General features: G+C 42.0%; 1 protein-coding gene across 2 annotated transcripts; it reads right to left on the bottom strand.

Annotated features, from left to right (window-relative positions):
* Positions 1 to 11,153: 11,153 nt before the first annotated feature.
* Positions 11,154 to 54,977, bottom strand: LOC116400222 (cytosolic phospholipase A2 beta-like). Of its 2 annotated transcripts, none has more exons than XM_031877942.1 (14): positions 54,756 to 54,977; positions 49,669 to 49,779; positions 42,408 to 42,550; positions 40,960 to 41,146; positions 40,754 to 40,859; positions 40,414 to 40,554; positions 33,094 to 33,159; positions 32,809 to 32,949; positions 32,420 to 32,566; positions 32,238 to 32,321; positions 31,312 to 31,466; positions 20,771 to 20,942; positions 12,205 to 12,373; positions 11,154 to 11,944 (listed from the first exon to the last, which is right to left on the bottom strand). In XM_031877942.1, exons 1-14 carry the CDS (start codon positions 54,867 to 54,869, stop codon positions 11,926 to 11,928), a joined length of 1,755 nt encoding a protein of 584 aa, XP_031733802.1. In that variant the 5' UTR covers positions 54,870 to 54,977; the 3' UTR covers positions 11,154 to 11,925. The 2 variants fall into 2 exon arrangements, with proteins under 2 accessions (XP_031733802.1, XP_031733803.1); XM_031877943.1 differs by having other exon boundaries at positions 40,960 to 41,125.
* Between the last annotated feature and the right edge of the window lie 14,174 nt (positions 54,978 to 69,151).

Raw genomic sequence — 69,151 nt, 5'->3', positions numbered from 1 at the left:
CACGGGACATCACACCGTTGATCTGCCTACCCTCCGGTGTCGAGCCATGGGACATCACACCGTCGAGCTACCAGCCCTCCGGTGTCGAGCCACGGGACTCACACCGTCAATCCGCCTGCCCTCCAGTGTCAGACCACGGGCTCCACACCTTCACACACCTTCCTGTCTTTATTCTGGCTAAATAAAATCCGTTACATCGGACTCTGTCTCCTGTGGTCTTGCGTTTGGGTCCTATCTGTGAAATCCCGTGACAGAACGGACTGACCAGAAGATGGATTCAGCGGCCACAGGAGCAGCTACGCTGGCCGGACATAGCACGCTGCTGGAGGAACACCAGCGGATGCTCATGGAGATGCGTCAAGCACAGCGATCCATCGCAGCTGAGGTCTCTCAGATTGGCCTCATCATGCAGGAACTGGCTCGGACAGTCCAGCCTCCGGCACCGGACCCCGCACCTGCACTCCCCTCTCCAGTCCTCGCCCCGCCAGCTCGGGAGTCCCCCGTGCCGTCTCCGGATCCCTATGACGGAACGCTGGGGAGATGCCGGGGCTTCCTGTTTCAAGGCAGGCAGGTGTTTGACCGCCAGACCCAGACTTTTGCCTCGGACAGGTCCAAGGTATCTTACGTGGTCGGCTTACTGCGGGGAAGGGCTTTGGACTGGGCCACGAACACATTGAGTATTGACCAGCCTAATTTCGTGGACTATGTGAACTTTGTGGAGGATCTGAGGAGGGTTTTCGACCACCCGGTGGACTCAGAGGATGCAGCTCAGCGCCTCCTTTGCTTACGACAGGGCCAAGCGAGTGTAGCGGAACACTCAGTGGACTTCCGCATTCTCGCCGCCGAGTCTAGGTGGGGTGAGACGGCGCTCAGGGGAGTTTTCCTTCACGGATTATCTGAAGCAATGAAGGATGAACTGGCAACCTGTAATAAGGCCGGCTCATTGGAGGAGCTGATTAAACTCTCGATTGGGCTGGATAATCGGATGCGGCAGAGGCGACGTGAGAGGAACTACAGGTCCCAAGGGGCATCGCCCGTGACGTCATCCTCTTCCAGCTTCCGCCCTCGTGCTCCTGCGTCAGCATATCAGGACGAGCGGATAAGTCCTCAGGCTTCAAGTTCATCTCCCTCTTCCACCTCGGGGGTGGAGCCTATGCAGCTCGGCCGTGCTCACCTTTCGCCACAGGAGAGAGATAGGCGGATCAGAGCAGGCGAGTGCCTGTACTGTGGCCGCCTGGGACATTCCATTTCCTCCTGTCCAGTTCGCCCAAACCGGGGCGCGCGCCAGTAATGGTTGGGATACTGGTGAGCGGACCCGAGCCTTCTCTCAACTCCCTACCAAGATTGTTGTTGCCTGCGTCTCTCTCTCTGCACTCTCTCTCTCTCTCTCTCTCTCTCTCGGCTCTGGTGGACTCTGGAGCAGAACAAAATTTCATGGACCCTGAATTTATAGCCAGAGCCCAGATTACCTTAGAGATGCTGGAGTGTCCGCTAGTGGTCAATGCCCTAGACGACAGCTTCCTGGCCAGAGTCACTCACCGGACCCAGCCGCTGCAGCTCATCCTGTCTGGTAATCACAAAGAGAGACTTCAGTTTTACGTTTTTCCTTCTCCGCAAAACCCCCTAGTTCTGGGCCACCCTTGGCTCGCCACCCATAACCCTCAGATTGACTGGGTGGCGGGGAGGATTACTGCATAGAGCCCCTACAGTCATGCTAACTGCCTAAAATCTGCGCTACCCCCTGGAGGGCCTCCCCAGGGCTACCACGAGCCTTCGCCAGATCTCGCCTCCATGCCCACCGCCTACCATGACATCGGGGAGGTGTTTAGTAAGGCTCGGCCCTCTCTTTACCACCTCACCGCCCCTATGGCTGCGCTATTGACCTCCACCCGGGCGCTTCGCTCCCTTCCAGTCGGTTATATAACCTGTCTAGTCCTGAGAAGGCGTCCATGGAGGAGTACATCTCACAATCGTTGAAGGCTGGAATCATTTGCCCGTCCTCATCACCGCTCGGAGCCGGATTCTTCTTTGTCTCTAAGAAGGATAAGAGCCTCCGGCCCTGCATCGACTATCGGGGTCTGAACAGCATCACCACCCGGAACAAATACCCTCTGCCACTGATTAATTCTGCATTTGAACCCCTGTCTGGAGCCACAATCTTCACCAAGCTTGACCTTCGCAACACATACCACCTGGTGCTGGTCCGAGCAGGGGATGAGTGGAAGACAGGGTTCAACACCCCCCTCGGTCACTTCGAGTATTTGGTCATGCCGTTTGGACTAACCAATGCCCCAGCAGTTTTCCAGGCGTTGGTAAATGACGTACTCCGGGACTTCCTCAACCTTTTTGTGTTCGTATACATAGACGATATCCTCATCTATTCTGCGGATCTTCTGGAGCATCAGCGTCACGTTCGGTTGGTCCTCCAGCGCCTACTGGAGAATAAGCTGTTTGTGAAGGCAGAGAAATGCGAGTTCCATGTGACCTCAGTTCAGTTCCTGGGATTCATCATTGAGAAGGGTCAAGTGAGGACGGATCCAGAAAGGGTCAAGGCTGTAACTGAATGGCCGACTCCCTCCTCCCGGAAACAGCTCCAACAATTTCTGGGGTTCGCCAATTTCTACCGCCGATTCATCAGGAACTACAGTAAGCTGGCGGCCCCACTCACTGGGCTCACCTCTTCCAACTCACTGGGCTCACCTCTTCCAAGACCATATTTGTATGGACACCGGAGGCCGGTCAGGCATTCCAACTCATCAAGGAACGGTTCTCCTCTGCCCCCATCCTTATTCAGCCCGACGACACCCGACAGTTCTTCGTTGAAGTGGACGCCTCTGACACAGGCGTGGGGGCCCATCCTCTCACAATGTTCGGACTCAGACTCTAAGCTTCGCCCTTGCGCCTACTATTCCCGCCGGTTGAACCCAGCAGAGAGGAATTACGATGTTGGGAACCGGGAACTGCTGGCAATTAAGCTGGCTCTCGAGGAGTGGAGACACTGGCTAGAGGGGGCTGTTCATCCGTTCGTGGTCTGGACGGACCATAAGAACCTGGAGTACATTCGGACGGCCAAGCGGTTAAACTCTCGCCAGGCTCGGTGGTCACTATTCTTCGGGCGTTTTGACTTCTCCATCTCCTACCGCCCAGGCCACAAGAATACCAAGCCCGACGCTCTCTCTCGCCAGTTCTCTCCCGAGGGTCACGTCTCCAGTCCTGGTACCATCCTCCCTGCAACCTGTGTGGCAGCCTCTCTCACCTGGAAGATCGAATCAGTGGTGCGAGATGCTCTCCGGACCCAGCCAGACCCCGGACGCGGGCCTCCTGGCCGCCTCTTTGTTCCCCTGTCTGCACGCTCCCAAGTGCTCCAGTGGGCGCACACCTCCCGGTTCTCCTGTCACCCTGGCGTCAGACGCACCATTGATCTGCTTCGGAGAACCTTTTGGTGGACATCGCTGGAGGCGGACGCTAGAGCATTTGTCCTCGCCTGCTCAACCTGTGCCCGCAATAAAACGTCACACCGACCTCCCGCTGGCTTGCTGCAACCCCTTCCGGCGCCGCATCGTCCCTGGTCCCATATCGCCCTGGACTTCGTCACAGGCCTGCCACCCTCTCAAGGAAACACGGTCATCGTTACGGTGGTTGACCGCTTCTCCAAGGCGGCTCACTTCCTCGCTCTGCCCAAGCTTCCTTCAGCTCAGGAGACGGCTGACATCATGGTCAGCCAGGTGTTCCGTCTGCATGGGATCCCTGTGGACATTGTGTCAGACCGAGGTCCGCAGTTCATATCGCAGGTCTGGAGAGCCTTCGGCCGGGCCCTCGGCGCAACCATCAGTCTGTCCTCTGGGTTCCACCCTCAGTCCAACGGGCAGACAGAGAGACTTAATCAGGAGCTTGAGGCCTTCCTCCGCTGCGTGGCAGCATCGAATCCCTCCAGCTGGAGTACTCACCTGCCTTGGGTCGAATATGCCCACAACTCCCATACATCATCGGCTACTGGTCATACTCCATTCGAGGTCTCCCTGGGTTACCAACCACCTCTGTTCCCCGCCCAGGAGGTGGAGATAGCCGTTCCCTCAGTCCAGCTCCACCTTCGTCGCTGTAGGAAGGTGTGGAGGGAGACCCGGGCCGCTCTTCTCCGTACGGCGGAACAAAATAAACGTTTGGCGGATCGTCGCCGCATCCCTGCTCCACATTACCAAGTCGGTCAAATGGTGTGGCTCTCCGCCAAGGACATCCCTTTAAGGACCGAATCCCGGAAGATGTCCCCCCGGTTCATCGGCCCTTTTGAGGTCCAGGCCATTATCAACCCGTCCGCGGTTCGTCTTAAACTCCCCTCATCCATGAGGATCCACCCGACGTTCCACGTGTCACTGATCAAACCGGTGTCCACCAGTGCCTTGTGCCCTCCGGCCAGACCCCCACCACCCGCCCGACTCATCGACGGAGGCCCGGTGCATACGGTCAACAGACTTTTGGATGTTCGCCGCCGGGGTCGGTCTCCAATACCTCGTGGACCGGGAGGGATACGGTCCTGAGGAACGCTCATGGGTGCCCCGCTCTAGGATCCTCGACCCCTCTAATTCGGGATTTTCATCGACTGCATCCGGACAAGACTGGCAGACCGCCTGGAGGCTCCCGTTGAAGGGGGGGTACTATCAGGATCCCTGTCTGACCCATTGTGTGTTAACCTCTGTTTCCCCCCCAATCTCCTCTCCTCATGTGTCTGTCTTTCCCCTGTTTGTTTTGTTGTGCTTGATGTTGTTTTCTCGGGCCTGCCTCCAGACACCTCCCATTGCCACCGCCCTGATGGATGCACAGCTGCGGACAATCTGGCTCGTTAACCAGTAGCATATCAACCCTGGTCTTGCAGGCCTGGGTTGTCAATCCGTATTGTCTTCTGCCTCGGTAGCCTCCACTGCCGTTCCGTAAATTGAACCCCGTTGTTCCTTTCTGAACTAATCTCTCTCCTCTCTGCTACGGGTGTAGAGTACTGGTCGATCTGCGTACTCTCCGGTGTCGAGCCACGGGACATCACACCGTTGATCTGCCTACCCTCCGGTGTCGAGCCACGGGACATCACACCGTCGAGCTACCAGCCCTCCGGTGTCGAGCCACGGGACTCACACCGTCAATCCGCCTGCCCTCCAGTGTCAGACCACGGGCTCCACACCTTCACACACCTTCCTGTCTTTATTCTGGCTAAATAAAATCCGTTACATCGGACTCCGTCTCCTGTGGTCTTGCGTTTGGGTCCTATCCGTGAAATCCCGTGACACTAGATTGTAGTGGCAGATCAAGTACTTGACTTATTTATGGCTATTAACCTATTATATTGTAGTTTTTACTGTTGACTATAATGATTCACGTATTAATGAGATATGTAAACATTAGTGAATGAAATATATTTATTAAACACAACAGGGACAGTGAATATTGAACACAGAGCCAATAATGCAAGGTCACAAATACACAACGCAAATATGTTAAACAAATATAATAATGACAAAACACTCCCCTTTTCTCTTACTTTCCCTTTTCAAACTCCCATCTCTTTTTTTCTGTCTCATAAAAAGCAGACCCCTGGAACTCATTCCAGGTCGTCTCCTTCTCCATGCCCTGGTCTTTGTAAAGGAAAATACTTTATCAGGGCAGTAGATGTACTTCCCTGTTACTCCAGGAAACCCCGTGTGAATGTGAGGACTGTTTGGATCCTGCTTCAGATCCATCTGACAGAATCGACACTTGCGACCCGTGTGCTGGGATTCAGTCCTCTTCCTCTTCTGCTGTCCTCTCTCCTCCACCCTTTTCCTTGTAGCATCCAGTTCCAGCTGAAAGTGCTTTGGGGAAGAAAGATCAGAGATGCTGTCGATTAATTCTGGCTGGGGAGGGAGACGCCACAATGACACCATCTTCATGAGGTTGCGCACAGGAAAGGAGCCTTGGCCAGAGACCCATGGATTCCAGCTCTGTCTTCATCCAGATCCTCTGCTGCTGTGAACAGTTACACTGGCTGACTTCATGGTCGTAGCCAGGGAGCTGTGGAGGAGGACGGGTGGGGACAGCTAACGGGGTAACAGCTCACCTAGTCAGACAAGAATAAACAGAGCATATTAGTACGATTTTGGGTGCGTCTTGATTTAATCTTTTTGACATGAAAAACCTTCTAATACTAACGTTGATCTCTCTGTGCAGGTGACAGTTGAGCGGGCTCTGCAGACGTCTCAGGAGAAATCAGGGGGGCCTCTGACACTATAGAGAATATTAAACATGTTATTAATAATAATAATAATACATTTTATTTATATAGCGCTTTTCATAAAACTCAAAGACACTTTACATTAAAATCATCATATATAAAAGCAATACACTAAAAACATAAAATACACAATAGTGGTCACACATTAAAAGCAGTTTTGAACATTATTATATTATATTATATTATTATTATTATTGACAGTAAGATGAAGCAAGACAGTAACATAACATCTACACTGTAGTCTGTGAAACTCAGCAAGCTGGACACTGGAGTGCTGCCTACTTTTTGTCTGAATACAGTGCAGCAGTAACTTTAAAGAATTAACAACAGTTTTGATGGACACTACATATGGATATTTGTAAGGTGCAAATACAGGTCAAATAATACACACCAGGAACTGTGACAGCCGCCTCTGTTGATGGACGACCCGCTAATTCTGGCAGCAGACACATGAGCTCCTGGGGAACAGGCAAAGGTCTCTCTACAGTTGCAAGGAGAGAAGGATCACAAAACATAATCAATGGTTTATAACGGATATGAGCACAGTGAATATGACAGATACGTTTACATGTTGGATGTATTTACCATCTACTTGTGAACCCTTCAGATGAGTTGGTGCAGCCAGTGCAGCAGATGGTTCTACAACGGAAAAAACCTTGTAAGCCATTTATATTTTGACAAAGAAACACTAATGTTAGTATTGTTACTTCACCTTTCTCAGCCTTATCCAATGACAGACTGTTTCTCACATTAATATATAAAGAATATACTTCATGCATACACGTGTGTTTATGTTTCAATGGGTTAATATTCAGTCGCCAGTCATTGTGATGTAACCTAGGCAGGTGAAGCAACATGGCACACTTCAAACACATGCATTCAGGTGTTAGTAACACAGCAGTTTCATACATACATATTGTTGCTTTTTATCCATATAAGAAAACAAAGAGTGATACGTACCCTCATCATGACTGGTATCAATTCATAGTCACTAGGACAACAAGTAGAACACCAAAACATGAGACAGAACAGTTCAAGTCATGCTTTATGTGGGATAAGAAGTCATGGTTCCAGGGTTGTCGGTTGACGGCAGAACGTTTTTGGTGAAAAGCCTCTTTCTGTTCCTAAAGCCTGTTGTTGTCTGGCTGATGCAGAAACAGCTGTTAAACATAAACAAAAAACATATCATATATACTGAATAGAATGAGTCTTCAGGTGGTAGAAACAAAGAAATAAAAGACAAATGTTTACTCACAGCTCTGCACATGTTGCTTGGAAGGAGAGATACTCAGCATCCCTCTCTCCAGCTCTTCATCCATCACTGAGATGCAAACAGACGAGAATAAGAACATCATTAAATGAATATCTTCTTGCACTTCTTGTATAATGTAATAAACAACATTACTTTAACAGTGATGGAGAAAGTCTACACATCTTGTACTTCAGTAAAAAAATATGTATTAATACCACCACATGGTGTAAATACTCTTTTAAGTAAAAGTCCTGCATTCAAATCTTACTTACTCAAAGTCTGACTTAAGTAAAAGTACAAAAATTCATGTGTTCATCACTTTAATGACTTTATACACTGCTGGTAGTTTAATCTGTAATAACACATCATTTATTAGTTGAGTATATTTAGTCTGATATCCTTAATCTGCTAAGTAACTAGTAACTAATGCTGTCAAACACACGTGGAGCAGTTAATGTACATAACTATGAACTACATGCATTAATGACGATACGTGACGTGATACAACGGAGACGTGGTGTTTATTTAACGTTAACGTGATTCAAATGAAGCACCGGGTCCGGTCACAGCTTGTTGTTCTTTCGTTACGTGCCCGTAAAGTAACGTCCAGAGTATATCTCACGTTAACCGGCCGCTGGTCAGCCTCTATATTCACCGACGTACGGCAGTAAACATTAAATCGTATATTTAAATGCACGTTCGTGTTAACTTGTGATAATTTCGGCCACAAAAACACAACAAAGTCGGACATGAATGAACCGGTATGAACAATAAAACTGAAGAAACACCACGAACTTTATCTTTATAGCTTTCACGTGGATGTCAGACAATCCAGACTAATTATCATGACATTTTAATTCATTGTTATTCATCTTATTGACTACTTACCGTGTAACGTAGCGTCCACACAGCGAAGAGCTCCAGAATATCCGGGCTGTCGCCGGAGAAAGTCTTTCACTCGCAAAACGGCACCACAGCGCTGCTAGTGGCCAAAGATATATTACATCCGTACTGGTTTAGGACTACCATTGAAAATGAATGGGAAAAAGTTTAGGGAGTTTTAGCTAAAGAATCCCCGGGTGCCGTATGAAGACCAGGGTTCGATTCCCTGTCGTTCTCACGGCAGCGTCCTTCGCATCTCGGTTTGGTGTTCTGGCAACATTTGGGTGTTTTTACTCGTGTCTTTAATGCATCTATCTCTGTATCTATCCACCATGAAGGCATTCTAGCTGTGAAATCCGTTCATGAAGCATTTTCTATTTCTCTATTTTCGTCTGGAGGGTGGATGTGTGTAGCGCACTGCTCGTCTGCAGCGCATCAGGCAACTTCACTGACGACGGAAAAGCCACTGAGAACGCACAGAAACAGAGACAAAATATTCATGATATTGTATGACGACAGAATTCTTTCACCTGAAGATATACAAAATACCAGCAAAGATTATAATTGGGAAATCAGTGCTTAAAATGCCACGAAGAACGATGAAGTCATACTTCTGTAGGAAACTTCAACTGAAACAATTAAAAGAGAGCTAATACAACAAACCAGGCAAACAGTGTCAGGTTCAATTATTTTACTACAATTTCAGAAGGAAAAAAAAAGAAATAAAAACTCAGTGATGATCTTACTATCTAAATCGCCCAGGCATCTTATTTAAAAAAAAAAAAACATGACATAGTCACAAAGGGGTTCGAGTTTCTGTGTTGTAGGCTATGCAGCTGGCCTCCATGAATGCTTGGTTGTATTGACCCACATAAAGACAACTCCCGCCTGTGGATGTTGTGCGACCTCTAACGCTGGCATAGGGTTAATTCATTCGAAGCCAGCGTGACAGATGTTTTATAGAGTGACATGATGACATACCAACATTTAGTAAATGGAGTAAGTATGCACAGTATATGGATATGCTGTGAATGTTTGGCCATAGTGGAAGACTATCTTCCACTATCGTCCATAGTGGAAGATAGTGTGCTGTCTCCTGTAGGCCTATTTCGTCTTGAAATTTGTAGGTTATAGCAAACTTAGGGGGTTAACTACAATTAGAAAATTAGAGATTAGAATTTTTTTAGACTGGTGTGAATACTTTTAATAATTTCCTTGGAATAGACCTGTGGGGTATTCCATCAGAAATCAATCCCTTTTTGGCCTCACTCCATTTTATTTGAACACATTATTCCTTCATGGTAACGTATGAGGGACCATGACCAGCGGCTTCAGAAAAAAGATCTTCACACCTGCGATTTTGCACGACACAATTTTGCTGACCTGGGCTTCCCTATTATGACATTTCGTTGTAATTTATTTAGTTTTTCAGTGGTGTAATGATAAACAAATAGGAAAACTGAAGTAATATTTGAGTTGAAACAGAAAATCATGGGCAACATCAAGGAATTGTGTGTTAGACTGACCTATACCCACCAAATAATCATACTCAGACATCTGCTGTTGTTCAACTGCTAACCAACATCAAAACTTCAGGAGATGTAAAGAAGTGTATACCCTATAATGTGTTAAAAAATGCAAAGTTCAGTTGGAATTTTTTTTTTTTTCGCATATCTTGCAAATCATGATTTAAGGGCTCTCTCATACAGAGAGCACATGTAGGAAACAATTCATTCAAATCGAAAGAAGAAGTGAGAAGTGATTGATTTCCAATGGGATGCCACCTGTGTACTCTGGTACCAAGTATACTGAACATAGAAACAAAGTTCTGAGAGTTATTTTATTTTAGGATTAGTTAGTTGTGTTGAGATATATTTTTTCATTTTGATGTCTCCTTCTTCATTGTAAAGTCCAATCTCAGTCTCTGTACACACTTACCATGACACACTTGATTGGTTTCCAGACAAGTGATGTTGTAAATGCTGCTGGTGTTCAACTGAAATTTAAGGTGAGCACAGAGAAACTTTCCCTCTTAGAAATTATTTTAATGTTCGCAATGCACTATTAGGCGATATAGGCTGGCTTGCAGTCTCCAATTCAATTCATCCAAAGATGTTGAATAGGGTTGAGTTCATCTGCACCAAAGTCGGAAAACTATTTCTTGATGGACCAGAGGGTACAACGAAGCAAGTTCAACATACCCAAGTTTTCTTCTGGCTTAACTAATCCTGGACACAGAAATTAACAGATCTACAAAATCAGCGCTTAAACATCTTTTCACCGAAAAAAAATGCTGCAGCACGAGTAGAGCTGACTATAATTATGTGTGTATTCCGTTAAATTAATGTATTGCTTAGATGTATTCTTATGGCGTGTATGACAATATTTAAGTCATATTCCTTCAGCTGCAACTCCGGCAGAGTGACCAAAGTATCCAGTCTGTTACTGTAAGAAACAACCCCAACATGTCAAACTGCTTCACACGACCCACATAAGTGAAGGTATGATGAGAGAATATACCGATTCACACTGCTGGGTTTACAGCTGAAATAATAAGGCAAAAATATTTTCACACTCACAGCATAAGAATAGATCTGCAAGATATTTATTTACCAAAATACACATGTAATAAAGGGCCAATGGGTAGAGAGAGTCGTCCGGCAACCGCAAGGTCGGCGGTTAGATCCTTGGCTGCTACGTGTCCTCTGACGAAGTGTCCCTGAGCAAGACACTGAACCCCTAACTGCTCCCCGGGCGCTTCTCAGCAGCCCACTGCTCCCAATAAGCTAGGGATGGGTTAAATGCAGAAGTAAAATTTTGTGTATATGTATATGACAACTCTAATAAATTTCGAAATTTCGAATTATAGTCAGATCTATCGGGCTCTAGATGAGACAGTGATATTACAAATCTGTTAATTTACACATTCACACAGTCAGCGATTTATTGACAGCCGTCTTTTTTTGCATGCGTCTGTTTAAACTGTGTTGCTTTTAGTCTGGATTATGACTTAAACTTCTTTGTATTTGTGTAACATTAATTCTGATATCTACGTAGCGAGTTTTGGTTGGTCAGTAGGCGGTATTTGTTTACCAGTTGATCCCTTATCTCCAACTTTCCTACTCCGGAGCAAGTTAGGTGTTCAGTGTATGTAACCATGGTGATCTACCCTGGTAATCAGTGAACCTCCGTCGTGGAACTGAAAACCCGGAGTTAACCCTGAAGTTACCTCGCTACCGTCAAATCCTGCTTTGTGGTACAGGCCCCTGGTTTTGTGCAGGGGGTCATCATCATGTTGAAACAGCACATGGTCTTCAAATTGTTGTCAATTATTGCTACAGCAAGATATCTCCTCTTTGAAACGAAGAGCTATGATAAAAGTAGTATCCATATACTTTTGGAAACATAACTTACAAACAGTACATTAAAAATATATGATTATATGCTGTTACATTACATGATTACGTATTGGTTGTGTTATGCTGTGTTCTCTCTGCCTCCTCAGGCACAGAGTTATCATGATGAAATCAGAGATCTAGCGCAGCACAGACTTCCTGGTGGGGAGAAGCAAAGAGAAGTGGACATGTTAGATTTTTAATCAGTCAGTTATTTTTCTGTCAACCGTCCACATCTCTGTCTCAGACGAGCACACACACAGATATTACATAAACTCCGGTAACTGAATTATTTTTGTATCAGTCCATCTCCTTTCACACAGATTGTTTCCTCAGAGACACAGTGAGCCCACAGATTTCATGTGGAGATGTGAGATTCAGGTTTGACCTACATTGACAGTGTCCCCACCCATCCCTACCTCTTGTTGCGACGGTGGAGAACAGCCTTGTGAATCTCCGCCAGCAGAGTTTCCTTGTTGTTCTTTATGTTGGCTTTAGCCGTCTCCAACACAAACTCAATCTTCTCCTGGCTGAAGGGACGCTGGAAGGTGGAGAACTCCTCCATCTTCGCTTTGACCTCCTCTGCATCTATAATAAAGCAGCAAACACTGGTTTAGGCTCCAATCACCTGCTACCCTTCTACTTCTTGACACCTTGCTAAAAGTGTAGCTCTGTAAGTGCTATGGTCCTAGGGTTTTTGTTGTGGTTTGTTTACCGTTTTAGTTTGAATGTCCTCGCCTCTTGTGTCTTGTCTTACTTCCTGCCTTTGTGATTGTCTGCCCCGCCCTTATGAGTTTCACCTGTCCCTGGTTATCCCCCTCTTTTCCCTGGATTTAGTCTGTGAATGTAGCGGGGCCTTAGGGGGGGTAATGAAAGGGAACCAACAATGCCACCTGGGGAATTACACCCCAGGAAATATAAGCTTAACAACCCTAATATATGGTGTAGAATTGTTAAGGGCACACAGATTCGTTACAGATATTTGGGCAGAGACGTGGCTCAATGGGTAGAGAGGGTCCGGCAACCGCAAGGTCGGAGGATTGATCCTTGGCTGCTACATGTCATGTGCCGAAGTGTCCCTGAGCAAGACCCTAACTGCTCCCCAGGCACTTCTCAGCAGCCCACTTCTCTCAATAAGCTAGAGATGGATTAAATGCAGAAGTCAAATTTCGTGTATATGTATATGACAACTCTAATAAATTTCTATTTTTTTTTCTTAAAAATGAACTGAAAATTAAAGGAGTCAATGAAAATCATCAAAACAAAAATTCAGTAGTGATGTGTCCTTTCATGACAAGGCTTCGAAGCTTGTGTCGAGTAATCCAGGAAGATTTTTGTGAAGCGCGTATAGAGGCTTGTGTTGATGACGTATGTGGTGACGTTCGAAGCCTCGCGAGCCGGCCGTACCACGTGACTGATTCAGGAAATGGTTTGCGGGTTTTGCGTGCTATTCGAAATATATGGGGCAGCGAAACGCAATGGATCCCCTGTCACATTTTGTGGACTTCCTACTTTATTGCACGTTTGTTTGCAATCTATCCGAGCTTCTTTTTTTTGCGATGGAACCAGCAAGAAAGAGGAGATGTTCCCCTGTCTGGGAACATTTTGAGCTGATTTCTCCTAATAAGGTATGCACATAGCAGTGGTGGGCCGTCAGGGCCTGCAAGGCCTTCTCTGCTGGCCTAAACAGAATCACAAAGTTATAGCTATTTTATAATTTAATAATTTTTCTTAAATACACTACATGTATTATAATTTATAAAAATATTTTTCCCATTATCTTATGTTCTCATTGCACAGCTCCTGTCTTCCTCAGTTGCTCTGCTTCCAGTGCAGCTTGTTTTAAATAGAGCTTTTATCCAATCAGATTTCACCTCTGTGTCTCTAGGTAAGAAGAGAGGCCCGAGGCCTGCAGACTCACAAGTGAATCCCTTTGCAGTTTAAGTGAATGGGGACGATATTGTTGATTGTCATAGTGTTCAACCAATCAGATCTTTAGTTTGACATGTTGGGCGTATTCTTTGACGTGTCAGAGCCTTCTAGCTGGCCTACAAGTACGTGGTTGGTCAGTGGGCTAGCCTGACATGTCGGGCGGTGACAATCCCAATATCTGCTGCCTCTGTTGAGCGGACATTTTCAGCCTCAAACGCATTAAAACCTATTCAAGAAATACAACTGGGGAGGCTCGACTGTCTTCACTGGCGTCCATGAATGGAGAAGGACTTCTTACTAACTAGCACTAAAACGCACGGATGTACTGAACAACCGTGAGATTAAACTCTTTATTGACAAAGAAAGGAGGATGGACTTTGTCTTTAAATAGTGAACAGCAGCTCTGGTAAGTTAAATGCGTTTGTTTTTACATCTGCAGTAGCTTTAATATGCTTGTTTATATATTATTATTTGTACAACTTGTTTTTATGAAGATGGATTTTTGTTTGGTTTTATACGTGATAGGAACCATTGTTACGTACAATGTTGCTCTGGGGACATATTTAGTTAGTGCCAGTGTTGCCAACTTGGCTACTTTCTCGCTAAATCTGGCGACTTTCCAAACCCTCATGGAGACTTTTTTTGTCAAAAGCTACAAGTGACAAATCTAGCAACTTGTTCTGGTGTTGTTGGAGACTTTTGTGGTGTTGTGACTCTGATGTTAAAGCATGTACGTTCTGCACTGTCGTGAACGAGCAGCGGGAGCTGCTGTGAGCTCCTCCGCCGCCCAAAAGCACTCACAGGCGCCTCGCGCTGCAGTCAGAGCAGAGACGAGACGCACTCTATCTGTAGGTGTTGGCTATATTTTGACACGAAACAAATAATAACCGTAGCTGTGTTTCAGCTGCAGGACAGCAGTGAAGGCCCAGGTATAAAATGCACGGCCCGCCACTGGCACATAGTAATAATAACTAGCGTAATATACTGTAAATAAATGTGACACAGTGTATCCCTTGTTCTAATGTCTTTCTTCTAATTTCTGATATTTTAAAAGGTAAAGTGTCTGTTGTGTTCAAGAGAATTTGGATACAACAATAACACCTCATCTATGCTGAGGCATTATAGAGCAGCAGGCCAAGCAGGCTGACCCAGACCTCCCTCTCACCGGCAATATGTTCCAGCTCATTCTGGGGGATCCCGAGGCGTTCCCAGGCCAGCTGGGAGATGTAATCTCTCCAGTGTGTTCTGGGTCTTCCCCGGGATCTCTTCCCAGTTGGACGTGCCTGGAAAACCTCCAGTGGGAGGCGTCCAGGAGGCATCCTAATTAGATGCCTGAACTACCTCAGCTGACTCCTTTCGACGCGAAGGAGTCGCGGCTCGACTCCAAGCTCCCTCCTGATGACCGAGCTCCTTACCCTATCTCTAAGGCTGAGCCCGGCCACCCTAAGGAGGAAGCTCATTTCGGCCGCTTGTAGCTGCGACCTTGTCCTTTCGGTCACGACCCAGAGTTCGTGACCATAGGTGAGGGTAGGAACGTAGACCGAGTGGTAAATTGAGAGCTTTGCCTTCCAGCTCAGCTCCCTCTTCACCAAGACGGTCCGGTGCAGCACCTGCTTTACTGCTGCAGCCGCACCGATCCGCCTGTCGATCTCCCGCTCCATCTTACCCTCACTCGTGAACAAGACCCCGAGATACTTGAATCAATCCAAGAGTATGAATCTAAAATGCAGAAAAGAGAGAAGCGCTATCTCAATTGAACCTCAACGATACTACCGGTAACATTGGTGTGTATATATACTGTATATTGCGACGACTTCGGGCAGTAGAAGCCACACTGTCAAAATTTCTTGTGAAATTTTCTAGTTGTTGGAATGCTGATTAAGCATTCCAACAAATCCTTCTACTTCCTCATACTTTCAGCTACAGACACTATTTCAACTTTAAAATTTTTAGAAAACCCTAAACTATTGCCACATTATTCAGCTTTTTGATATCTTTTACACTTTTTGAACTGTCTCATTTTAACTTATGATTTTTTCAGTCCTTTTCTGACTTTATAATGGGTGTGTATTGCGCAGCTTAGAGTGCATGATGTCACCGCTAGAGTGAAGAGGAGCTTGAGATTCTTGTGAAAAAAATATTTGTCTTTTGCCACTGACTCCACATTTTTCATTCTTCATGCATAATTTTTGCATGGAAAAGTAGCTAATTGTGTCCTTGTCATAGACAAATAACTGTGGAATCCAACGGACTTACACATTTGGCACAAAGAGCCACATGCGACATGAAGTCCAACCAAGTGCTCCATTAGACTCCATGTTAAATCTGACCACTCATTTCTCAAAGAAAGCAGACGGTACCAGTTTTGTATGTTGCTCTGGAGCTCACATTCTTAAGACCACAAACATAAAAACCACATCACCGCGTTCGGCAGAGTCTTATCTTTCTCACGGTATCCATATTTTGGCACTGACACTCCTGCTTTTTGTTAAAAGGAGGCAGGGGTTTTGTTCAAAATCACTGTTTACTGTAACGTTTGTTAATCAGTCTGCCTCTAACACCAGGTACACCATGGCAACCAGTTACACACACGCCACAGGCTCTCTCTCTCTCTCTCTCTCTACACACTGATGCACAAATGACTTGGAGATATTCAGTCAAAGGCATTGTTAGACCGCCTGTCTGTCTCTCTCTCTCTCTGTGTCCGTCTGTCTGTCTCTCTCTCTCTACACACATGATATTCAAGGAAAGATCGTTAGACCTCCTGTCTACCTGTCTCACTCAGTCCATATAACTGTCTGTCTGCCTGTCTCTCTCCCCCCCACTCACTCAAAGTGCTCCTAATTATGGATATTATATGTTACAATGTATTTACTTATGGAAGTTTAGACCGAGAAGTGTGTTTGAGTGCCTGTAAGAGAGGGTGTTTGAGGAATGTGCTGGAGCGCGGGTTGGAAAGTGGCTGGGTGAGGTGTTAAGATCAGAACAATAGGTTAAGAGCCAAGGAGGGGCTTGTTGGACTTCAGCCAATCAATGAGCTGATCGATGAGCTGAGAGATGTAACTTTGGAGGGACAAAGGATCTTGGAATTGCAGGAGATTCAGACCTTCTCCTGACCATGGGGCAGACACAACTGTCTGTCGTGTGGCCCGGATGGGGCCTCACTTTCATTATATATATATATATATATATATATATATATATATGTGTACATTTTGTTATTAATAGTGTGTTCAGTTTGCAACTGTTTAGCTTCTGTAGTTATTATATATATTTTGTTTTGATTATAACCTGCACCAGCTGTCATTTTGGCCCTGCCTTGCCGAAGGACGACACAGCACATGGGGAGGGCCGGTCTTTCTCTTTGTTCAAACCCTAACAAAAATTGGCAACCACGAAGGGACTACAACTGAACTCGGAGAAGGCTGAGGGGACGTGGATCGACACTTTTCGTGGGTACCCACAACAAAAGGTTTACAGAGCCGTTTACTAAAAATCTGCATAGGTAGAAATAGGAAGCTTAGGCGGAAGTGTCCGCCGATCTACGTTTCTGAAGGCTGGCCACTAGGAGAGGCTGCAGGAAGCAGGTAAAGTACTGTTGACCTGAAATTTAAAGTAAATTAAACAGCTAAAGTACTGTATGAGGCACATTTGCAAACTGAATACGAATGTGTAGTGTTAATTTGGTAGTTTAAACAAAGTTTGGGTGAGTTGGTAGCTTTGAATTGTGAAATTTGAGCGAGTGTTAATTTGGTAGTCTAGACGAGGTGTTTGGAAAACTTTGGATAACTTTGAATTGTGTGGTTCAAGCAAGATAATCAGAGCGCTGAGTGAGCTAGGCGGACTGAGACTGAACCGGGAGTGCGTAGTAGTAGGTGACGACTCTTCTAGGTCCTGCATTGGCTTTTTCGGGTTTAGTAAACTAAATGGCTTAGTAGAGTTTAAAGGTAACTGAGTTACGGTGTCGAAAATCGGGTGTTGCTGCGACTGAGGAGACTGAATGTCGCGGAGTGACTCGCTGGCTTTGACTTGAGTTCACAGGACTGAAATAGGGGTGGGTAAAAGGGAAAATAGTACATTGTCCTTGGTAGCAGTTGTGTTTTGTCAAAAGCGTTGTTGTAGTGTTGGAAATAGCGTTGTGGGGAGAGACGACTGTGAGAACACATGGTGTGAATGAATTGTTTGAAGCGGGAGCTAAAGGCCTGCCCCGGTGCTTACTGTAAATAGTTAAATAAACAAGATTATAAAGAAAATAACCGGTGCATTGTTGGAAGGGCCAAAGCATGGTCTAGTGGAAATAAAGTGTGTGATTTCGGCGAGCTTATGAGATAGACTAGAGCTTATAAGATAGAACTACTACCACCATTACCCAGAGTCCCGGAGGTGTAAACTACGCCGCCTACATTTCCTGGAGAGCAATTACATCAGAATTTAAAAAGTCTGCCACTTCAGCTATTAAGATCAATTACAATAGAGTGAGTCTTTCATTTTCATTATTTTTAGTAATGTTTTGATAATCAGACTGCCAAATAATTGGAAGAATGGATCAAATTGGGGTTCCCTGAAAAAGGCAGTTTTGGCCTACGACAAAAATTGGATCAACTTTGAGTGTGCTTGGAACAGAGAAAAAGGTGAAGCAGATAAAAATAAATTGATGTCCAAGAGGGAAAGAAAGAAATGTAACCGTTTCAAGCAGACTGGAAAGAATATGTGGAGAGAGAGGAATGCAGGGGTGAGACACACACACACAGAGAGAGAGAGAGACACCATGCACGCAGCAGCAGAAAGGGATGTCTCACACACACACACACACACACAGAAATCTAAGAATTGGATTGTACATTTTTAAATTGTATCTCTACACTAGGCAACGTTGTACCCAACTACAGATTAGCGAAGATGTATTCTAACACTTACTGCTGAACTTTGGGTAGTTTTTGTGTTTTTTTTTTTTTTTTGTGTGTCAAACATTATGATTCTGTCTCCTCTCCCCCACCCAAACCCACCCTTTCAAAATAAAAAAGCCCACAGTGTCAGGCCGAGGGGCAGATCCGGGACTCAATCGCAGATAAGACACAAGAGACGAGGTAAAGTTCAAACTCAGGAATCTTTACTTGAAAAAAGGTCAAAAACAAACGTAAAGCGACTCCAACGGAGTGGGCAAAAATATCCAAAATAACAAAAGAAGGGCAAAGGTACAAATCAGAAGGGAACTCTGGAACACCGAGCAACCACGAGGAAGGCACAGAACGAACAGACAGGGAACAAACAAGGACGATCTGACAACCAGAACAGGGAAAGCAGGAGAGTGTGGGGTGATGAGGAGATTGAAGGCAGCTGGGTGGACAGGGCAGGTGAGTAGGATGAGTGTAATCAGGGGAAGCACACAGAGACATGAGGAAGCTAACGGGACGTTACACACAGAGTGAATTCTAACTAGAATGCTTGTGATGAAGCCTGTCATTTAATAACCTTTGTGTTTGTGTGTCAAACATTATGATTATGTCTCCTCTCCCCCTCTCTCACCCACCCAGTCCCACCCTTTCAAAATAAAAGCCCCATAGAGTAACTGTATCTTAACATGAAGCTCAGAATGAGGTTCGTACAGAAATGATGGGAACCAAAGGCTTCTCAAACAAAGATGTATATCTCCAGTACAAAAATGATGGGAGCCATTTGTGGACTGTCCATCACGAATACAAGATTCAATTCAAGAGTTATGAATCTAAAATTCAGAAAAGAGAGAAGCGATATCTCAATTGAACCGCAATGATACTACCGGTAACATTGGCGTGTGTATATATTGCGATGTCTTCGGGCAGTAGAAGCCACACTGTCAAAATTTCTTGCGAAATTTTCTAGTTAGCACTATCATCATTGTTTGACGCTGTTGATCGCTGTCAATTACCTTTGTACATCAAGAGAAAGTATTTTTAACGTTTTTCAATGTGTTATTCAGCACAAGAGTTAGTTTGTTTCCTGCAAATAAAACTACAGAACTCAGCCACTGGATCCTTGAATCAGTAACGGCCAGCCGACCTCAGGTTAGTCTCCCTTACTCAGCCTCTCGGTGACTAATTTTAAGTAGCTGATAGTCACCTACACCACCAAACTGCCCCAGGAAGGAGAGCCGAGATGGAAGCTAAGCTAACCCAGCTAGGACCTGAGGCTACTCCACTACCCAGCATGCTGCTGGCTGTCTGATGTTCGGTCACAGAAAAATACGATGGATGGAAGGAGTTCAGTGACTGTTGAGCCCACATCTTCACAGAGACCTGGCTCCATCGTTCACCAGGATCAAGCTGCACTTGACGGGTGGACATCAGGATTAGAGAGCAGGACTCTGGTGGACCAGAGGAGGAGGACTCTGTGTTCACATGTTGCTGATGTTTACATTCCTTGTGATACAAATCCCAAAAATGCACTACAGGAATGTACAACTGTTTTTGTTTTGTTTGTCGTGTGTTTATTGTGTTGTAAATGGGCTACAACTGAATTTTGTTGTGCATCCCTGTGTTGCATAATGACAAATGATCCTTGAATCCATGGTACTGATAAGTTAACCATCAGTGCTGATTCATTTTTTTAAGCTACGGCTGCCACATAAAGTAAGCTAGTTGAGTTAGTTGTAAACTCATTATAAAACAGCTTAAGCCATAGTTAATTTTGGTTTAAAGATTTTAATTTTAATCCATTATCTGATGACCTCATAAATGTGTGTGTGTTCCCTACTTTGAGAAATGTATTATTGGCCATGTGGCCAATCAGGACCTGTAAACGGCTATATTGTTTACCATAGAAGACAAAACCAGAAATGGAACACATGGAATGAATAGGTCGATATAAATAAACTGCTGATGTTTCTGAGTGAATATCAAAGTCAAGGATGAATGTAGACATTTTAGTAGCCTATTATATGTTTTAGTTTGCTTGTTGCCTCACTACAATGCCAAATAATCATGGTATTATTTTCGCTTCCAGAGCAGCTCTGCCTCCGAGAAGAAAAATCATGAAAAGTTTGCGTGTGTGTAACTGCATGTGTGTGTAACAGACCTTTGCAGTTTCTTCTGTTATAGAGTGGCATGTAAATGATCGAGGGCTCGTTCTCTTTTCCCTCAAACACGTAGCAGTCCTTTGGCCAGTCTCTCTCCTCAAGGATTTTGTCGTCTATGTCTGGGAAAGGCTTCTTCACCTCAGCTGCATAATCTCTGGCAAGAGTCAGTGTCTTTGAAAGGAGCAGAGGGGGAACATTATTTCACAGGTTTCACAGCTTTCATTCTCTAGAACAAAATCTTGGAAATAAATTTCCTTGAGTTAGGCATAGGCAGATACCACTTTATAAATTAGATACTTGTATAAAGGGATTAGAATTAGTAATTAGGGGTCTTACCAATGTTTATCATCCAAATTTATACTAGAAATACATTAAAGCATCTAAAATGGACTGCAGACTTGGTCGCATTAAGTCCAGCAATTCTTTTTTTTCCATAATGATATTACTGACTGTAAAGCAATAGGTTTATAGCACTTTTTCCACTATATTATTTACAAGATAGCTTTGATTTGATTGGCTTGCAGTGAAAGGCCCATATATGGTATTAGTACTGTACTGTTAGTTATTAATTTATGGTTCAGGCAGAAGAGGCGTGCCAGCCAAGACAGCCCAACAGTGTCCAGCGCCTTCAGCATCTCAGGGCGGACCTCGTCCGGGTCAGCAGCCCCCTGCTGAGAACAGCCTGGGGTAGGCCCTGCTTTCCCTTCCTGAGCCGTCGGACGGTTTGCCAGAATCTCCTTGAGGCCAACCACAAGTCCTTTTCCATGGCCTCCCCGAACTCCTCCCATGCCCGAGTTTTAGCATCCGCGACCACCGCAGCTGCAGCCCTTCTGGCCTGCCGGTACCTCTCAGCTGCTTCAGGAGACCCCTGGGCCAACCAGGCCCTGAAGGTCTTCTTCTTCAGCTTGACAGCTTCCCTCACCTCCGGTGTCCACCACCGGGTTCTCGGGTTGCCGCCACGACAGGCACCGATGACCTTTCGGCCACAGCTTCTAGCGGCCGAGTCCACAATAGAGGCTTTGAACATGGTCCATTCGGATTCCATGTCCCCAACCTCCCTCGGGATGTGTGAGAAGTTCTTCCGGAGGTGGGAGTTAAAGACCTCCCGGACAGGGTCCTCCGCCAGACGTTCCCAGTTCACCCTCACTATACGTTTGGGCTTGCCGGGTCTTTCCAACCGGTTCCCCTGCCATCTGATCCAACTCACCACCAGGTGGTGATCAGTTGACAGCTCTGCTCCTCTCTTCACCCGAGTGTCCAAGACATACGGCCGCAGATCAGATGATACGATTACAAAGTCGATCATTGATCTCCGGGGAAGGCTTATGCCAGGGTGCTGGAAAGGAGGCTCTGACCGTTTGTCGAACATCGGATTCAAGAGGAGCAGTGCGGATTCCGTCCCGGCCGTGGAACAGTGGACCAGCTCTTTACCCTCGCAAGACTACTGGAGGGGTTCTGGGAGTTTGCCCAACCAGTCTACATGTGCTTTGTGGACTTGGAGAAGGCTTTCGACCAGGCGATCCGGTCTCTGTACGACTGCAGTAGGAGCTGTGTCCGCATTCTCGGCAATAAGTCAGGCACGTTCCCGGTGGGTGTTGGCCTCTGCCAGGGCTGCCCTTTGTCACCGGTCCTGTTCGTGACTTTCATGGACAGGATATCTAGGTGCAGCCGGGGTGTGGAGAATGTCAGGTTCGGGGGTCTCGGGATCGCCTCTCTGCTGTTTGCAGATGATGTGGTCCTGTTGGCCTCCTCAGATCGTGACCTCCAGCATTCACTGGGGCGGTTTTCAGCCAAGTGTGAAGCGAAGGGGATGAGAGTTAGCACCTCCAAATCTGAGGCCATGGTGCTCTGCCAGAAACCGGTGGATTACTCCCTCCAGGTGGGGACGGAGTGCCTACCTCAAGCGAAGGAGTTCAAGTATCTCAGGGTCTTGTTCACAAGTGAGGGTAAGATGGAGCGGGAGATCGACAGGCGGATTGGTGCGGCTGCAGCAGTAAAGCAGGCGCTGCACCGGACCGTCTTGGTGAAGAGGGAGCTGAGCCGGAAGGCAAAGCTCTCAATTTACTGGTCGGTCTACGTTCCTACCCTCACCTATGGTCACGAACTCAACTCTGGGTCGTGACTGAAAGGACAAGGTCGCGGCTACAAGCGGCCGAAATGAGTTTCCTCTGTAGGGTGGCCGGGCTCAGCCTTAGAGATAGGGTAAGGCAAGGCAAGGCAAGTGTATTTGTATAGCACATTTCAACAACAAGGTAATTCAAAGTGCTTCACATAAAACCATTAAAAGCATCAAAACATAAGGCAAAAGAAAAGGAGATTTAAAAACAATTAAGAACATTCATTGAAACAATAAAAACAGTGTAAGAAATAAAATACAGTCGTAAAATGCAGAAATGCAGGAAATTGATTAATATATTAATTAAATATGGTTCAATTAAAGGCAGCAGCAAACAGAAAAATCTTCAATCTTGATTTAAAGGAGCTGAGGGTCTCAGCAGACCTGCAGCTTTCTGGGACTTTGTTCCAGATATGTGGAGCAGAAAAACTGAACACTGCTTCTCCATGTTTAGTTCTGACTCTGGGAACAGAAAGTAGACCAGTCCCAGATGACCTAAGGGGTCGGGATGGTTCATAAGGTAGCAGCAGGCAGCAGATCAGAGATGTATTTTGGCCCTAAACCATTCAGTGCTTTATAAACCAACAGCAGGATTTTAAAGTCAATTCTTTGTTTGACAGGAAGCCAGTGCAAAGACCTCAGAACTGGAGTAATGTGATCCACCCTCCTGGTCTTAGTGAGGACTCGAGCTGCAGCGTTCTGAATCAGCTGCAGCTTTCTGACAGACTTTTTACAGAGACCTGTAAACACACCGTTACAGTAGTCCAGTCTGCTGAAGATAAATGCATGGACAAGTTTTTCCAAATCCTGTTGAGACATAAGTCCTCTAATCCTTGATATATTCTTCAGGTGATAGTAGGCTGATTTTGTAATTGTCTTGATATGGCTGTTCAGGTTGAGGTCTGAATCCATAACTACACCCAGATTTCTGGCTTGGTTTGTGGGTTTTAACATCAGTGATTGAAGCTGAGTGGTGATTTTCAATCATTCGTCCTTGGTACCAAAAACAATTACTTCTGTTTTATCTTTGTGTAATTGAAGAAAATTCTGGCACATCCAGTTGTTGATTTGTTCAATGCAGTTACCCAGCCCTTTTATGGGATTATAGTCCCCTGGTGACATAGTTATGTAGATTTGTGTGTCGTCTGCATAATTATGATAACACACTTTGTTGTTTTCCATAATCTGAGCTAGTGGAAGCATGTAGATGTTGAAAAGAAGAGGCCCCAGTATTGAACCTTGGGGAACACCACATGTCATTTTAGTCAGCTTTGATGTGTAATTAGCTACAGACACAAAGTATTCTCGGTCCTTCAAGTAGGATTCAAACCAGTTAAGTGCTGTGCCAGAAAGTCCCACCCAGATTTTTAGTCTTTCTAGGAGTATGGCATGGTCGACTGTGTCGAATGCAGCACTGAGATCCAGTAATACTAAGACTGAACTTCTGCCATTGTCTGTGTTTAAGTGGATGTCGTTGAAAACCTTAACAAGAGCAGTTTCAGTACTGTGGTGCTGTCGAAAGCCTGACTGGAAGACATCAAAGCAGTTATTTACGGCCAAGAATTTGTTCAGCTGTTGGAAAACCGCACTGAAAAAAAAAACAAGTGACATTTACTTTAAAAAAGCTAGGTAACAATTTGCACTCAGAAATTCCGAGTAATTTTTACTCAGGAATTCTCAAGTTATGTTTACTTACTAGTAAGAATTGTTTTTTATCCAAAATTTTCAAGTAACTTTTACTTGCAAATGTCTTCCTTAGACATAAAATGTACTTAGCCTTTGATAGTAATCTTTACTCAGGCTACCTTTGCATCTAATTACAAAACCCCAGTAAAACTCAATTAGGTGTTTCATGTATATTTAACTAGCTTTTCTTTACTTTTTCAATTGAGAAATATTAAGTAATATTTACACAATATATCTTTTATCTACTACTACTCTACACAACTGTTCAAATATGAATGTTGCATTTTTTTTAAACTGGGCTACTGTTAATTTAATAAAATTGTCTTAACATAAGGCTTCTACAAAACATCTTCTTTTAAACTGCAGCAGCTTTACTTGTTAACTGGTGAAAGAGGTCACTGCTGACATACACACACAAATGCCAACATATATAATCTGGTTGGCATTGCCAGACAAAACATTTCTAAATCAGTGCTGCCAATAAGAAATTTAAGAACACAAACGTTTAGTCATTTAACAAACACTTTTAATTTGAAACGATGGGTATTGCTTGACAACACTTAGATACACATAGATATAGCCCATGAGCAGAAGGCAAGCCTTTGCCACACTTTGACAGTCATCAAGAACCTCTTTTCCCTCTGACGACGAACACGATTGTCAGGAGTGAAGCCTTTCTGTGTTGCATTTCCATGGATGACAAGGATCTTCATGACATGTTGAACATAGTCCTCTTCAATGACTTCTTTGAAATTCAAATTTACTCATGTTCACTTTTACATCTTCGAGTCTGATGTGTTCTCAAAAAATGACGATAGTGGGAGAAACAAACAAAAATATTGAATGTGTTCAAATGCATCATTATGTATCTATTCTCAGTGTATATGAGCCCAACATAATTTTATATAATATTAGATATCTAAACTTTACCAGGCTGGGTGATTCCAGCATGGGTCTTTGTTCCTGCAACTCCGCCCTTTGTCCCAAGTATCTCCAGAAAGTTGGTAGTGCAATTGTCCAATTTCGACAAAAAGTTTCGCTCCAGATGAACTGTGGTTATTCTTCTGAACTCATTGATCTGAAACAAAAGACAATAAAAAAGAACATGATCAAGATGAGGTACCTTGCTAAAACAATTAATGCAGTAGTCCTCCCAGTATAATGTACTATTGACAGCAACACAAACTATGACTTCAAATGTATATGTCAAGTTAATTAAACTATAACAGTACTAAGTTGATTTTACCTTGTGTCAACTGTTGATGTCAACTTGCTGAGAGTGAACGTCCTTTAATATTCTGTGAAATATGTAAAGAAATTATGTTAAAACATGAACACACAACATTAAATCTGAATTTGGCTTAAATCTTCATATTGATAGTGGGCTTCACAAAACCGAAGTAATTCCCCCTCCCCCTCGTTGACGGAGCGCAGCTGGTTGAGCACCGTGTCCCCAGGCCAACAACTTTTCAAGGGAGAACCCTGTAAAATCGTGACCAAAACCACCAAAAACATGTCCACAAAATGTAGCGCCGTGAGCCATGTTCATAATGCTGTCCCAAGTTAGCTAGCACAATAGCCTAACTAGCTAGCACGCTAAACTGACCAGTTCGCTACTCTTCAGTGTTCACAACTCAAACACAGACTTGACCGAAGGCTCAACAGCAACGTAGAGCATTAATTAAACATATAACCTACCCCAATGGCTCCCATCCATGAAGTTCCTCTCCTCAGGTGAAACGCTGCCGTCCTTGTTCAGGTTCTGCTGTTCCGTCATCTCGTTGAAGAAAGGAGCGCGAAATCTCCTCTGACGTCACCCCCTGAATACACGCTATAGGTTGCCAGGTTTTACTCGTATTACCCAAGTACATTTTACTTTGTTGTGTCAGGTAGTGCATTCAATACAGTAGTTTAGTAGATATTACTTAGTGTGAATGATTAAAATGTACTTATAAAAATGAGGATACATAATTACAAACAAACACCAAGTAACACATTAAATAAAAGGTGATATTTTAAAGTAAAAGCACTGGAATGATAATTTCTTGTAAAATTTACAAAAATAATCGAGGTAATAATTACAGGGCCAAAAAGTCTTTTTTTTTCAGTGCGCTTTTTCAATTATTTTACTTAAAAATGGGAGGTTTGATATTGGCCTATAATTTTTCATTGTTGCGGAGTCTAAACTAGCCTTCTTTAGGAGCGGTTTAATAACTGCAGTTTTTAGGGCTTGTGGGAAGATACCTGAGAGAAGGGATGTGTTTACAATTTGTAAAAGATCAGTGGTCATGCAGTTTGAAATATTTTTGAAAAAGTGTGTTGGTAGAATATCCAAGCAGCAGGAGGATGACTTCAGATGTTGTATAATGTCTTCTAGGCTTCTACGGTCGATTGAATGAAATTGTGTCATGATATTTGAATGGATGTTATTTAGAGAAGGGGACAACACACGTCCTGTGGTTGGTGTCGAGGCACTGACTGCTTGTCTAATTTTCTGAATTTTGTCAGTAAAAAAGGAGGCAAATTGATTGCATGCCCAGGTGGATTGGAGCTCAGCAGCTACCGACACTGGAGGGTTTGTAGCCTGTCGACGGTAGCAAATAAGGCGCGTGTATTGTTATTGTTTTTGGTTATGATGTCAGAGAAGGACTGCCTTGCATTTCTAAGTTCCAAATTATAATTGCGAAGTCTCTCTTTATAGATGTCACAGTGAACCTGGAGATTAGTTTTTCGCCACCTGCACTCAGCTTTCCGACATTTCTCCAAGGAGATCTTTGCTTACCCGAGACAACCTTCAATTTAGTGGGTGCAATGGCATCAATAATATTTTTAACTTTAGAATTGAAGCCATCTACAAGCTCATTGACTGAGATGCAAGAGAGGGCTGGTGTGGAGGAGAACTTCTGAATAAATAGTTCACTGGTGTTTTCAGAGATGTAACGCTTCGTCACAACCTTGGTTTGGATATTTATGTGCAAGGAGATTGCACTCTCAAAGAAAACACAGAAATGATCAGAGAGTGCAACATCAGTCACAGCGACCTTGGAAATGTTTACACCTTTGGTGATGATTAGGTCCAGAGAGTGCCCCCTGTTGTGGGTGGGTCCTGTCACATGCTGAGTCAGATCATAGTTATCAAGGACACCACATAGTTCTATAGACTCTCTGTCCTGGGGATTATCAACATGGATATTAAAATCGCCAACAATAACAACACAGTCAAAATCATTACAGATTATAGACAGCAGTTCAGTAAACTCATCAAAGAAGGTTGCACAGTATTTAGGCGGTCTGTAAATGTTTAGGAATAAAGCTTGAGTGGAATTCAGAGCCACATATTCAAAAGAACTAAAATGACCAAAGGACATCTGCTTGCATTGAAGAGAATCATTAAATAAAATAGCAACTCCACCTCCTTTCTTATGCGCTCTTGTTTCACTCATGAAACTGAAGTTGTAAGGTGTTGATTCAATAAGAACAGCTGCACCGTTATCTTGATTTAACCATGTTTCAGTTTAAAACACCTCATCTCACTCTGACGGGCCATCAGAGTGTTAAGTGTAGATTTGTGTTATGCACACAACTGCCGTGTAACGATGAGTATTAATGTGATATCTCATTAGAAAGCTACAGTTCTTGTAATTCGATTTATGCAAACCATTTCAAGATACAATAACAACAGCAGGTACAGTTAACGTCTGTGTCAAACAAGCACTCCAAAAATAGCTGATAAAATATCGCCGTGACTCACTGATTATGATTCATAACGTCCCCCTTGTGCTTGCTAGTCCAGCAAAAGCGGTCTTGTTTGATCGCTAAGGGTCCACTCGGTGGAATCCAGTAAAAGATTTAGTCCAAAACACATTAGTACGTCCATAAAGACCCACGGGGGGCTGTTGCATCATTTCAAATTAGCCAGCAGATATGATAACTCGCGATCATATTTCGGTCATAATTTCACTTTTCATGTCAACAGAGCAGAGATTTTCATCGCAAAATGGAGGCTGCATTCCGCTGGTTAGATTTACACCTCATTTGACCCAATAGGAGCTTCTATAGCCCGGTCACATTCTGGAACAGCCAACGAGAGTCCGCTTTGAAAGACAATGCCCGCCTCTCTTCTTTGGGTAAAGCTCGAGCCAATTGGAAACAGATCCTGTTCAAACTCAGGCTCCATATAGCCAATGAAATTACGAAGACAAGGATATGCAGATTTATCAGATTGCATGTTGGGAAAGTTTTCAAAACTGAAATTGTAAACCCTGAGTCAGGTACCTGAGACCGATTATCAAGAGCAAAGTCTGGTTCATGAGAATTTTCAAGAATCTGTGAAAATTGACAATGGTTAAATATGATATAGTTAACCATGCATCAACATAAATAGACTATAGTTTGAATTTCGGACACGTAGTTTATCGTAGTATATGCATTTTGACGTGGTGACGCGAGCCTCCAAATGCATTTTTACGTGGCTGCACTCTTAGTAAACCACGTGTAAAGTATTAATTTTCTGTTGTATTGTTATCAAATTCTACCAGGTATCATGACTCCATGCTGTTGTAGGAGTGTATTTTCAAGTCTGTAAGTCCCAGCCATAGATAACTGCTGCCATCTGTTGGCCAAAACAAATCCAGGCGTAAATAAAAACCTTCTTTTTCAGTGTGCTGTAAACTCCATAGCTCAATGCCAGTAGCACTTACAGTGATTCTGACTGTTTGTGAAGAAACTTCAGAGTGTTACCGTTCAATAGAGACTAAAACCATACATGTACTCCCAATGGTTCAATAAGAGCTGTCAGTTTACTTTGGGTACGCGTTGGATAGGCGTTTTAGGCAAATTTTACAGGAGTGATAAGAGGTTTTAAATATCTAGCTTGTGCCTAACAATAAAATCATTGATTAAAAATGTTTTTCCTGACAGAGACCTGACATTTAATAAAGCTAAGTTTAATGTGGTTAAAGCTTTCTTTGCCCAATTTATTTGGACAGGCTGACGAGGAATGTATGTTAAGTTTGATAAGTTTGCAGGTTTACTATTGTTTCTTCGCAGCCTCACCTTTCTTTTTCTATAAACTATCAGGACAGGAATTGAGAAGGCTAGCTGCATACAGGGCCCCGACTTTTCCTGGAGAGAGTCATTGGTGTCATTAGTCTTGTAGCCTGGACCCAGAAGTTATTGCCTTTATCAGGTAGGGGAGTCAGAGGATGATTGTGGAGCCGTCGAGGAGTGGGGCGAGGAGCGTGTTTGGTTCCAGCAATGACCAGCTCTTTCATGTGGTCAGTGAACTCCAGGTGGGGGGAGGATGGGGAGAGTATAAAAGAGGAAAGGGACCTGGATGGAGTTTGGGGGGTCGAAGTAGGTGCTGGGGAGGGAGGTAAAGACTCCTCGTCTCGGAAGGGTGGGGAAAGTGGGAGATCGGAGGCGGTCCCTGATGATGGGGTTGGAGACTCCTCCTTTTGGCTGTCGCTAGGCGGGGGCATCCTTCCCATAAGGTCTACATGGCGATGCTGTGTGGTTATCTCTTGTTTAGACTCCTCTTGTGTCTTGTCCTTGGCAGTAGGAACAGACGGATGACGCAGGGAGAAAAATTGGTTAGAGGTAAACAGTTTTACCCCTGACTTGTTCAAGCAAACTCCATGTGCCTTAAAAAGATGTCTGCACTCCCAGAAAAGGTAGAAATTGTTGATAAAATGTACTGAATGGTCAGTACATGCAGTTGACAGCCATTTGTTCAGTGCAAACAGCCTGCTGAATAAGAGGGGGAAGAGGGCCACTGATAAACACCTCAGCCTTGACAGAGCTGACTGTGTTTAACAGATCAATAAAGTCTCGCTTCAGAACTTCAGACTGTTGTTTCACAATATCACAGCTTCCTGTATGCACGATGATGTTTTTCACCGTGGGATAGTCAGCCACGATGTCCAGGATTTTGTCTCTCATGTTAGAGACCATATCTTTCGGAAAGCAGAGTATTTTGGTATTCTTGCTGCACAGTGTTCTGACATCTTTTACAGCATAGTCACCAACAATCAGAGTCTCAGGCCCAGTCACTAGCTTTGCCTGCGGCCTTTTACTCTCACATTTACTCTCAGTTCTTACCCTGCTTTGAGGATAAGGGTAAGGAGCTCGGTCATCAGGAGGGAACTTGGAGTCAAGCTGCTACTCATTCGCGTCGAAAGGAGTCAGCTGAGGTGGTTTGGGCATCTAATTAGGATGCCTCCTGGATGCCTCCCACTGGAGGTTTTCCAGGCACGTCCAACTGGGAGGAAAACCCGGGGAAGACCCAGAACACGCTGGAGGGATTACATCTCCCAGCTGGCCTGGGAACACCTCGGGATCCCCCAGAATGAGCTGGAACATGTTGCGGGGGAGACGGAAGTCTGAGTCAGCCTGCTTGGCCTGCTGCCACCGCGACCCGACCCCGGATAAGTGGAGGAAAATGGATGGATGGATGGATGGTTCAGGCAGACTGAAACAATTCAATTAATTTTACTTATATAGTTGAATATCACAAATTTGCCTCAGGGGCTTTACAATCTGTACAGCATACAACACCCTGTCCTTGGACCCTTGCATCTGTGTAGAAAAAAAAATAAAAAATCCTTTAATGGGGAAAAAAATGGAAGAAACCCCAGTGAGAACCCCAGAACAGAGACTTGCAAAGGATGTCATGTGTACTCAATCAACAACATGTTAAAATTACAACACAATCAATCCATAATCATACAGTAAGCCTACCTCAAACATGTTTCCAGCGCTGTACTCTGGTGCAATGATGAGGTCAATGTCCCTCTTTTCTCCCAGAAATGAAGGGTAAGCTACGTTTATCAGCAGCCCAGCGTCTACCAGCTGGAATCTTTCTTGAGAGCGAAGGCAAGTTGGAACCATTGAATCTGCCCAGCAAAGAAATTTAAGAATTTTTCAATTCAACCAAACTTCAGGAAAGCTTGTTTTAACTTATTTATTTATTAATCTACTTACTAATAATTTTCTTCATTATTGTATTGCATTTGCAAATAAAATATAATGTTGCTGTTTTATAAATGTAAAAATGTCTGTCAGTAAAGAAAAGACTCTTAGCAAATAGCTATTTACACATCCAGTAGATATGGAGCACTCATTTTGAGTCACGTTTGTGTCCACATGATGCGTCTCAGTTTTAGGTCTGTTTTTGGTCTCCACAAACTCCTGAGAGTTTGTTATTATCTAGCGTTCATCTAGATCTACCTATTATCTTGGTTAACACCTTTCAAATACGCATAGTGTTTTGACCCATTGTTAGGCATATTTCCCAAAATGTAGTGAGTTACACGATACACGACTGTTCTATCCAAGTGGTAAGAAAATCCTCCCACCAGTACCTTTCACCTAACAAGATTTGTTTGTTGAATACGTTTGAAAACCAAAAAGTAAGAACAGCTAGTTTTAGGGGCCTTTCATCCTGATATCCAAGGATCCAAGCACTTCTGCGGTTACTAACCAATCAAAACCTGCATGCTGTGATGGCAATGAAGTTGTGGTACTTTAGCAGTAATCCACACTGACTAAACTAAACAAAGTCATAACAAAGGTAAAGGGAAATCAAGCACCATAAACCAGATGAACAAAGTAGCGTTTTTACCAAAGTTAATTGCAACTATTGATGAAGGGGTCTGTTTTCTCACCTTGGTATTGGTAGAGGAAATTTCTGGTTGTTCCCCACTCCCATGTCATAATTTTGGGAAGGACCTTCTTCGTAAGTAGAGAGACTGGGGAAAAACATTGAAAAGTAATACACAGACATGTTTACATCATGTGTACATCATATTAAAATGGGTCTGTTTGTCTACAACTTTGACCCACTGACCATGTGTTTTGAAAGCTCCATCCTCCAGACTCTCGCTCCAGGTCTCTACTGCCGCCAGCAGCTCCATAATCCACTGCTGAGAAAGACTTTTTCTTTCCTCCGAACTTTTTGGCTCCAGCCACGCGGACTTATTATGTTTGACCTTGTCTGGAAAAGAAAAGATTTGAACGGACACCGTGGCATTTTGAATCAGACTATGTCATTATTTCATCACATACACAAAAATGCTCAAATGTGAAGACAATTTAAACATTGATAGCATAATTTTCAGGTTATCAGTAACTGTAATCTTACAAATTAGCTTGCAGATACCAAAACATTTGTATTTAATAGTTACATTTTATAGTAAATAATCTGAGTAGGGTCATCGTCATAACTGCTACTACTACCTTCTAGTATTTTCTGCAGCTTGTCGAGGTCAGACAGAGCAGTAGGATCCTTAATGGTGCTTCTGGTAAGGGCAACTAGTTTATCAAGGGCATTGTATACACGCAGGTACTCTTCAGCAGCACCGTCCATCTGTCCAGACACTGAAACACACACACCACACACACACACACACACACACACACACACAAACACACACACACGCACAGACACACACAACACGATATTTATCCCTGCAGTGTCTTAAAATACATTTAGTGTTTGAGACAACGTCAAACAGTGATTACCATTCAGCCAGGGAGGGATGAACTCTCTGATTGTCTCCTCATCAGCCAACGCACTACCTAGAACACCTGCATGGTTTCAACACACACATAAGCACACACACAGTTTGATAACTTTTATGCATGAAACAGTCTACAGTATCAACATCTGCAGATATTGTGTAGGTATTCTGTGAAGCAAAGGCAAAAAGACCATGTACCTTTAAAAGTTATGAAACTTATTTTCTCAATTAGCTTACTTCAATCACTGATGGAATACTGAATGAACTCACTGGTTTCTGCCACCGCTTTCGTTATTTCAAACTTATAAAAGAAGAGGTGGTCGTATGTACATTGTGTGCACCATTCAGGATATATACTACCTATATATATGTATATAAAATCTAATGCCAGTTGGTGGGTTGTTTGTCAATTGATTAAACCACATTCACACAGTTCTGATGAAGCTTTTTTTGAAGAGTTTTGGTGTTAAACAAGATTTGGAGCCACATTTTCAGGGGAGCAGAAATAAATTGATCTTTATTTTGGTCTTTGAGCTCACTAAAAGTGCTCAAATTGCCACAAAATCACAAATCAGATTATGCTGATGACCAATTATGAAAAGTATAATTCACCTTTGTTACTGAATCAGGTGCTTTAATCTGTGTATTAATTTTTTTGACTTTGTCCTAACCCTTGATATTTTAAACATACTCTTCCAAAACACAATATTGACATATTATCAAGGTTAGGTTGTTATGGCAAACACGGTTATAACACTGATAACGTTGCCTTTGGCTAAATAACTCCTCTAAGCTGGGACGGCCGCTCGTGCCTTTGAGTCCCTCGGCTGTGTTTGAAATCGCATACTAATGTAGGTCTATTGCATACTACATAATCAATCACTATGTACTGTATACTGCCTTTTGAATGGATGATTATTATGATTTTACCAACAGAGTGTTCACACTGAAGAATGCCCAAGCAATGGCTGTTTCAAGCCACCCTGCCATTGGCTCTCACATTTCAGAAAATGTTTGCAGAATATTTCCAAACAAGCGTTTTTTGGGTAAACTATCTGATATTGAGAATCTAAAGCATTAATTTCTCTCACAGCTTGATCTCACAGAAATTTTTGAAATGACCAAATGTGTTTAAATGACGTGTCGGCACCATGGAAACAATGCCAATGAAAAGTCATTAAGATCCTTTGTCGTGATGGACACACAAGTTAAACGCATAAACCAATGAAAAAGACTTGTTGAAAGGGCTTTCAACCAGGAGACTGATGTTGGAGGCCGGTGTTTGTGTCCCAAAGTGTTGTTGAGTTATTGAAGTTACGTTTGTATTTATTTTATTTATTGGTTTATTTGATACGGGACAGTGCACATTAATAAATGTGCACTGTGACCTGTTATACTTAGTTTATGTACTTATGTTAAGCCCAACCATGATGGGTTTTTTTTCTTAACCAAAAGTTAAATTTTTTCGTGGTGGCAGCACATACTTTTACAGATTTACGTGCCAACAGCACAGCAGCCCGTTCCTCAGAGCTGGGGATCGAACCATCGATCCTCCGATTAAAGGATGACCCGCTCTATCACTGAGTCATAGCTGCCCTGTTGATCCTTTCTCTAACTGGAACTGTTTGGCAGTGGTAGAAGAAGTAGGCCAACTATGAACTATTAATAGTAAAACTATTAATACAGCACAGTAAAAGTCCTGCTTTTCAAACTTACTTTGAGTGATGTCACCGCTCTGCCACTACTATCCTGTTTTTTCCAGTGGTGTACAGTAACGAAGTAGAAATACTTCGTTACTGTACTTAAGTCGTTTTTTTGGATATCTGTACTTTACTTTACTATTTATATTTCTGTTGACTTTTACTTTTAGAAACTGAAAACTGATACTTTTACTCCGATACATTTCCCCTGAAACCTTCGTTACTCGCTACAAAATCAAATCTATCTTTAGAAACAAAATGAATCATGAGACCAACATCGGGGACTGTGGTGGAACACAGACTGCAAGCAAGCAGGTTTGGCGAATCAGTGGTCCTAGCTTGCAAGTTAAATCGTTGGTTAATCACGTTAATGCGCAATTGCAAACAAGTGCTCTCAAAGCCGCGGTGTTTTGATTCCCAGTGATGCCCAGGATGCTATATGATATAGCTAGCGAGCAACTACATGAGTAGAATTCCACTCTACGATGACTGATTTCATGATGGAAGCAGAAATGGAAGCACCTGCTAGTCCTGCAACAAACTACGGTGGTGACGAAGATCAACACCCGTGGATCGCTAGCGAGTTAGTGAGCTGAGGAAGTGTTGACAGTTGTGAGATTTTGTTGATTTGAGTCATCTTAGCTATAATCATTGCAGCACTAGTTGGCTAATGTTAGCTAACTTAACGTTAGCTAACTTAACGTTAGCTAGCCACCACACCATAGGATTGACAGGAGCCGCGAGAGCGCAGCATTAGGGTTAGCATTAGTGTTAGCATTAGGGGAATCCTTCCCAGCTGTGCGCAAGCTGTCTGTGAAGCTGAACACACCTCTACCTGCCTCAGCGGCCTGTGAAAGGCAATTTAGCATCGCAGGACTAGTCTTCAGCCCAAGAAGAGCGAGATGGAATTCTCGCAATTTTGAAAACAAATTTCTTTTGAAGATGAACAGGACATTTCTCAGTTTCAAGGAATGACTGGGTTGTTACTTTCGGTGCTGCTTTAGTATTGATCATGTTTTGATATTTGAGTCATTTTGTGGATGATCAGATGGAGTTATGATGGTAGCAGTCGCCCAATTGCAGCTTGAGCAAAACCTTTGCCTATTGTGTTCAATTCAGGCCCATAGGAGTTTACAAGGTAGGTGTCCTTTCTCAAAACACTGACCTGATGCATCAAGTTGATATTTTTTGCTGAACACAATATTATGCATTTGCCCTCTACATCCTCTAGTCGGAATATCAGCACAATGGGCCTCATGCAAGAACACACTCGTACAGTGGGCTCTTAACTTCAGACAACTGACCAGCATAAACGTGATTCATGCCACCTGTGCATAAATGAGTGCTCGTTCATGAGAATAGTAAATTAGCATAATGAACGCCCCAATAATACCATATAAGGCTATGAGCACTGCCCCATTTGCAGTGGCGGGCCGTGCATTTTATACCTGGGCCTCTGTGCTGTCCTTCTACAGTTGAACCACCTCCTAATAACCTCATTATGACACCACAGCTACGGTTATTATATGTTTCTAGAGGTGTAACAATACACGTATTCATATTAAACCTTAAACAACTAACTTCTCACCTAAAAACATCCTAAAATTACTCTCTGTGTCTTAACAACAGTAGTATTTCGAAAGTTTCAACTTCCAGTTGTGTGATTTCTCCTCCGCCATTGTTTCCTGTTGCTGGTGCAAAATGCATTCTGGGATATTTGGCTGTCCCAAGTACAGCCAAGTCACCTCCGATACATCCCAGGTAAAATGGGCAGAGCCACATCCGGGCATTTGGACATGGCTTGGCTTGATGTGAACTTTGAATTGGAACAGTACTTGGGCTGAGACTGATGACGTTTCACAAGTCCACGAGTTCACAAGTACAGAGAAGTACTCATATTGAGAAAGGCCCTCTGACCCCGGAAACAAAACATTGTACCCTGGTGAGGCGTGTGTGTTCTGGGAGGCACGCTAAACTAGCTTAGCAGGAAAACCAACACGCTACAAACTCTCCCCGCAGTGTTAAGCTGTTCCCTACTGATTCAAACAGGGCTAAAGCAATCGCCACACAATCCCCATTTCTCCAGACCATAATTCTTACTTTGTTAAAGAAAACAAAACCCCAAACTGAGAATCAAATGTCCAAAACAATAACAAGAACAAACTCAAAAGAACCAGTCACATATGACAACAAAGCATGACACATCAATCCAGCAACTCTGTGGCGCTAAAATACATATTCCGCCGCACACTAAAGAGCACGAGCCATTCAAATATTATTCACATCAGAGGGAAGTAGCTTTTGACAAAAAAAGTCGCCAAGAGGATTTGGAAAGTCGCCAGATTTAGCGAGAAAGTCGCCAAGTTGGCAACACTGCTTCTGATAGCTGATTTAGCGTCAAAACAGTCACGCTAGCCCACTGACCAATCACGCGCAGGTTAATGCTGACATACTTGTAGACTACCTCGGTAGCTCTAGCATGTCAAAGAATACGCCCAACATGTCAAACTAAAGATCTGAACACTATGACAATCAACAATATCGTCCCCATATACTTTAATCTGCAAAGTCTACCTAGAGGGCCTCGGGCCTCTCTTCTTACCTAGAGACACAGAGGTGAAACCTGATTGGATAAAAGCTCTACTTAAAACAAGCTGCACTGGAAGCAGAGCAACTGAGGAAGACAGTAGCTGTGCAATGAGAACATAAGATAATAGGAAAAATAATTAGAATACATAATTAGTGTATTTGTGAAAAATTATTAAATTATAAAATAGCTAATTTTGTGATTCTGTTTAGGCCAGCAGAGAAGGCTTTGCTGGCCCTGACGGCCCACCACTGCCCATTTGTCCGGAAGTGTTCATTCATGAAAATGGCACCAAAGAATAAAAGGAAGAACTTTACAAGTTCGGAGATTTTAGTCCTGCTTTCAGAGACCCATAAAGGAAAGTCTATAATTTTAACAGCTTCAGACGTGGAATTTTCTAAAGCAAATAACGAGTACTTTTAATGCCGTGTCACCTGAGGGTTGTTGTGTCAGTGAAATAAGGAAGAAATGGATCATATGAAAATTGCTTAAAATTGCCATCTATGACTGCATCAGGAGGGGTGCTGTGAAGTCTCCATCAGGGAAATGGATAAAACAATATGTGCCATAATAGATGATGTTGCACCGTCAGGCATTTCAACGGATGATGTTCCCCATGACAAGTGATGACAATTGACGTGTTGGGATGATGCATGTGGAGAACCATTCATCTGTCTCTGCCAATATAGGAACACTGTCTAAAGACACGCTCTCTTTCAAGAGCCTGACGTGCTGCAGCATCCAAAAGAAGTAAATTAGCTATGACGTGCCTCGTTACACTTCTAAGAGACAAACTAACCTCAAATTAGTGCATACTTTTAGTTGTTCTGCAGTGTGAGATGTTCATATTGATATTGTAGTCAATAGCCAATGTTATATAATATTATAATTTAAATAGCAAGTGCTCCTTAATCACTCGTACAAGCCACTCTTGCACTCGACGCCCCCAAATTTGGGGGCTCTCGGGCTTAGGGGGGGTTGCAAATATCGTCCAAAAATGGCTCCCATTGAGAGCGAATATTGTGCATTTGTACATTTCATATACCGGATTAAACAGCAACGCATGGGCAACACTATCATATAAGTCACTTTTTACACACTCCAAACACAACTATACACTACTAATATAAGCAACTGGAAAATGTGGCATAAAACCACGAACTAACGGCTACCGAGCTAATCAATACATCGCTTAGCATTAGCATTCGACGCAGAACCCATAAATGCCTTCAGTTTTTCTCTCCGTGGAACCACTACAAAGCTGTGAGTCAACAACGGCAACACAACAGTTCCCGTCACCGGAAAAAATGATCGCCATCTGCTTACCTTTATGAAGATTTCACAAAAATAACGGCGAAAATTATCCGGTTCAAAGCTAGAATCATTGTTGACAACTGCATCCTGTCTGTTTCTCATCTGTTTCCTGTAGAAGGGGGGTCAATCTAACTTGTGGGATCCTGGGGGTGGGTGGTCAGACTTTTGGCAAATGGAATTTTACGCTCGGGGATGCGCGGCACTCTTTGCATCTTTACTCGCTGAAAATTCTGTCAATCAACACCCGGCTTCGACGCCCGCCTTCCTAAGACTCTGACGCGTTGAAGGTGGGCTCATTGACTGAAATCGACCGATGATAGGCTGAGCTACAGCCCCATACACACACAGCAACTGAGAAAATCCTATGGATGAGAGCCACAAACTGGTTCTGAGAGGACCCTGGCTCTCAAAGTGATTCCAAACGGCTGTATTTGGATGTATTGAATAATATGAGTGATTAAAAAAAGTGAACTATATATAGTTATATAGTATATAAAAGTACAATGTAAGAGCTGCAACAGCTGGTTCCAAAATGACGACCTCGCATTACCTCTCTGTACTAAAAGCCTCTATAACTTTCTTATTCTTCACTTTATCCCAGCCAAACGTTATTCTAGGACTACTGATCGGTTGTGCTATGATTTGGGAGAGTTTTTAGGCTGCCAGCTGCATTATTTCAAAAACATAATATCAATAAAAGTGCTTTTTCTTCAGGCGAACCTGAATATTTTCAATTTGAGCTGTGTAATATCTTCATGCACTATATTAACCAGCAACATATACACAATATTTACCCATCTGAACAATCTCACAAGTGTTATCTGAATTATAGCATCAAAACTTATTAAAATAGACCTTGTAGTTACAGAATGGTGGTCTCTTTAGTATGGGTATGCCATTTTCGAGCAGAGGCCTACAAATAGGGCTAGAGTTTAAAAGGATATATATTATTAACTTAAGAACCACTGTACGAGTGGTTCTTGCATAAGGCCCATGTCCCGAGATTTATCTAATATCTGGTGAGTAGAGTCGCAACATTAAATTGTAGTATTTTGCAGCATGGTGAGCCCTGTTATTTCTGTGTTGCACCTGATGTGAGTAGGCGGTAGCACACCTGGGCACTCGGTGTAGTCTGCCTACCCACTAGTGGCCTCAACTTAGATCCCAGTTTTGTTTAGTTTATGTTTGACAGGACATTAAAAAATATTAAGTATAGTGTAGCCTTTAGAGCTTTTAGAAAGTAAGATCATAATAAAGAATTGCTTTTATTACCTTATTGGTTGCAGTAATTTTTTTTTGATTCCTTACATAAAACCGTTGGTTCATTTTACAAAACATTTGTCACAAATCTGTGTGCCTCATCACTTTTTATATTATATATTTAAGGTTCATATGTCCGTAATCCTTGGGGTGCAATTCCCCAGGTGGCGTTGCCCCTGCCACATATGCACTTTGTATTGTTTACAACTTACAGAATACTTGAGTTGTGTGTATATAGACATCTATATATAGACATATTGGTGTTTTCATACAATATCAATCAAAAGACCAATTTTTTTACTAGTATACATAAGTCCTATTCTATTTACCTTTGTCCAGATTTGTTGTCCTTGCTCCTAGTTGTGTCTATTTCTGTGTAAGAACATCAGGGAGCTGTCAAAGTGAACTGTCCTTATATGTGCACACAATCCTGGCCAATAACGGTGACTCTGATTCTGACCTTGTAGTTTGACCATATCCATCTCCGGCATTTGCTCCAAAAGCTCTCCACTCTCGAATTTGCTGCCCAGGAGAGACGTTTCGATGAAGAAACCCAACTCTGTGAAACCAGCCTCGTGAGGGCTCACCTCGAACCATTTTCCTGAGAGACAGAAAGTCTGTTTACACTTGCAAGTCAATAGCCCCTTTCACATTGAGATTCTGTAATACAGCCATGAAGAAGATCCGCTCTCACCATTTCACGAAGTGAATGGTCCAACAGTCCCGGTTTCAACAGGCTGTGTGAAAAGGGCTAATAACTCACTAAGGTCCTAATGTGACCCATGCATATGAATGTGTACCTTCTATAGGACCAGATGAGAAGCAGTGCTTCTCTATGGCACCGTAGATGGGGTAAGGGTTGGTGACATTTCTGCTGGCCTCATCTGAAAGATGCCGTAGGTCCATCTGATGAAACACAATGTTTTTAAGGACTACCTTCATAACGGAGTGTGATGCATTTTAAAATGGGACATATGAGTAAAAGTGTGCGTGTTTGCCCTGGTACCTGTTTCATGATCCCAGCAGAGGTCAAGACCCCCCAGATATCAGTGAGACAGAAGTGCTCTTCATTTGCCCTCTCACCCAACCAGGCCATAGCTGCCTCCAGCTCAACCCCAGGACCTGACAGCCTGGACACGGCTGTGTCCATGCTGCTGCTCCACTGTGGGTCACTGTAGATGGAGGACATGGACCTATTAGAGGAGACAAGTACATTGGTCAAGATGAATTGTCATGGGGAAAAAAATTTAGCTTTTTTTCTGTATTGAACTATTGCATTAACTAAGCTCTTATTTTATCAGTCCAAAAGCAAAACCAGGTAGAGAAGCAAACATTATTAATGGATGTAAAACTCAACCCCTGGCTAAATTCCATGTGGCCATCCTCTCTATGCTATAGAAACCAAGAGCAGCCATGTTTACGATCATGTTTTGTGTGTGTGCATGCTTTTATTTGTATCTCTTTTGCCCTTCTTTGAAGGGCAATCAACTGGCTTTAGTGGGCCTTCCTGCCCTGGCTGGTTACTACTTGCACACATGAACCGATGCTTCAAAAAGGTTCTCTTTGCAGTCTGGCAGGCTACACAACACGCCCACTTTACTGAACGACACGCCCACATTGCTACACAACATGCACCCTGAGATAACTTCTCGGATTCAAATGCTTATTTTAGCCCAAACCATGTTTTCAACCTAATCAAGTCGTTTAGGTGCCTCAACCTAACAAAGTAGTTTTGCCTAAAACTAACTAAACTGACCTTTTCGAGGAGCAGTTTCCAAACTATATTATTGGTTGTGTTAATGGAAATGCACTGCTTGATAACTAGTTATGTTTTAGCATACAAACTGCAAAGGACTATGGGTAATCCTCAAAGCAACAGAGGATTCGCTACTAGGTAACGTGTCTGTGGACAATATAATATCAACTAACTTTAAAAGTACATAACAGTTGAGCTGGCTTTATTTGTTTGGATATTATTTGTCTTAGATTATATTCGTCATGTTTTCTTGAAGCTAACTATATGATTTGTATGTGTTTTATTGCCAGTAGAAATGTCTCCGGTATAGCTAGCTAACACTAACGTGATGCCGTCTTTCTAGACAGAGCATGCACTGTTGTCCACAAATGATGACCATTCTACTGTTGTCCTTTGTCATAAATGCAGATGTGGAATAATCCTGCTGTTACCACAAGCCTGACCAGCTTCATAAGATTAATTTAGCCAGGAGACATCTCACAGAGGTTACATTAGCATTCCATGTACCAGTAAGATCTTAAGTCTTGAGTATCGCATGTCATACTCCTCTCTACTCGAGTCACCTCTGTTTTTCACTGAAATGCTGTAAAATAGATCTCTGAATTTAATCCAATTGTTTGTTGTTTTGTGTGTTGGTCTGTCAATCTGTTCAGTTCTCATTCATACACAAATGTGTGTTTAAGTGTGAATATTGTTACCATGTTGACCCAGAAACTCCTCCCAGGTAGAGCAAACTGTCCAGCAGACCTTCCTTTTCCATCTGATAGAGGGAACCCACCAGACCCACAGCTGCCCTCTGACCCCCACCAGATGCCAACAGAGTGATGTGGGGAACCGAATCCTTGTTGGAAACAAAGGAGAGCTGGTTAATTTGATAGCTGCTAAGCCAATGCATTGTAAAGTCAATTATAAGATGATGTCCTATTTTACAAACTCCATTGTAAGGGTTATTTATGAAGTTATTAGTAGTTGCTGTTGTATTAGCTCTGCATTCTTTTAGACATGCATTGAAACAATAGAATGTATTGATGTACTCTTATGTGAGCTGTTTAAACTTTTTTCTCTCTGCTGTCTGTCAGACTAAAACCTTATTAAAATAATATGGCTGGGGTGCCCCTATGGCTTAGGGTGTAAAAAGCCAACCATAAACATTAACGTTTTTGTGATAGTTTAATTCCCTATTTTATTTTGAGTTACTTCCCTCATGTGCCATGTTTGGTTTTACTTCCTGCCTTTCTCTGTTTTCTACCACACCTATGTTTCATTAGTTGATTAGCGTCTTGTGCATTTAGTCTGTTTCCCTGTTTCACAGTCAGTCAATCTGCCTTATCTGCTGGTGTCTACGTTCTTGCCCTGTTCTTTGTGTATAGTTTTCCCCAGTGTTGAGCATTTTTGATTATTGTTGATTGATTGATTGTTTTTGGTCTTCCAGTTACAGTAAATTACTCCATTTAATCATTGTATTACTCAATTCTTAATCTGTATTGTGGTCTAAAATTGCACTTGCTGGACCCAGCAAACATTCTTTTTGAGGAACTATATGACAAATTTTATTCTCTGGTGTGCATGTGTGGGAATTGGAGGAGAGCTCCTGGTGTATGGAGATTCTTCTCTGCCCATGGCACGCAGTGAGGTGATCAAAAAGCCATGGCTAATAAACTCTCAACCTGACAGTGGAAGGATTGCCTGTTCCTGCCGGGCACTCCACTGGTCCAGCCTTATTATCAGTTGCCGGACCTGGCCCCAAGTCTCTGTGTATGTGTTCCTGTGTGGTTCCGCCTCCATGTTCCAGTGGGGTATCGCTACCGTGGCTTTCCTCCAAAGTGGTCTCTGTGGTCGACCTCCAGTGTGGTTTCACCAGTCGGTCGCCCTCGTTCATGCCCTAGCTGAGTTGCAGTTGCCTTAATCTGGTACTGAACTCCAGTTGCCGGAATCTGGTTCTTAACTCCAGCAGGATGCCCCATACACATACAAGGAATTTGACATGGCGGGTCGTGCATAACATTAAACAATCAATAATCAACACAGTGCAAAAGTAGAAGCATATTAAAATTTACAGTAAAATATAAAATAAAGTGCAGAGACAAACATAACAGGACTATAAACAAGTGAGATGTAAGTGTAATGTAAAAGTGTCGAGTGTATTTAAATAAGAAACAGGGATGTGCAGGTGTGTGACCAGTAGGAAATTGTCCTGGGGATGACAGAGTCAGTGGGGGTCCTGGGCTTTGTTGATGAGCCCAACTGAAGACGGGAAAAAACTGTTCATGTGGCGTGAGGTGTTGGTCCTGATGGACCACAGCCTCCTGCCAGATGGAAGGGGCACGAACAGTTTGTGTCTAGGGTGAGAGGGGTCGGCTACAATCTTTCTTGCTCGCTTCAGAGTCCTTGAAGTGAACAAGTCTTGGAGGGACGGCAGACAGCAGCCAATCACCCTCTCGACAGAGCGAATGATGTGCCCTTGTCCTTGGCTGTGGCTGCAGGAGTAGAGGATGGACTCAACGATGGCTGTGTAGAAGTGCACCATCATTGTCTTTGGCAGGTTAAATTTCTTCAGCTGCCTCAGGAAGTACATCCTCTGCTGAGCCTTCTTTGTGATGGAGCTGATGTTAAGCTCCCACTTGAGGTCCTGGGATATGATGGAGCCCAGGAAACTGAAGGACTCCACAGCGTCGACGGGGGAGTCACACAGGGTGATAGGGGTAGGTATGGCTGCATTCTTCCGGAAATCCACAACCATCTCTACTGTCTTTACAGTGTTGAGCTCTAGGTTGTTCAGACCGAACCAGGTCACCAGATGGTCAGTCTCCCACCTGTAGGCGGACTCATCCCCACCAGAGATGAGTCCAATGAGGGTGATGTCATCCGTGAACTTCAGGAGCTTGACGGACTGGTGACTGGAGGTGCAGCTGTTGGTGTAGAGCAGTGGTTCTCAACTGGTCTGGCTGCGGAACCCACCATCACCCCTTAATGACAAGCCGTGACCCACGACCCAAATTATATATATATAAATATAATTGGTGTACTTTCTTTATTTGATTTGACAGTTGTTGACTACACAGAGACGTTACTACTAGACTTCTTGAATAAAAATACCCAAATTATATATAATTTGCTGAACAAGTGCCGTAAATGCTGGAATAATTCCGCTGCATAAAAAATGCCCTTCAAAATAAAATCACATTTTTTTTTTTTTTGTCAGGCAAAGGATCGCGACCCACTGAAAACGGGACAGTTGAGAATCACTGAGAATCACTGGTGTAGAGGGAGAAGAGAAGAGGGGAAAGAACGCAGCCTTGAAGGAAACTGGTGCTGATGGTCCGGGAGGCTGAGACATGTTTTCCCAGCTTCACGCGCTGCTTCCTGTCAGACAGGAAGTCTGTGATCCACTTGCAGGTGAAGTAGGGCACGTGCAGCTGGGAGAGCTTGTCATGCAGCACAGACGGGATGATGTTGTTAAAGGCAGAGCTGAAGTCCACAAACAGGATCCTGGTGTAGGTTCCTGAGGAGTCCAGATGCTGGAGGATGAAATGAAGGGCCATGTTGACTGCATCATCTACAGACCTGTTGGCTCTGTAGGCGAACTGCAGGGGGTCCAGCAGAGGGTCGGTGAGGGGTTTTAGGTGGGACAGGACAAGGCGCTCAAAAGACTTCATAACCACAGAGGTCAGGGCGACGGGCCTGTAGTCATTAAGTCCTGTGATCCTTTTTTTGGGGGGACGGGGATGATGGTGGAGGCCTTGGAAGTAGGCTGGTACGTGGCATGTCTCCAGGGAGGTGTTGAAGATGTCTGTAAACACCGGAGACAGCTGATCAGCACAATGCTTCAGGGTGGAGGGGGAGACACAGTCTGGGCCGGCTGCTTTGCGGGGGTTCTGTTTTTCCTCTTGGGCCCTAGCCCTAATTTTAAGCCTCTGCTTTAAAATTGCATACCCATACTAAAAAGAGTGTATTTCTGGAACTACAAGGTCTATTTGAATAATTTTGATGTTATGATAAAGGTAACACTTGTGAGATTTGTTTAGATGTGTAAATATCAGTGTATATGTTACTGGTTGAGAGTAAATGAAGATGGCACACAGCTCAAATTGAAAAGTTTCAGGTTCGCCTGAAAAAAAAGCACTTTTATTGTTATTATTTCTTTGGAATGTTACAGCTGCAAGTCTAAAACCACCCCCAAATCATATAACAATATGTGAACAGTCTCTGTGCAAAGTGTGACTTTGATAAAGTGAAGCAGAACAAAATTAGAGGTTTTAGTACAGAGAGATCAGACGAGGTCACCCAAATTGTCATTTTGGAACCAGCTGTTCCATTGTAATTTTCTATACTATATAACTATATATTTCACTTGTTATATCACTAATAGTCTATCCAAATACAGCAGTTTGGCTTCATTTTGAGAGCTAGAATCCTATCTGAGCCTGTTTGTGTCTGTGATCCATGGATCCATTCCTGTCTGCCTGCAGTTTATCTGTGTCTATGTAGACCTAACTCAGCAGCCCATTGGTCGATTTCAGTCAATGAACCCTCCTTCGACACGTCAGAGCCTGGAGAATTGAGCTGGGACAATGTGGTATTGATTGACAGAATCGTTAGCGAGTAAGAATCAAAACCGCGCCGTCCCTCGCGAAGCGTAAAATCTGATACGCCGAAAGTCAAATCGTCCCCCCCTCGTACCCTGCCTTATAAAAGCCCCCTGTCATCACGGAAACAGTCACACAGGATATACGTAGAACCATTTTTTTAGCTCCAGAACTGGGAAATTATGCCTTTGTCTTCATGAAAACAGCGTAAAGGTGAGGAGCTTTATGATTATTAGCGATAAAGCGGTTTGTGGTTCTGGGACTGGGATGGGTGAGAGGCATGGGCCCCTGCTGAGCTGGGGGAGGGGGACCTGGTGGTCTGCAGCTGGTTGATGGAGCCATGGGGGATGGAGTCAAGACTGTCCAATTGTCTTTCAAAACGACAGTAGAACTCGTTCAGCTCATTTGCCAGGCATAGGTCGTTCATGGAGTGGGGGGTTTTTGGCTTGTAGTTGGTGATCTGTTTGAGACCTCTCCAGACAGAAGCAGAGTCACTTGCTGAGAGCTGGTGTTGCAGTTTCTCAGAATACAGTCGTTTAGCGTCTCTCACCGTCTTACTAAACCTGTATTTTGCCTCTTTATACATGTCCTTGTCCCCACTCCTAAATGCCTGTTCCTTGTGCAACCTTAGCTGTCTGAGTTCTGCTGTAAACCAGGGTTTGTCATTGTTGTAACTAACCTGGTGCTTGTTGGAACACAGCTGTCCTCACAGAAGCTGATGTATGAAGTTACAGCCTCTGTGTACTCATCCAGACTGTTGGTAGCAGTCCTGAAAACATCCCAGTCTGTACAGTCTAAGCACGCCCGAAGATCCTCCAGAGCTTCACTGGTCCACTGCTTGAATTTCCTCACCACAGGTTTACAGAGCTTTAATTTCTGCCTGTATGCAGGAATCAGATGGACCATGACGTAGTCAGAGTGACCCAGTGCAGCATAGGGATGGCGTGACAGGCCCCGCTGATTGTGGTGTAACAGTGGTCTAAAATGTTCTCCTCTCTGGTAGGGCATTGAATAAACTGTCTGTATTTGGGGAGTTCATGACTGAGGTTTTCTTTTTTAAAGTCACCAAGGACAATAACTAAAGACTCCGGGTTGGTCCACTCTGCACACATTATCTGGTCTGTGAACGCACGCTGTGCCTCCTGCACGTTGGCCTGGGGCGGAATGTAAACACCGACCAGTATGAATGAAGCGAACTCACGGGGGGAGTAAAAGGGTTTACACTATGATGAAAGATTCCAGATCAGGAGAACAGTGCTGCAGAACCACTGTCACATCGTTGCACCAGCCACTGTTGGAGTAGAAACAGATTCCTCCACCCTTCGATTTGCCGGAGAGCTCCGTGTCGCGATCCTCTGTGAACAGCTGGAAGCCAGCCAGCTGGAGCGCAGAGTCCGGTATCGATCCACAGATCTCAGTGAAGCACAAAATGGAGGATGAAGAAAAGTCTCTGTCTCTCCCCACCAGTAGCTGAAGTTCATCCAGGTTGTTGCTCAGTGAGCGAACGTTGGAGAGAAATATGCCCGGCAGCGGCGTACGAGAACCACGTATGCAAAGACGCACGACCGCACCGGCCCGTTTCCCTGTCCTATGGCGCTTCACTGCATGGGTTAAGGTGAGCACACCTTTTGACGATAATGTCCAGTAATTCCACAGAAGTTAAAAGAAAAGTTGGAAGTAAGTCCGCTTGAGTTGTTCCCCTGATGTTTACGAGCTCATCTCTGGTGAAAGAGCTCCGTGTATCACAGCAGAAAACTGAATAAACAACAAAAACAACACAAAACAATGCGCACCAACATGCAGAGGCAGCCAACCGCGGCACCATCTTGACTGATGTCTTAGCAAACAATTGTCTATTTACACATCCATGAGACACCAATCAACTTTGCATTTATTTTGCATGGTGGGTATAGCATCGGGACACTGACCATCTGGAAAAGCGCCTTTCTTGTGAGAGACAGGGATGGCTACGGCCTCAAAGTGGATTCGGTGCAGATGATGTGTGGCTGGAACTACTGGGTGAGGAGGGATGGACGATGTTGTGCCAAGGAGCAATGATGGCAGAACGTAGCTGGTTGAGCATGTGACTGATCCAGGTCAGGTGTCCCTCAAAGGTTCAACCTCTCATGAGGATGTCATCCATGAAGATACATTTTCTGCGTGCAAACTTTGATGGAGAGTTTGATGGACATTACCCAAATGGACAGTGGTTCCAGGTGTACTGCCAGGTACTGCCAGTTACAGAAGGAGAGGGCCAGCTTGCATTGGTCAGCTGGGTCGACTCTCATGGTCCAGAAACCATTGGTCATGGTCCACCCGACAGCAACTGTCTGCTTGCGTATGACAAGGAAAGGTCAGAGCCAGGATCAGGCTCTGTAATACGCCTCTTGAGTTAATTTACTTTTCGTCGTCCAAAACGGCTTTCCGGGTAAAACAACAGTGACAGTATGACGAATCCACATGATTTTTTTTGTGTTTCTGGTAAGCGATGTCTGCTGTACGTGGTGACGTAGTTAAGCATATATCACTCATATATGCTCAGAAAATCGGCACGTTACTGTCGTCAAAATGTACTTTTATCCCATGTTACATTTTAATTTACTAATCTTTCCTTCCGACTTTCCCCTACACCTGTTGTGAATTTTGAATTTGTTATGTGGATTAAAAAAGCATCTGCTAATAAGTGGCTAAATGAGAGTCCAAAATGTCATCATGCTGACTAGTCAGTCTTTAGAGCCTCAATGTATATATATGCGACAGTGGGGTAGTTTGTTTATAGCCAAAAGTTAGGATTTTACTTCTACTGACTGCATTCACGCTTCAAAAATTAAAAAAGTAGTTTTAATTTGCAATGATTATCTTGCTGAACAAAACGTGTAAGATTCATACATTTTTGTCTGCCACAGAGCCTATTTTTCGCAATAATCCAAAATCGAATGGAAAAATCTATTGTTTTCTCAAGGGAACTAGTACAATGCTAACTTCCGAGGCTACAAAAATACGTCATTCCTACAGCACCCTCTAGAACAGGGGTATAAGAATGTTACATATCTTACCACTTATAATATCCTTCTAGATCACTCGCCGCAGTACCTGTTACCTAACAACACAGATTTAGCAGTACAGAGAATATTTAGTACTGTCAAAAAGCTAAATCACATGACTTGAGGATGTACTAGAGACTACTCTGTGATAAATGTCTACGGTGCTCAGAGTCATGCAGGAAAAAGATATATTCATCACATTATAAACATGTGCAGGAGAACATCTGTGCAAACAAGACACATTCCCAAAGAAAAATAACTTTTCTCTTTGATGAAGGAAACAAAGGAAAGAGAAAGGGACAGAGACAAAAATAAATTGTCTTTCTTACTGCAGTACAGTTGATTCCCAGGCTAATAAGTGACTCCAGAACTACTTGTTTCCTCTTGTGAACATACTCCTGTTCACCAGTACACAGAGATATGGACCTACGGATGGGTTTCTGGAAATGATCAAAGTCAGCTGAATTAGACAAAACAAAAAATAATACTAATATATATTATATACAAGGCACTTTTCAAAACTTCACTTGCAAAAATCAACATAAAACAATTAAGCTTAATAACATCATATACAATCAGACCACAAAGTACAGATATTGAAATATAATGAAATACTTAACAGTGAATCAATAAAAATTAAAGCTGCAAGCAGCATTGATCGGGCCCTCGCAACTTCACGCACGTCGAGGATACTGGCAGGACTCTGGTTGACGCGGCCATGCATTTCTGTGACCATCATACACTGCGTGCACGAGTTAGATGATATTTCCTGTGTAGACCAGCAGCGTAGCAAGATCATGTTGCCAGGTCTTAAGCCTCAAATATTTTGAGTGTACCTCCGATACAATCATAAACGTAAGCCTGTTAAGATCATTAAGAAAATGAATGTGTGTGAATGCGCTTTAGTGTTTGTAACATAACAGACTTTCAGTTTACTGGGATGGGGTTCAACTCCCTGCAGTGTCCTGCTGATTGTATTTGGACTTACATGAAAGTTAACAGAACAGTAGTGCCATTTGCTTTTACTTGAACACTTTAATTTAACACTGTTTTCATTTTAAGCTCTTCTGTAACTTTAGATTGTAGTGTAAAGCATTCATTGTAACATTTAACCTGATTCTCATGAAGAAGCTCTGGACAGATGATTTATACTAATGCCCACTGACATGGTTTGAGAACCACTGTTATCTAACTTTTGCTCTCCAAGCATCTTAGTTTACACATATTTGGATCAGATAAGTCTTTATCTCATGGTGTGCCGACAAACCCTTTCAATAAGTTCAGTGTTTGGGCCGCTGTAATTATAGAATCCTGCTTTCGTCTGTGGTTGCCAGTAGGTGGCGCTATGACTGAGTTAATATTGGCATGCAGGAGTCCTAAAATCATGACAGTAATCAAGCATGTCAAGTTTGGGACAGTTTTGACAAACTACAGTTGAGTTACAACAGCTTGATGGCGAACCATGTAAAATGGCCGCCACACCAAGTCCATGTTGTTCAATGAAACCTCAAGCTTTTAGTAACTTTTAATCACAAAGAATTTGGTCAGAACAATCTCTAAAGACCTAAGTTGATCTGATTAATTCCCTAGGAGGAGTTCGTTAAGGTACAGCACCTGGAAATGGAAAGAAAACATGAGGTATTCATACAAAATTCCAAATGGCTGACTTCCGGTTGGTTTTAGAGCATGGACCTTTTTTTTAAGTCTCCATGTTATACATCTGCTTACCAAATTTTATACATCTAGGTGAAACGTACTGCAAGGGCTGCATCGTCAAAATATTGTAGGGGGCTCTATCGAGCCGACTTGCCACTCTGAAGCATTAAAATCACTTAGATATCAATTAGATAACTACATTCAGGATTTTAAATGTGTGTGACAAGTTTGGTTATGTTTTGAGTATTTTTAGCCCCTCAAAAACACATTTGTTTTTCATGGCGAAGAATGCGTCACCACAGCAATGGCTTTTCATGAAACAACAAGCTTTGAGTAACTTTTCATCACAAAGGTCTTTAGATTGTTCTGACCAAATTTGAAGTTGATTTGATTATTTCCCTAGGAGGAGTTCATTAAAGTATAGTGCCTAGAAATGGTCAAAAATGAATGGAAAATTCACACAAATTGCAGACTTACAGTATGGTTTAGAGCAGGGGTCCCCAACTGGCGGTCCAGATCCGGACCCAGATGTAGTTGCATCTGGACCCAGGATCTCAAACCGATAGATAATTTGGAAATCTACATATTAGAAAGCTAGTTTATACTTTATCTGGCGCAGCTTATTCAGCAGTTACGGCACTTGTTCAGCGGTGCAGGAAACACACCGACCAATGCGTTGTAAATCACATCAGGTGATGCAGCTCAGCCAATCAAATATGGGTATTCTGACAAGTTTCCTGACTCGAGTGAGATTTACACACACCGTGACACACGGGGGAGAGACGAGGAAATATATATATCAGAGCAGGACTATTACGTTGATCAGAGAATTTATCTCACAAGACGTTCTCCAAAAAGAGAAACGTGTTCAGAGAGAACAGAATTTATAAGCAAGAATGAACAGACTCTTATATGTTAATTCTTCCCACAAGCAGTTAAAACCAGCATGTCTCATATGTCCAGAAACTATTGATAAAAGCGGCAAATGAAGCGGACTACGAGGCAAAGCACAACTCTTTTGAACAAACGTACCCACTCACATCTGAAATGAAGACACAGAAAATAAACCTAAGAGCCCAATATGATCAGAATCCTAACACAGTAATTCACTGTCCAACAATGATGTAAACAGAGAGAATAGAGCTGAAACAAGTGGTTTAATAACCACAGATAAAGTCCATGCTCACTGATTTATCTTGTTAGATGAAAAAATATAATATTGTGGCTTTTTTGATTGACATCAATTCACACTGAATTAAGTGAATTTAAAGCTGCAGACAATTCAGTGAAATACATTTCTCTAAAATGAATTAATTTATCTTAAGATGCACATTTTTTCAAAAGCTTTCTGTTATGTCAGTTATTCTTTAATCCAGCCCTTATTGCACTTAAAATGAGAAGAACATTTATTTATGTATTTCTATGTATTTATAATCCATCCAGTTAAATTTGAAAACTGAGAATAATAATTGTTCAAATATAATTGATGTGTACTTTCTTTATTTGATTTGACAGTTGTTGATTACACAGAGACGTTACTACTACTAGACTTCTTGAATATAATTTATATGTATATATTAGTGCTGGGCAACGATGAAAATTTTCCTCATCCTTTAAATCATCCTGTCCAAATTTGATGTTGATCGTATAAACTCTGTTGGAGGGGTTTGTTGAAATACAAAGCCTGAAAACGTAGTTTAATGGGAGTTGCATAAAATGACCGATACGCCACGGCTACGCTATTTCATTGAACGTAAAGCTTTTGATAACTTTTAATCACAAAGGTCTTTGGATTGTACTGTCCAAATTTGAAGTGGCTCTGATAAAGTCCCTAGGAGGAGTTCGTTAAAGTATAGCGACTAGAAATCAAGGGAAAATTCACACAAAAATCAAAATGGCCAACTTTTGGTTGATTTTAGAGCATGGTCCCAAGAGACTTTTTTTAAAGTCTCCATATGATACATGTACCGACCAAATTTAAGGTTTAGGTTAAACGTGGTGCTTGGGCTGCTTTGTGGAAAATCTGCAGGGGGCGCTATCGAGACAATTTATAACGACCAAGCCAAAAATCCTCATGAGATCTTTAATTTCATCACCTACGACAAAGTACAAATTTCCATGAGTTTTTGAGTATCCCAAGTCACAGAAAAATCTGCTTGCTTTTTCATGGCGAAGAAAGCGCTATGACTATGTCAAAATTGAGGCATTGGAATGTTTTCAGGCCTGAACTAGCATCCTGCATAAGACATTTTGGGCAGATTTGACAATGTACCCTGGAGTTACAACAACTTAAATTTTCATGAAAAATTGCACAAAATGGATGCCACGCCAAGGTTGTTGCATGAAAACTCATGATTTTGATAATTTTTCATTATAAAAGTCTTAAGATCGTGCTGACCAAATTTGAAGGCGATCGCATAAATACTGTAGGCTGTAGACTTTGTGAAAATACAAAGCCTGAAAATGGGGAAAAATGGCCAAAAAGAGCTAACTACTGTAGCGCCCCCTAGTGGCTGAAGGGAATGAAAATGTGAGGGTATATTACAGGCTGCAATGTGGACATTTGTCTCAAATTTCATGATGATAGGCACAATGGTTTTAAAGTTAGGTTGATTGATGTACAGGGCCACGCCCCTTATAAGTTCATTGGTCCATATCTTCTTAACACGATAAGTTATCAATACGATTTTGAGGGGGTTTTGATGACATCGATTCAATAATGATCCACATCAACTTTGGTAGCAATCGGACACAGCGTTTAGGAGCAGTTTGCAAAAATGTGTTTTTCACAAAAGTTTAAATGGTGGAAATCTGAATGGGCGGAGTTTCAAAGTGATAGAGCGTTGATTGTAGAGCAGATGGAGCTGAATATGTATGTCAAATTTCACGTTAATCGGACATGTTGGGTGATGGCCGTGGCCTGTGAAACTGTAGGGGGCGCTAGTGAGCCATTTTGTCATACATGAACATGCGACCCATAAAACCTCAAATTTTAACGCAGTCCTGATACGCCTGCTAAATTTGGGGAGTTTTTGAGTATGATAAAGCCCTGAAAAATGCGATTTTAGAGGCAACGGAATAATAATAATAATTCTTTTAATTACAATAGGGCCTTCGCCCGACTTCGTCGGTGCTCGACCCCTAATAATAATAAACATTAGAATAACAATAGGTCCTCCGCTCTGACTATGTCGGTGCTCGGGCCCGAATAATAATAATAAACATCAGAATAACAATAGGTCCTCCGCTCCGACTACGTCGGTGCTCGGGCCCTATATATGAAAAAGTGTAAAATATTTCAATAATGTATGTATTTCTTGAAGAGACCAAATTGAAATGCATCTCAAGCCAGAGCTGAATCTGCCTCAAACATTGAAATGTTTTACACTATCATGGGACAATACTTTAATGTGTTATTGTGCTGCTACAAAATACTGACTATAATACAGCGTCTGCTTAAGTTGTTTTTTTTTGACATATTGAACTTACATGCAAATGCACTTTTTAATATGTTGCACTAACAATAAATGCCACTTATTGTTGCCACAACAGTCAAGATGTGTATATCCAAATACCAGCCAAATGATTACTTTTTGTCTTTTTGTCAGTATACCCCTGTAGTACCCATGGACAAAAACTACACACATGCTATCAGGGTAGGGGAACCTGATATATGGTGCAATTTCCTTGTATATAACATGTGATAGACAGTTGATTATATACATCATACAACCTAAATCCTTTGACATGCATCCCTCACCTCAGAAGTGGCTGTATTCCCCTCCATGTTGTCCATTGCTTTTGCTCGGGCTACTGCAATACAAAGCCAGAAGCAAATCACTGTGACTGAAAAACTTGTATTTCCAGTCTGCATGTTTGGGTGGTGGAAATAACCGTCAGTGTTAAGCTTCTTCCTCAATCGATGTTTGCTCAGGATCCAGTCATATATTGGCAGACAAAGGAGCACAGAGACACAAATGGGCCAGAGTAAATCCAGAAACAAATCAAACAAGCAATCCGATAGACCTTAACTCTCTCTCTCTCTCACACACAACATTGTTGATTCGTACCATGTGTTGGCTTTTGATGGAAGGATTTCTCAATACCTCCAGATGTCAAGATGGAGAGGCTGGAAAACAAGGACTCTATCTCTACAGGGTGTGGGGGGGCTCTGATAGGCTTGTACTCAGTTTTGTGGCTTACTGTAGTCCTGATGACTAATTAATAACATGGAATCAGCACGCAATTAATCCATGGGGATTCCCTGTGCAGATTGAAATCTTGCTCACAGCACTGTCTGGCTTTGTTTGACAGATTGTGAAACTGACTTACATAAAAAAGACTGTAAAAGTCCGTGGTGGAAGAAGTAATCAGATCCTTTACATAAGTGAAAGTATACAACTTGAAAAATGTGTTGCTAAAGTAATGTGTTTAAAGTAAAAGTCAAAATTCACTTAAAGTATCAAAAGTAAAAATACTCATTCCACAGAAAAAGGCAGCTGTCACTGATATATTATTATATATTATTTAGTGCTGGGCAATGATTAAAATATTTAATCACGAATAATTGCATGGATTTTTTTGCGATTAATTGCATTGTTATGGCAAAGTTCAATAATGAATTCAAAAGTGGTGTATTGCGCACTTTTATCTTGAAAGTACTGCTATATGAACAAAAGTGCAACAACATTTGGTTTGCAAACACTTTAAACAAATAAGGTTATTTTTAACAGCAGTATTCCCTTTACACAGTAGCAGTTATACAGTTATAATGATTCTGATAATAGATATTCAGCCGGTGTTCATAACTTTATCTTCATGTGTGTAATAGATGCAATTTAAATATACACCTTAAACTGCAAACATATCTACTTCTTTTTTTTTGTTTGTTAAATTCTCAGTAGCGATAACTAAATGATGCTTATTATACATATTACAAACAAAAACACTTTAAAAACTCGACAATATGTATTTTAATATTGTCACTGTTGCAAATTGTTTGATTGCATGATTTACTTTTATTGTGAAGAGCATGAAAACTGAAGTGCTTTTACTTTGAAGAGACAGGAAGTAGAATGGTATGTGTTCTTGACGCTAACAATGTTGATACGTAGAAAACCAGATGTCGGGTGCAAGAGCGCGTTCTGTTCACTGTAACACTGTAATACTGCAGTTCAGACAGTAAAGTGTTCCGTTCAAACAAGACGTGTCTTGGTCCTCACTAGAAGCTCCACTTCACAACATTCACGTTTGATCTGTAACGAGACGATCGTGCGCGCGTGTGTGTGTGTGTTTGAGTGAAGGACGGTGGTGACGGAGTGTAGGAGGGGTTCTGGACCCGGGGGGGAGAAGGAAGTGACGCCACATGAACACAGCTGTTCACTGCTTGCTGCCTGGTTCTTGTGTTAAAAATGTCGCTTAATAATAAATAAATAAAAAACTGCGTTAACGCGCGATAATATAATTGTCGGCGTTAATTAATTAATGCGTTAACTTGCCCAGCACTAATATTATTAGATTATAGATACTTAATCTGAATTTAATTATATTATTAATAACTTCAGCCGTGAGATAAATGTAGTGGAGTATATTACAATATTTCCCTCTGAACTGTAGTAGAGTAGAGTTACAAAGTAGCACCAACTTAGAAATTTTGAAGTGAAGTACAAGTACATACAAATTGTACCAAGTAAAAGTAACTAACTTCTGAACGTACTTAGTTAATTTCACCACCATTTGGTGTGTGCCATGCATAGGTTATAAATTGGTGTTTTGCCATACAGGCAGAGGAAGAGGATTATTTCTCTTTCACAATCAACTTGTAGCTAATAAAAACAGTTTTTAGTGGTGAATGCAATATATTTTTATTTTCACTTTAAAAAAAAAAGTGAAATCCTCCTGTTGTCAGCATGTCAAAGTGTCCTTGAGCGAGACACTGAACCCTAAATTACTGCCCAGGCACCTCAGTTCTGCTCCTAAAAGGCTCAAATTTCATGAATGTACCATTTTGGCTTTTTGCAACCAGAAGTGACACAAGAGGGTGGAGCTAAGTACAACCGAATGCTGAATAAGACTTTAACTTCTGTGAAAGGGTTAATGTTGTAAGATGAAAATATTGACAACTCCCAGACCGGACAACACTGTGTTAGCGGCCTGTCAATGACAAGATAGCCACGCCCTAAAGCAGGGGTCTTCAACGTTTTTCAGGCCAAGGACCCCCAAACTGATAGAGAGATGGAGCAGGGACCCCCGACTATATATATATTGTATAAAATTGTGTTTTATATTAAATGGGCCTAGTGCCATGTATACCTCTTGATTATGCATTCAATACTAAGCTATTCAAATAATACACAGGTTAATATATTCATGTTTTTATTTTAAACATGTGCAAGGTACAGTGAGTAGGGTGGCCGTGCCACTGCCATTTATAAACATACCTTGTCAACTGATACCAATGCCAATATCAACATTGTCTGTCAATTGCATGATAATCATCATACAAGCTATTCAAATTGATGTTTTCATTTTAAACATAAATGTGGAAACGAAAAATGAGTGATGGCCTCTTTGTGCCACTGCCATGCCTAAACATACCTGTTATCTTTCATACAATACTGAACTATTAAAATAATGGACACATTCATGTTTAGAGAATTTATTTATTTATTTTTTTAATTGTCTAATCAACCAAAAATTTCGTGGACCCCCTGTTGAAGACCTCTGCCCTAAAGCATGGTAAAACCTGGTTTATTGTCTATTTTACTCCTAATTGGACCATAATTTATGAAATGAACATTAGGCTGTATTGAAAAAGACTTGAAACTAGCAATTCAGACCATAAACTCATGTTTACATTATTTACTGAGGTAACAAATCAAAAGTAGGGTCATTTTCAGTTTACAGCGAGGAAGAGAGCAATATTTAATTATATTTTATTCTAACAATGATATTAATTTCAGAGTCAGACTTTCATACCTCTACTAATAAACCTGTAACTACATGTGTTTTTACTTATGTTTGAGGGGAAAAGAGTGATAATGTATTAGGTTGGAAATGCTACATGTTAGTTTTTATTAAAACAGACCCCCCCCCCCACACTTTCTTTGTTAATAATTGAACTATTCTAACACTCTTCAGACTTTATATCGAGATAATACACGATCACGTCAGTAGATGGCACTTTGGTGCTGCTGTGGATCCATTAGAGAGAACGTAGCTACAGGCTCCGCTCATGCGCAGCTCAGAATAAAACTAGCTCTGGCCTGAGCATGACGCTAACGTTGGTCCTCTCTCTGTATTAATCCACAGGTATGCAAAACGTGTTTTCTGTCCGTAACTTGAGTTATGATGGAATGTAAATGCAGTTCAATGTTTTGTAATGTTGTAACATGATTGGAGATGTGTGATAAATTTATTTAGCTATATTTTGTAGCTAATTGTTCCGACGAACGTTGTAATGCTACCTAGCTAGTTCTGTCTGTGAACTTCAGTGTTACACCGTAGTTGTTAAATGTTAGTAGGACTGGATATGGAATATATTTGAATTCATTTGAATTTGTTCACACCATCTTGATGTAAATTGTGAAATGTTATGATCTGCAATGCAGCTCAGAATAAAACTAGATCTGGCTTGAGCATGATGCTAACGTTGGTCCTCTCTCTGTATTAATCCACAGTTGGATCAGTTGGCTACACTGTGTAACCTTTGCTGCCGGTCCAGATTTCCCCTAGGTCTGGTGCCGGTAACATTTACACCCATCACATTTCAATGTTTGGCCTGTGTGCGTATGGCACTCTGTAAAACAAACATTGAATCGTTGTTTACAGTTATGGTATAGTACAGTTTCATAGGTTTGGTAGCAATACCCACATACATAGGACGCACCGAAAAACCCCGTCTGGTTTTCAATCAGGTGTTGGGAACGAAAAGGAGCGTGTTTGAGTTATCAGCATATAAGAAAACTAAATTATTGACAACAATAGAATTATTAGTGTCAGTAAAATTATTAACGATTATTAATAATAGCGGGGCACTGTGAGAAATCTATGTTTAAATGCGCTCCTTGTGCTGGATATTATGTGTTACAATATGTTTACTTGTGAAAGGAACTAAAAGGAGAGTTACTGAATGTATTGTGCACTGTGAGAGAAACCAGAGACCTTATGACACCACCATATAAGGTAATAAATTTTGCAACAGGAACTAAACACCAGGGATGTGCGGTCAGGGGAGGCAGAGCAGTACCTTACCTATGTGTGTGTAAAGAATGCTGATATGAAATATGAAAAACAACCAGTGGTCAATGTGCAAGCTGCCAATTGAATGGTGATTTAAGCTACTCTATATTGGGTTCATATATTTGTAAATCTGACTCTGAAAGAGTCAGTGCCTCACCAGCCACGAACCTCACCGCACGTCACTGCTAAACACAGTCTTCGGAGAGAGGGGGATGTTGCTGAAAAGTGTCTGAATAGGATAAGCAGATCAGGTTTCAGCCAATCCATGGGCTTTATCCAACATGACGGCGAGTGACGCGGGAGCTGGAGAAGCGGTAGCTTTCACTTTTAAATGTAAGTATTGGGTTTTAACTCACTCGAATATCACAAATGTTAAAACAAAATAAACGACCTTATAACATCACACGTTTGGTAAAATGGTCGGTTAAATTACGTGACCTTCGTAGCTTACAAGCTAGCTAACTAACTAACTAGCTGCTCAAATACTGGGAGCTTATAACATCACGTTTGTTAAAATGATAGGTTAAATTACGTGACGTTGGTAACTGAAAAGCTAACTAACGTTAGCCGCGGCGCTAGTAGCGGCAGCTCGTCTGCCTGCATCTGACCGTAGTTAGCCTTGTAAAGTAACTTTTAATAACTTCACTTTCAAACCTCAGAGGTTGACTAATATCTTACTGAGATTGTAACAATTTTACAGATGATTTATACTTCATATTATGTCCATAAAGGACCAACGTGAGGTCAGGTATACAGGTTGTCGAACTGAAATATCACTTTAAGTCCGGTAACGTTACAAACGTTGAGATTAATTACATGAATACACTGAACTTGGGTATTTTGCTAATTCTGTTCTTGTTTTGTTACAGAGAACCAGGAGCTGAGGGGGGAGAACGATGGACCAACATTCAGCAACCGTAGCTTTGAATTAAGACATTAGTCCATTTGTAATATCTCCATTTGATCATTTTGTACTAAGTTATAGTTACATTAGCTCTCATCCTATATAAAAAATATAAAGTATGTCCACATGTGTTACTGCAAGTTAATAAACGTGTTTGCTGACATTTGTTTTGTTGCTGTTGTTAATGTTAACTGTCTTGACTGATTTCCTCTGCCTTATATGCAATACATATTTACATATATACATATATATATTAGTGCTGGGCAACGATTAAAATATTTAATCGCGATTAATCGCATCGATTTTTTGCGATTAATCACGATTAATCGCATTGTTATGGCAAAGTTCAATAATGAATTCAAAAGTAGTGTATTGTGCACTTTTTTTTAAAAAGTACTGCTATATGAACAACAGGGCAATAACATTTGGTTCACGAGATGCAGGTAGCATGTTTTATACTTAATGTGAATATAATTCATACTTTGTTGGCATCTTATTCTGAAAACCGGATGTTCGTCTGAAGAAACCAGATGTTGTCTCACGTTAATCTTCCGCTAACTTTCAAAGTCCTTCGCTCGCTCCCGATCCCTGCCGTTTAAATGTGTTTACTGTGAATTTCAGCATATAGGTGCACTAAAATGTAAGTGTCTGCTGAGTTGACCACGGAGATCTGAGTGTCTGCTGACTGCGATGTCCAGTAGTCTCCAGGGAGAGCAACAGCTGCTGCAGCTTCTCTCTTTATTTCTGCCCCCCTCGACCAGAAGCGGAAGTCGCCTTTTCTCTACGGCAACCCTGAAGGGACATCATATCTCCAATACAAAACGATAAACATGAGACAGTCTGTTACAATAATAATAGATTAAAAATACTTACCTGTTTTTTTGTTGTTTTTTAATTATTATTATTCTTATTTTTTTTTCCCATCTCAAAAGGCTCAAGGACATAAAACACATACGTTCACACACACACACACACACACACACACACACACACACACACACACACACACACACACACACACACTATAGGATGTTTGCTGGCTTTTATCCCACTGTTCTTGTCATCCTCTTGTTGTTATGTATATGTATTGTCTCTTGTCTTTCATTAAAAAAAAAAAAAATTATAATTAATTTAAAAAATGCGTTAACGCGCGATAAAATAATTGTCTGCGTTAATTAATGAATGCGTTGACGCGAAATTAACGCATTAACTTGCCCAGCACTAATATATATATATATATATTAGTGCTGGGCAACGATTACAATTTTTAATCGCGATTAATCGCATGATTTTTTTGCGATTAATCGCATTGTTATGCGCAAAGTTCAATAATGAATTCAAGAGTAGTGTATTGCGCACTTTTATTGTAAAAGTACTGCTATATGAACAAAAGTGCAATAACATTTGGTTTGCAAACACTTTAAAGAAATCAGGTTCTCGTTAACAGCAGTATTCCCTTTACACAGTAGCAGTTATAATACAGTTATGATTGTGATAATAGATATTCAGCCGGTGTTCACAACTTTATTTTCATGTGTGTAATAAATGCAATTTGAAATATACACCTTGAAAACTGCAAACCTATCTACGTCATGTTTTTTTTTTTTTTTTTTTTTCTTAAATTCTCGGTAGCGATAACTAAATGATATGCTTATTATACATATTAAAAACTTTAAAAACTCTAAAAAAAAAGAATTTAAATTAATTATTATTATGCAACGCTGATTACTGTGTAATATGTACGTTAATGTACGTTGGTACATAGAGGGCGATAAGAAGCTGTACATGGAGGGAGTTAGGACCCAGGGGAATGTAGGTGAAGGAAACAGCAAGAGACGACACACAAACAGCTGTTCACCGCTCGCTGCCCGGTTCTTGTGTTAAAAATGTCAGCTTAATAAAAAATAAAAAAATTGCATGAGCGCGAGATAATATAATTGTCGGCGTTCATTAATGAATGCGTTAACACGATAATAACGAGTTAACTTGCCCAGCACTAATATATACATGTATATATGTGTGAATGAAATAAAATAAAGTTATTGATAAATACATTGTTTTCATTACAAGAACTATAACTGATTGAAAATTAGTTATTTAACATAGTAACTGATTTAATTAACTGATTATTAATTTAGAAAAACTCTATTATGAAAAAGAACTATGAATGAATTATTGAATATATGATTGAAAAACTGATTAAAACTAAAACCTTTATAGTATATATATATATCAGCTCGCGACGCAAACAGGAAGTCCTCTGTAGCATAGGCCGTCTCATTTCGGAGACCACTCGGTCCGGCCTTTGTGGTCCTCAAAGGACGTGGCCGACATAGACCGCGAAGGCTGGGTCCACCGAAGGATGCAGCCGCTGGATTGGGACATAGGCAGTGTTTACAGTGGAAGCAGGTACCGGGATCCAAGTCGAACCCACCAATAGAAACTCCTGGCTCATTCAGCAGCATATGCCCCGCCCACTACATCCAAACTCAACTCGTAGGTTTTTTTTTTGAGAGCAAAGTTGTTGTTTTGGAGAGCAAAGGTTTTTGATTTGCAGCCAAAAATTCTAGTTTCATAAGCAAAACTAACGAATAATTTATTGTCAGTTTATATATTTTTTTTAGTGCTGGGCAAGTTAACGCGTTAATTTCGCGTTAACGCATTCATTAATTAATGCTGACAATTATTTTATCGCGCATTAACGCATTTTTTAAATTTATTATAATTTTTTTTTTTTGAAAGACAAGAGACAATACATATACATAACAACAAGAGGATGACAAGAACAGTGGGATAAAAGCCAGCAAACATCCTATAGTCAGTAATTTTAGTGCACCTATATGCTGAAATCACAGTAAACGCATTTAAACGGCACAGATCGGGAGCAAGCGAAGGACTTTGAAAGTTAGCGGAAAGATTAACGTGAGACAACATCCGGTTTCTTCAGACGAACATCCGGTTTTCAGAATAAGATGCCAACAAAGTATGAATTATATTCACATTAAGTATAAAACATGCTACCTGCATCTCGTGAACCAAATGTTATTGCCCTGTTGTTCATATAGCAGTACTTTTAAAATAAAAGTGCGCAATACATTACTTTTGAATTCATTATTGAACTTTGCCATAACAATGCGATTAATCGCAAAAAATCCATGCGATTAATCGCGATTAAATATTTTAATCGTTGCCCAGCACTAATATTTTTACTTACAAACTTGATTTTTGATTGCAGTGCAAGAAATTTGCTCTCAAAACATTTTTTTAGTATAATTAGTATTCACTCACAATGTCAATAGTCGAAGTACTTACACATTCAGAGTGAAAGTGAAGGTTTAAGCTCGAGCAACAGACCACATATCAGCTATTATCACAATACATGCACAAAGTAATCACAGACAGCTGCTCTTTAAACTATAACAGAGTTTATTAAGTTCCAATAATAATGATCTAGTCAACTAATATCTAAAACTAACAACAACTATACATTTATGAGCACGCTATCTAAAATCAACACTATGGTAAGAGGGAGGTGTGTGTGTGTGTGCATGCAGTGTGTACATGCAGTGTGTGTGTAGGGAGGAGGGGCGAGAGAACAGCTCAGACAACGTATGACGTGATCTAAAATGTGGCAGCGTCTCTCGCGAGACCACAAGATGGCGTGAGACTCTAAAATGGTGGAAGACAATAGAGATCTCATTATCTACACGTGTCTGCAGCCGTTAGGGCAACCCCAGAGCTACATTAGCTTAAAGCTATATGTGTGTGTGGGTTAGTAAAAGAAGAAACAAACAAAACAAACAAAAAGGTCCTCCAAAAGCAGATTAAGATCCTCCCCGCCGTGGTGGAGTACGGAAGATCGTTCTCTCATCTATAGAAACAAAGCCGGCGACTCTTTGATTGGCACAGCCGCGGTTCTGACCTCTGAACTGATGAGAAACAACTTCCGCCTCCGCTAGCAGTGAACCATCTCAACACGATTTCAGTAGTATGAAATACACTAACTTCTACACAACATTAACGATCTCGATCGTTAACCTCGGTGATTATTGAGCACACACACCACGTTATAAAAATGACACAGTAACTTAAGCAACACAAACAGGTTATTGTGTTTATTATCTTAACTCTGCCCAGACTCTTAGCCTTACTATGAGTTTATTTTGTGGTGTGATCGGTCGGTCCTCCGACGGCGCGGCTCCGTGCGTAGCGCAATAAATTCTCTCTGTAGCAGAGAATTTCTTAGGCTCGTAACCGGCCTGAAACGACTTGAGGAGAAAGAGGAGTCGGCCTCTTTCTCTGAAGAAGTCCGTTTCTTCACTTCCGCAGGAAAATTGTTCGCATCCTCTCCCAGGATGCGAACAAAAACAAAACAAACAAACAGTCCAGTAGATACGTCCAGCGAATCTAAAACTGTTAAAACCTAGGATTTTCTCTTAGGACAGCAACATTGCGTGCCTCCTTACATGCGAATTAAATCACATCGTGTGGCAAAGAGCTGAGGGGAGCTCAGGGGTTTTATAGTTCTGGGGGTATCCGGTTGTAAAACCGGAAGTCCCGCCTCGGCATCACTGGGCTCGTCAAATGAGAGCAGCGGCGTCTTCTCTCGACCAAACTACCTCACAATTTCACAAGGGTGTGTGAAATTACTTTATTGGGGCCCTTATCAACCCCAAATCAGGCTCCAGGTTGCTCTGCAAAATTGGAAGGCCTGATGTCCTTTGTCTCAAAGCACATGGTGAACCCGAGCACATGGCCCCAACACAGGTAATAGTGGTCATTGTGCATGTATAACCAGACTGTATGTGCGTGGGGTGTGTCATGTGTTTGGAAACACTGAAGACGTTTACGGCCTGTACTGTGGTGAAAGATTATAATTTTCACACCCAGATGTCTCTCGAATTTGTTGACATCAAAGAATGATACACTGTGCATGTGATCAAAGCCAACTGATCTGTGTAATTGGGTTGCATATTCTAATTTATCATGCTCGGTCATAGCTGCGTTGTTAAAATGTGCGAGACAGAGAGAGAAACTGAGGAATTAAAGTTTAGAAGCATTCTTAGTATGATTAATGGCACCCCTAGTGGTGAATATTAAATGTCACAATATATTTAATGATGGAATGTATTATATGTTTACAATATATTTACTTATAGAAGTGTTAAACTATAAAAGCATAATCGTTGAATGTATTAAACTAAAAAGTATAGCCACTATATGTATTAAACACTGTAAAGAATAGCCATAAGTACTGAAACCGCTCTCCTGAGGGTTTCAAATGACATTCTCATGTGTTCTGATGCAGGTGACTGCTCTGTGTTAGTTCTTCTGGACCTCAGTTCTGCATTTGACACTGTAGACCATAACATCCTGATTAAGAGGCTACGTGATTGGGTGGGCATATCTGGCATAGCGCTAGACTGGTTCACATCTTACCACAATGACAGAAGTTTTAATGTCTGTGAGTGATTTTGTGTCTGTTACCTCTCCACTGTCTTGTGGCGTACCGCAGGGCTCGGTTCTGGGGCCTCTGTTATTTTCCCTTTATCTGTTACCTTTGGGACCGATTATAAAAAGTTATAATGTGTCCTATCATTTATATGCAGATGATATCCAACTGCATCTGTCATTCAAACCCAGCGAGGCCTTCACATTAACTAGGCTCCTGGACTGTGTCGATGCCATCAGAGACTGGACGGCAGAAAACTGCTTACAACTCAACGACACTAAGACGGAGGTCCTAGTTATTGCTCCAGATGAGTTTGTCCCCATGATCAGGCAGAGTATTGGTCCACTCCCTGCTGCTGCCCATTGCAACCTACGCAATCTAGGGATTTTCTTTGATCGATCCATGTCATTTGACCCCCATGTTATGCAGCTGTCCAGATCATGTTTCTTCCATCTAAGAAATATCAGTAAACTGAGATCTGTAGTATCAACACCTGAACTAGAGATGATCATACACACATTTATCTCCTCTCACATTGACTACTGTAACTCACTTTTCACATCACTCAGTGTATCTGCTCTTAACCGTCTGCAGGTAATCCAAAACGCTGCCGCCAGATTACTCACCAGGACAAATCGACGGTCTCACATCACCCCCGTACTCCTATCTCTCCACTGGCTCCCTGTAGCATTTAGGATACACTTCAAAATTCTCACCATCACTTACAGAGCACTTCACGGTCAGGCTCCTACTTATGTAGCTGATCTACTTCACCCATATTCACCCGCCCGCACTCTCAGGTCAAACGCTCTAGGTCTTCTGTCAGTTCCACGCACACGATTTAAGACCCGTGGTGACCGAGCCTTTGAGGCAGTGGCGCCGAGGCTGTGGAATGCTCTGCCTGTGACTCTACGCCTCGCAGATTCTGTGAATACTTTTAAAAAACAGCTCAAAACCCACCTTTTTAGGCTGCCGTTTGAGTAAAAACCCATGTCCTAGACCTGCTCTTAAAATATGTTTTAATTTTTTATTTATTTTTTATTTTATTTATTTTTCTCTGTGTATGTAATTTATTGACCCTATGGTCACATTGTGTTTTTTATGCTTTTAAATTTCTGCTCTGTTAAAGCACTTTGTGATTTTTTTGTCTGTGAAAAGCGCTCTATAAATAAATTGTATTATTATTATTATTATTATTAAGTAGGGATGGGTATCATTTGTTTTTTTTCCAATACCGGTGCTAAAACAATACTTTTAAAACGATACTGGTGCCTAAACGGTAGGGATGGGGTAAAAATCGATACAGCATAGTATCGCAATATTTTGCGTGGCGATATTGCATTGATACACGGACGCCAAGTATCGATCTTTTATTATATAAACTATTAAAAAAAATTAAAAATAATAATTACTAGAAAAATCAAATCAATTGCTTTTTCAGTCCACTAGATGGTGCTGAGTTGTTTTCTGGTGAGGTCAGCAAAGGTCCCGGGTCAGCGTGATTGGTAGGAAGTTGGTCAAAACAAAGATAGAGACATCTGGCCCCACAACGGGGTTAAATCTGCCAACAGTAGCCAGGCTCATGGGGAGAGTGCAGCGCATAACTGTCTCTCTGCCCTTGATGTCCACGCATCGCAAGTTATACTGAGTTATATAACTCTTATATCCTACTTATATAAGTTATAGTTCATATACTGAGTCCACACGTTTGCATTTAGTTAAGTTGGACTATGTAGTAATACAAACAGTTCAATTTGTCAGGTTCATGCAACATTTATGATATTGTTGGTCAGTCTGTCTGCTTGACAATCCTATTTTGCTGCAATAACAATGATTGAAGTGAGATGAACAGACTGAAAACGTTAACTTATTAGCAGTGGTGGCTGGCCAATAGAGGGCAATGGGGCATGGCCCCACCTTGAGCCACACATAAAAAAAAAATAATTATAATAATAATAAATTATACAAATTGTCAATATTTGTGTTTTTGAACTGTGGAATGTACCCAGTAATATGTGTAAAATGTGATATCTGCGCAAAATATATGCTTTTCCTGCTCGTCCTCTCCGCCTGTGTGCTCGTGCTCTCCGCCTGTGTGCACGACACGTCTCAGAACACGCAGCTAGGGGGGCAAAATCGTTTTTGCCCAAAAGAGGCAGGTCTATGAAGCAGTTTAGCCAATTGCTGATTAAAGATATAAATGAGTGACATACAATTTAGCCAATCAGCGCTGTCAAATAGATTCAGTGTGGGGCCAAAACAATTTTGCCCCCCTAGCTGCGCGTTCTCGTCAGGAGAAGTCTCTACAGGCGAGCGCGAGCACTACTCCTCCAAGTCTCGTTTGAGAGGAGAACTTTGGTGGATAAACTGCAGTGAAAGAGCTGATATCAGATCAGCCTGACCTCACAATCAGACAGCAGACTAGCGGGAAAGGGAAGCAGTACATGTGAAGCTTCTGTACTAGCTGTACACCAGACAGGTTTGGCTAGCTGGATGACGTCATGCTTATTTAGCTTATATAACTTATATAACTTATATTTTGCTTATATAACTTATTTAGCTTTTTAAAACAACGGGGACAGATCCAGCACGGACAGTTACGGGAGTGAGGGATGAGGAAGTAAGGAAACATGAGAACACCAGGACACACATGGAGAACTCTGTCAAGCTACATATTAGCCAAAGTGAACATCTTTTCTTCTACATATTTGTCCTCAGTCTCATCTGCTTAACTTCATGGTCATGGAGGCATCAACATTTAATTGAGATGGTAAATTAACAGTGAAAACTCATGATAGCTTAATTTAACATCAGTATTCATAATTACACTTCATGTTTACTTCTCCTGATCTTTACCTCCTATAACAAGGTCCATAGGGGCATCTCAATAAATACACATGTTATATTATATTATATTATATAAGTGTTATTTACTGCTTTTTTTCGTGTTGGAATAAATGTTAAATATTTAACTGCAAAGTAGTAATGCGTGTTTGATACTTTAATTTTTTTGCAATAAATCATACTGGGATGTTTGCTGAAATTGATAGGATGGCCCTACCTAGAAATTTTTCCACCAGCCGCCACTGCTTATTAGATAAAACATCTGACACAGTTTTCCTTTGGGGACATAATTTGAAGTTGAAAAAAGTAATAAATCGCAATATAGGCCTATGTTATCACAATACTCAGAATATCGCAGTATAGTGATAATATCGTATCGTGACCTAAGTATCGTGATAATATCGTATCGCGCGACCTCTGGTGATTCCCACCCCTACTAAACGGTGCCTGAACCGATACTTTTTTCTTCAAATTGAACAATATATTAACTGTTTAAAGTATACTATAAATATAAATAAATACAAAACACTTGGCTTCAAACTACAGCTTCAAACTTTTTAACTTCAAACTATGAACAATATATTAACTGTTAACAACAGTTTACGTATACTTAAATATAAATAAATACAAAACACACACACTCTGTACACACACTACAGCAAGTATTTTGCAGAAATATGAGCATATTTGTCTTCTCTGGCAAAATACGACACCT

Source organism: Anarrhichthys ocellatus, unplaced genomic scaffold, assembly GCF_004355925.1.
Source record: "Anarrhichthys ocellatus isolate YVR2014 unplaced genomic scaffold, GSC_Weel_1.0 scaffold156, whole genome shotgun sequence".
Taxonomy (NCBI): domain Eukaryota; kingdom Metazoa; phylum Chordata; class Actinopteri; order Perciformes; family Anarhichadidae; genus Anarrhichthys; species Anarrhichthys ocellatus.
Note: the sequence above shows the minus strand (reverse complement) of the source record. Positions and strands in the feature narration are given on the sequence as shown.

Bases quoted from the DNA above. Each gene is read 5' to 3' on its own strand.
- LOC116400222 (XM_031877942.1), bottom strand. From the start codon at position 54,869: ATGCAGACTGGAAATACAAGTTTTTCAGTCACAGTGATTTGCTTCTGG. The intron at 40,860-40,959 runs GTACCAGGGCAA...GTGTTTCATCAG, and splicing joins CTGCTGGGATCATGAAACAG to ATGGACCTACGGCATCTTTC. The intron at 31,467-32,237 runs GTGAGAAAACAG...TTTGCTGGGCAG, and splicing joins TTTCCTCTACCAATACCAAG to ATTCAATGGTTCCAACTTGC.